This window comes from Ischnura elegans, unplaced genomic scaffold (genome assembly GCF_921293095.1).
Source record: "Ischnura elegans unplaced genomic scaffold, ioIscEleg1.1, whole genome shotgun sequence".
NCBI classification, from domain to species: Eukaryota; Metazoa; Arthropoda; class Insecta; order Odonata; family Coenagrionidae; genus Ischnura; species Ischnura elegans.
Genome location: NW_025791702.1, coordinates 299 through 72,387, shown reverse-complemented (window position 1 = coordinate 72,387; position 72,089 = coordinate 299). Strand labels below are relative to the sequence as shown.

Here is a 72,089-nt window from a genome sequence, read left to right as displayed (position 1 = left end):
TTGGATTAAGGTCGTCGAAATTTTTTGCAAACGATATGTGGTTGGAGGCTGACATCACTCGGTGAGAGTGAATGGGGGGGGGCACGACTTTTTGCCGGTATGGCTACAGAATTTTTGGAAATTCCCGGCTCCTGGGACCGTGGCATGCTGTCGTCCTCGGCCGGGCGGGGAAGGGCGGAGGGGGGGGGGGAAGAGGGGCGGAAGGCCTGGGAGGCATTTTTCTCTTCCCCTCTGCCGCCGCAATTCATGTGTGATTTTGCAAAATTATGTTTGGCGTAGATTATCTTATATGTGGGAAGGCGTTATTTGGATGAAGTGTATAATATTTGATTGGTATTTGTCAACTTACAGGCCACAGCAGCCCCATGAAAACTACTGAAATCGAAAGGATAATGAAACCGTCATTTCAGTGTTGATATTAAAGATTATCCTCTCAGAAAAATGATGTTCTGTTTGAAAATAATGAAACTAGAAGTTTAACGTGAGTTTAAGTAAGTGAAGTAACGTGAGAACGATAGAATCTCCTCGTAATATATTGCCATCAATGGCACTGTTTTCATCATCTTATCTTCTCTTAGCGCTCGTTCCATCAATACCTTCAATCTCCTCTGTATCTCATGTAGAAGCTGCCACTCGTAACCCATCATGTCCTGCACTTCATACCTCCTCGTAACATATTGCCATCTAAAGCACTGTTTGCATCATTCCATCTTCTCTTAGCTCGATATTTCAAATTCCGCTGTGGACGTCCACGGCGAGCGACTGCGAAAAGGCCCCCCCGCGCCATCTATCGGTGGAATCTGAATTACTACTCGATCACTCTTGCAGCGGTAGCTGTCGTGAGAAGACGACGCGAATAATTATTATCAGTTATAATTATTGCATGTTTATCAGCGGTTACTGGCATAACGCCGGTTCTGTAGTGTTCTTTGTGACGCTCAGCAAACGTGAGGAAAAGAGTGAAAGTGTCTGTGTCGATGGATGTATTGGAAAAGTGAGTGAAATGCAGGAGAATCAATAGTGTTGACAAAAGCGATGCTGATAGCCGTGCAGGTGAATACTTGTGATCCACAACCAGCGAGCCGAGTAAGTATTACTTATTTAAACACTTTTCACGCTCGTATTCGTCGACTGTGTTGTTCCTTGCGTTTCTCTTTTGCGTGGAAAAGTAAACTCTGTAGTGATTAATTCACTTTTTGACGATGATGACGGTTGATTGATCCCAACGTGTTATTGTGTATCCTAAGAAAACCGAAATTATTCGCGGCATCCTTAATTGTTACAAGTTGAGTGAATCGTGGCTTAATTTAAAATTGTTTGCCTTTCTCTGTGCCAAGAAGTTGATGGTTTTCCCTTGCACTTTGTATCTTAGACACTGTGCGCTGTTTAAAATGTTGACGAAAGAGTTGAAGGAAGAATATTTTTCGCTAATGTTTTCCTTAGCAACGGATTGCTGGTTTCACATTAGTGAATACGGAATAATTAAATTGTATTGTTTAGCGTGTTATATCGTCGTTCTTTACTCTGCATGTGTGAAGTGATGCCAATTGGCAGATCTTGATTAATAATACGTGTCAATGCTAAGTCTAATAAGTGCAATGAAAGAACAATAAACGATGTTGACGATTACACATCCCATTCCTACTGTCAGGCGTCGTTGGTTATTTTTAACGTTCCTTTCGTGGGAATGTAATTCCTTTTGTACCATTTCATTTTTTCTTGGCAGCGGAATAACGTAAATAATTAGGGCAGGGACAACGTTTTATGGCAAGCTGTGATAACTTAACGTGTGATTTTAAAAGCGAACTGTTAGCATAACGAAGCCCAAGGAATGTTATCGGACGTAGTAGAGGAAATACTTTTCAAAAGTCAAAGGCAGACTCACAAACATTTCCCAGATTGTACTGCCTCTTTCAGTAATTCCGGATTGCTACATCATTTCCTTCGCCATACAAATTTTAACAGTGACATCCGTACTTGAAATATTGGTTTAAAATCGCTTGGAAATCTTCGAAAACCACGTAAGACTCTGCATTATGAGGTACGTTTTGGTTGATATTTTGAGCAGCAAGAATTCTCTCTATTCCAATTATGCAAATGTTCACTACATTGTTCTTGAATCTCGGCTTGACGAACGATAGTGCGCCACTTCAAAAACTCTGTCCGTTGGCAGGGAGCCGACCTCGATTCAAAGTTCTACCCTATCGACAGTTGCTTACGTCACACGCTGCCGCTTCTTGGTCGGGGAGACGTACCTTCCCCCACCACCATATCCGACCGTGGGAACAAGAGTCCCCTTCATGTTCCCATGCAGACGGGCGACTGGCATTTGTTTTCGTGATACGTATTCCCGACGGAAATATTTCCAACCCTAAAGTTTCACTTGCGCTATGGAATACTTCATTGGACGTATACACCGATCATTGATTGATAAATTCCTCGACATGACTATTGCGTGAATGTAATGAAAGTGTACTGTTGACGAAGGAACGATATCCATTGAGCGTTTTTTTTCAAGTGTTAACGTTATCTCCAAGCCTTGCAAAACCCTACTTCCATTAATGGCAGTCTATTACCTTTCCACATTTTTTAATGGTGCTATGCCATGAAAGTATGTGTTGCTGTCATTGAAGTGATTATCCTCGCGTGCAAGTCTTTCGATACGGCAGGTATTGAATGATGCCATGAATAGAAAACACTTACTCACTTTTTACGTCGACGGGAAACAAACGAAGGAGGCCATTGCGTCTTTTGAAAAATTCGCCCCTTGGAACTTCTTTTTTTTTCTTCCCGGCGTCCCCTGCCCCCCTCGATGCGTTCAGGTTCGTGGTGTGGGAACCCGTCCCCCACCACCCGGATCCAAGCGTGGGAACTACCCCACACACGGGTTCCCAAGAAAGTTGTCTTCGTTGACCCAAGAATTTCCCCACCCCCGGATTCTTTCCACGTGGCGGTACCTCGCACGAAGAGACAGTGCGTTACAAAAAATTTGTGGACGAATAAAACTTTAAACAGTATGGAGGGAAATGTTTACAACTGACTGCACGAAATGGATTATGTCGCACTGGTTTTTTCTCAAACAGTCTTCATTAATGAATTAGAGAATGAGGAATACAAATACATCTTCCACCAAGGACGCTGAATAATCCGATTCACCAAGTAATACTTTCCAACTGCAACGAAAGAGAATGCTCGTGACGAGGGAGCATAATTTTAGACGATTCCGGCATTTAACGCGACTCCGGTGTAAATGGAAAAGGTGTTTACGATAATCCGTGTCCACCACGGCTAAAAATTTATTTCGAAGTCACGGGGGACTGCATTGGGAATGATGCATCACATTTTAGAATTTTCTTTCATTCCCGTGATTTAATGAAGGGGAAAATAGGCGCTCTGGGATTTTCTCACCCGCGCGGTTACCCGAAGGAATGTTTCTTATTTCAGTAGCCGCCTTTCCGTCGGCCGATGTGCGCAGAGAAAGTCTGTGAATCGCCGAGAGAAGCACGCCACACCATCTAGCGGCGGCGGCGGAACCACACTCGGACAGTTCGCAGCCAAGTGCGAAATAGGCGACCAGCTAGTTATTAGTTATTGTATGGCATATTATTACGAGACGGAGTCATTCACTAGTAACCGAAGAAGGGGAGAATATCAATAACATTCTCGCTTTTTCTGCATTTCCCTTGCAGACCATTCCTAATTAACATGCTGAAGTAACACAATAGCAGGAATGGTTTCCGATGCAGTGCACGAAAAAAAAATTATGTTAGAATTATGGAGTTATGACTAAATTTATCAAAGTTTTCGGTTCACGAGGGACATCAAAATATTCGGTAGAAATCAGCAAACGATTTGTATAAAGTGTATGAAATTGGATTGCTATTTGTCAACTTACAGGCCACAGCAGCCCCATGAAAACTAATAAAATCGAAAGGATGATGAAACTACATTTGTTGATATTAAAGATTTTGCTCTCAGAAAAAATTATGTTCTGTTTGGAAATAATGAAATTAAAAGTTTAACGTGAGCCGCAGCGAAAGAAATACAAAATATTGTGAAAAAAATTGCGTGCCTGAAGCATCGAACGTGGGCCCCGCGCGCGTGGTAGCAACGTACTCTAACAACTAGTCCAAATCGGATGATAAAGATGTTGGTAGCACCAACGCCGTAATATTTTATTACTGCAAATAATCAACCTTTATTCTGGAGTGCGAATCCGGTGTTCGATGGCTTTCATCGATTTTTTTCTCCCGTGTCTTATATGTCTTCGGGAGGCAATTTATATTAAGCAGACAGCATTTCCCTATTAATAAAAATTAGCAGGAGGTGCAAGAAGTGGCATTTTAGATAAGCGAATTCCATGATTTTCCACCGTCGGTTGCTATGTTACGTCGCACGTAACGTTGAAAGAATTAGCGATGCAAAGTTTCCATTATTTGCTGTACTCGCGTTACGTCTTGCATCGAAATGTTTAGGTGTAGCAAACAGCCAACAGGAAACCAAATAACTTCGTTACTAAGGGTAACTATATTGTTCAGCGCTCAAGCGAAACAGTTAAATGTCACGAAAAGCTTACCAAATAATTGAGTTATGCTTTGAAAATCATTGTGGAAGAGACGAGTGTGTTCATTAACATATACTCAAGGCAGAAGGCACGGAAATTTATTGCTACGGATTAAGTCGTTCCGTGCGTTTTAATAGAATGTAGAGAAATGTGGATTGCCTATTCGTAAGATATTAATTAATCGGTTCTCTCCCTTTACTGACTAAATGTACGGCTATACTCCGAAACTCTGCGAACTTTTCTCGTGTACTGCGAATATGTACAACTATGGGAGTTCGGTTTAAGGATAAGTCGTTGACACTGGCAGACAGTGACGATATTACTCATTGAGAAGAGGAAGGATATTTGACGTATGTAGGGTGCAATCGAGGAAGGAAGGTAGACCTGACTACTCACGAGGAATAATTAATTCGGATAAGGAAATTCTTCGATCGCTCGCGAAAGGATGTAATTTCCGCTTCACTCCGATGGCAAAGAGACTGGAGAACGATTGTCATTCGCCGTGGCATGCAAAAATGTAGTAAGAACTTACGGTACCGTTAGGGAAAATGTAAAATTGAATCGTGGACAACTGCGGGCAGCAACTCGGGCACGAAACATTTTCAGAGTGGGAAGGAACGGTGACAAACAGTTAAAGGTGTTTACGATAATCCGTGTCCACCACGGCTAAAAATTTATTTCGAAGTCACGGGGGACTGCATTGGGAATGATGCATCACATTTTAGAATTTTCTTTCATTCCCGTGATTTAATGAAGGGGAAAATAGGCGCTCTGTGATTTTCTCACCCGCGCGGTTACCCGAAGGAATGTTTCTTATTTCAGTAGCCGCCTTTCCGTCGGCCGATGTGCGCAGAGAAAGAGTCTGTGAATCGCCGGGAGAAGCACGCCGCACCATCTAGCGGCGGCGGCGGCGGAACCATACTCGGACAGTTCGCAGCCAAGTGCGAAATAGGCGACCAGCTAGTTATTAGTTAATTTATGGTATATTAATACGAGACTCAGTCATTCACTAGTAACCGAAGAAGGGGAGAATATCAATAACATTCTCGCTTTTTCTGCATCTCCCTTGCAGACCATTCCTAATTAACATGCTGAAGTAACACAATAGCAAGAATGGTTTCCGATGCAGTGCACGAAAAAAAATTATGTTAGAATTATGGAGTTATGACTAAATTTATCAAAGTTTTCGGATTGCTCTCTTTCCTATTCTCTCATCTCTGATGTTCACCATAAAACTTACAGCATGTAACGTATTTCGTAGTCCAGAAACCCACGCCGCACCGTACCGATTTTGGAAAAAAAATTATAATGCAGTACTGGTTGCCTTCTCCTAACTTCAAACTCTAAGGCGATAATATGCTATACCGTCGAGACAGAAATGTAATTCTTATCTTTGTCAACACCATACAACGTGTGTGTACGACAATCACTTGGTTTCAGATTTTTAATCCCACAATGTACACTAAATTCCTGTCCTAAGTTTACTCCGAAATGCCACGCCGAGCAGTCGAGATGACGGAAAAAGCCGTTTATTTAACACAAAGTGGCCACCAAGCAATGTTTTACGTGTTATTTCACATCAACACACATTCTTGAACAAGATGCACAGCAATTCGGATTTTTAAATACCATGTTATTCGGGAAATCCGTGTAAAACTTTGTAGTTGAGTCGTGGACGTGAAAGAGTTGTAACGGTGACATTTGAAAAATTTTTCCGACCACTTTAGTACGTGCTGGATGCTTGAAATTCATCCTCAATACGTGTTATGTGGTGCTCTTTCGGAATCCGAAAGAAAAACGGAGACTTTTGCCATACTTAATGATTTATAAATGAAAGGCGCGTGAATATACGCGAAATGGTGGTTCCAACGACCTTTTAATAATTTTTAAAAATAGGAAGGATGCGTGCTGGGGTGTCGAAATTCATAGGACATGAGCGTTTAGTAATGCAAATTGCGAATTTAAAAGATACTGGACGAAAATCGGCCTAGTAGGAGGGAAAAAAAATGGAAAGTGACGTTTCCAAGTGTCCCAAAGAAAAGTGGGGTGGGTAATGTTTAAAAAATTCACCGTGGCCAGAGTTTTGCAGATATTTGAAAAATACCAACGGGGTCGTGTTCCTAAGGCATTTAACTAAAGGTTTTGTGAAAATGGGGTCGAAATTCGGAAGGAGTAAAATTTGCGCACTTGTCTTCCGTCGAGTAAAAAAACCGAGTGCGCCGCTGTTGTGAACTAACTCGATTTTTTGGATGACTCGATGTTCGAAGTACAGTACTGCGTTTGGGGTACTTCCCGAGCAGGTAAAAATCTGAAACCGGTGTCGTTCGTTCGGGGAAGGTGCTCGAAAGGTAATTGCGTCGGGAAATGGTGTGAAAAAAAATTATTTCAGGAGATTTAGAAGGGGAGATATAAATACCTTCATAAGGTGACCGCTGAAGACGTAAAAGTCGCCTCCGGCGGGTTGCGGTTGGCGTGAAAAATACATGTCCGAGTGATTTTGGGAGAGGAGAATACCGGCCGTAATGCCTCAAATGTGAATTCGGTATGCGAGGAGCGGTTGTTTGGATTAAGGTCGTCGAAATTTTTTGTAAACGATATGTGGTTGGAGGCTGACATCACTCGGTGAGAGTGAATGGGGGAGGGGACGACTTTTTGCCGGTATGGCTACAGAATTTTTGGAAATTCCAGGCTCCTGGGACCGTGGGATGCTGTCGTCCTCGGCCGGGCGGGGAAGGGCGGAGGGGGGGAGGAAGAGGGGCGGAAGGCCTGGAGGTGAGGTGACATTCCTGGGAGGCATTTTTCTCTTCCCCTCTGCCGCCGCAATTCATGTGTGATTTTGCAAAATTATGTTTGGCGTAGATTATCTTAAATGCGGGAAGGCGTTATTTGGATGAAGTGTATAATATTTGATTGGTATTTGTCAACTTACAGGCCACAGCAGCCCCATGAAAACTACTGAAATCGAAAGGATAATGAAACCGTCATTTCAGTGTTGATATTAAAGATTATCCTCTCAGAAAAATGATGCTCTGTTTGAAAATAATGAAATTACAAGTTTAACGTGAGTTTAAGTAAGTGAAGTAACGTGAGAACGATAGAATCTCCTCGTAATATATTGCCATCAATGGCACTGTTTTCATCATCTTATCTTCTCTTATCGCTCGTTCCATCAATACCTTCAATCTCCTCTGTATCTCATGTAGAAGCTGCCACTCGTAACCCATCATGTCCTGCACTTCATACCTCCTCGTAACATATTGCCATCTAAAGCACTGTTTGCATCATTCCATCTTCTCTTAGCTCGATATTTCAAATTCCGCTGTGGACGTCCACGGCGAGCGACTGCGAAAAGGCTCCCCCGCGCCATCTATCGGCGGAATCCGAATAACTACTCGATCACTCTTGCAGCGGTAGCCGTCGTGAGAAGACGACGCGAATAATTAATATCAGTTATAATTATTGCATGTTTATCAGCGGTTACTGACATAACGCCGGTTCTATAGTGTTCTTCGTCAGGCGTCGTTGGTTATTCTTAACGTTCCTTTCGTGGGAATGTAATTCCTTTTGTGCTATTTCATTTTTTGTTGGCAGCGGAATAACGTAAATAATTAGGGCAGGGACAACGTTTCATGGTAAGCTGTGATAACTTAACATGTGAATTTAGAAGGGAAGTGTTAGCATAACGAAGCCCAAGGTATGTTATCGGACGTAAAAGAGGAATTAATTTTGAAACGTCAAAGGCAAACTCACAAACATTTCCCAGATTGTACTGCCCCTTTCAGTAATTGCTTTGCTACAACATTTCCTTCGCCAAACGAATATCAGTGGCATCCGTACTTGAAATATTGGTTTAAAATCCCTAGGAAATCGTCGAAATCCACGTAAGACTGCATAATGAGGTACGTTTTGGTTGATATTTTGAGCTACAAGAGTACTCTATATTCCAATTATGCAAATGTTCACTACATTGTGCTTGAATCATGGCTTAATTAACGATATTATTTGCGAATTTAAGGCGAGGATTTGGTCGTTCGGTTTGCCTTTGTTGTCGAGAACATTAATAGTTCACGACAATTGACAATCGATGGTTCATTAGGTATGGCAAGGATTCTCATATTGCCGCTGCGTTGCGAATAATTATCCCAATTGCTTTCCCACGGGCGATTCCAAATTCCCAACTGAGATGCGCTTAGTGGACTGCTGGAGGTTCCCCCCGCACCATCTAGCGGCGGATTCTGTATTACTCCTCGATCGCTCTTGCTGCGGCAGCTGTCGTGAGAAGACGTCGCGAGTAATTAATGTCAGTGATAATTGTTGCATGTTAACAGCGGTAACTGACATAACGCCGGTTCTGTAGTGTTCTTCGTGACGATCAGCAAACGTGAGGAAAGGAGTGAAAGTGTCTGTGTCGCTGGATGCATAGGAAAAGTTATTGAAATGTACGGCAATAAGTGTGTTGACAACAGCGATGGCGATTGTGATCCACAGCCGAAGAGCCGAGTAAGTACGCTATTACTTATTTTCACACTCTTCACATTCATATTCGTTGTCTGTGTTATTCCTTGGCTTTCTCTTTTGCGTAGAAAAGTAAACTGTGATGTGATTAATACACTGTTTGACGGTTGATTGATCCCAGGGTGTAATTGTGCATCGTAAGAAAACAGAAATTAGTCGTGGCGTCCTTAATTGTAACAAGTTGAGTGAATCGTGGCATAATTTAAAAGTGTTTGCCATTGAATGTGCTAAGACGTTGATGGTTTCCCCTTGCACTATGTATCTTAGGCAAAGTGCGTTGTTAAAAATGTTGACGAAAGAGTTGAAGGAAGAATATTTTTCGCGAATGTTTCCCTTAGCAACTGATTGTTTGGTGTCACAAAATTAACTACGGTAAAGTTTAATTGAAGTGTTAACGGTGTTACATCGTGGTTGTTTACTCTGCATATGTGAAGTCATGTACATTGGCAGATCCGGATTAATAATAAGTGTAATGCTATGTATTTGGACCGCTGTTGTGAAAGCAGTTAGCGATGTTAAAAAGTGCACATCGCATTTCCACTGTCAGACGGCGTTGATTATTGTTAAATTTCCTTTCGTCCGAATATAATTCCTTGTGTGATATTTCATAACTTCTTGGCAGCGAAACTTCATAATTAATTAGGGCAACGATAACATTCCATGGTAATGCTGTGTTAAGTTGACTTGTGACTTGAAAAGCGTAGTGTTAGCATCACGGAGGCCGAAAGAATTTTATCGGATATAGAAAAGGAATTAATTGTAAAACGTAAAATCACAAACGTTTCCTCAGACTCGTGAAATTGGAGACCAGCAAAACGCCATTGTCATATGATTGAATGGAAACCGTGAAATGTTGTAAGTAGCGGCACTCATACGCAAGTTTATTTGTGATTTTGCAAAATTATGTCCAGCGTTGGTTATCGGAAATGTGTGAACGCATTATGCAAAGCGTCGAAGACTATTTTAAGTCCTCCACACACATTTTCGCACACCGCATGTGTTATGATTTTCGGGAAAAAATGTAAACTGTGCTCTTGCAATGCGTTACTGATTGTTACGAGGTAACCGTAGGGGCTCGAAACTGAAATAGCTTTCGCCATGGGTGATAATTACTCGATTTCATTACATCAAACTTTTTTATCGCTGGTCTTTCCTGGGAAAGGGAATGAGAAATGTGATTGTTGACGTGCTAATTATCCTTAGCAACCGGGTGTTTGCTGGTTTCATTGCTGTTGTTTTCAATTGTTTCGACAAGTACGAACGCTGAAGTTGTTGCACCGATTTGCGTGTGGGAAGTGTTCCACTACTAATTGCTTGCATTGAAAAATTCTTATTGTTGCGAATTTAGTATCGATAGTAAGTATCGTACGTTTGCGTTTCATTGTCTTTGATAGGACGTCGTGCGTTTGATGAGTAACTGTTACAATAAATCTGTAATTGAATTGATGTAATGAATCGTTCACGAAACAACTCCGCGATTAATATATTTCTCGAATGCATCTGCAAGCTTTGTCCGTTTAACCGATTGCAAGCGTGCCATTACAACGTAAACGAGACATAATGAAAGAAAGAAATTGCGTCCTTCATGTTCCGGGAGCACAATTTTATCCATCGCATGACACGCAAGTTCGGACGACAGCATTTTGTTTTGCTTTTCTCCAGGCTCGACACCCCCGATACCGGCTGCCTAGTCAGTGTGCGTGTCGAGACTTGCAGGAACTCAATTCGTATGGGAGTCGAAGTGGTCCGCTAGTTATGAACGCGAAAATGAAATGCAATACGCCGAGCGACGCTCGGTGGTCGGCAGTTAATAGCATTGCCCGGATTTAATTTCCTTCAGTCAAAATTAACATTCACCAACGATGAGAAATGAGAGAAATGTGCAGGTTTACAATGATGTGTTCATGGATTGAATTTATAAGTGATTTTACGTGCGAAACGGACGCAAGCTTTGCGTCTTCGGACGAAAAGGCTATGTGCCATTGCTGTCATTAATAGTAATCGTTCGAGACAGTCAAGATCCGAGGACTCGACAGCGGATGCATTGGCATTGTTGACCTCGGTCGTAAACAATAGCCGGGGTGCGCTCTCCCTCGGGGGAATCGAACTTTCAAACTTGTGTTTGAGAAGCGGAGAAGCACGCCGCACCATCTAGCGGCGGCGGCGGCGGAACCATACTCGGACAGTTCGCAGCCAAGTGCGAAATAGGCGACCAGCTAGTTATTAGTTAATTTATGGTATATTAATACGAGACTTAGTCATTCACTAGTAACCGAAGAAGGGGAGAATATCAATAACAATCCTTCTTTTTCTGCATCTCCCTTGCAGACCTTTCCTAATTAACATGCTGAAGTAACACAATAGCAAGAATGGTTTCCGATGCAGTGCACGAAAAAAAAATTATGTTAGAATTATGGAGTTATGACTAAATTTATCAAAGTTTTCGGTTCACGAGGGACATCAAAATATTCGGTAGAAATCAGCAAACGATTTGGATAAAGCGTATGAAATTGGATTGCTATTTGTCAACTTACAGGCCACAGCAGCCCCATGAAAACTAATAAAATCGAAAGGATGATGAAACTACATTTGTTGATATTAAAGATTTTGCTCTCGTAAAAAATTATGTTCTGTTTGGAAATAATGAAATTAAAAGTTTAACGTGAGCCGCAGCGAAAGAAATACAAAATATTGTGAAAAAAATTGCGTGCCTGAAGCATCGAACGTGGGCCCCGCGCGCGTGGTAGCAACGTACTCTAACAACTAGTCCAAATCGGATGATAAAGATGTCGGTAGCACCAACGCCGTAATATTTTATTACTGCAAATAATCAACCTTTATTCTGGAGTGCGAATCCGGTGTTCGATGGCTTTCATCGATTTTTTTCTCCCGTGTCTTATATGTCTTCGGGAGGCAATTTATATTAAGCAGATAACATTTCCCTATCAATAAAAATTAGCAGGAGGTGCAAGAAGTGGCATTTTTGATAAGCGAATTCCATGATTTTCCACCGTCGGTTGCTATGTTACGTCGCACGTAACGTTGAAAGAATTAGCGATGCAAAGTTTCCATTATTTGCTGTACTCGCGTTACGTCTTGCATTGAAATGTTTAGGTGTAGCAAACAGCCAACAGGAAACCAAATAACTTCGTTACTAAGGGTAACTATATTGTTCAGCGCTCAAGCGAAACAGTTAAATGTCACGAAAAGCTTACCAAATAGTTGAGTTATGCTTTGAAAATCATTGTGGAAGAGACGAGTGTGTTCGTTAACATATACTCAAGGCAGAAGGCACGGAAATTTATTGCTACGGATTAAGTCGTTCCGTGCGTTTTAATAGAATGTAGAGAAATGTGGATTGCCTATTCGTAAGATATTAATTAATCGGTTCTCTCCCTTTACTGACTAAATGTACGGCTATACTCCGAAACTCTGCGAACTTTTCTCGTGTACTGCGAATATGTACAACTATGGGAGTTCGGTTTAAGGATAAGTCGTTGACACTGGCAGACAGTGACGATATTACTTATTGAGAAGAGGAAGGATATTTGACGCATGTAGGGTGCAATCGAGGAAGGAAAGTAGACCTGACTACTCACGAGGAATAATTAATTCGGATAAGGAAATTCTTCGATCGCTCGCGAAAGGATGTAATTTCCGCTTCACTCCGATGGCGAGGAGACTGGAGAACGATTGTCATTCACCGTGGCATGCAAAAATGTAGTAAGAACTTACGGTACCGTTAGGGAAAATGTAAAATTGAATCGTGGACAACTGCGGGCAGCAACTCGGGCACGAAACATTTTCAGAGTGGGAAGGAACGGTGACAAACAGTTAAAGGTGTTTACGATAATCCGTGTCCACCACGGCTAAAAATTTATTTCGAAGTCACGGGGGACTGCATTGGGAATGATGCATCACATTTTAGAATTTTCTTTCATTCCCGTGATTTAATGAAGGGGAAAATAGGCGCTCTGTGATTTTCTCACCCGCGCGGTTACCCGAAGGAATGTTTCTTATTTCAGTAGCCGCCTTTCCGTCGGCCGATGTGCGCAGAGAAAGAGTCTGTGAATCGCCGGGAGAAGCACGCCGCACCATCTAGCGGCGGCGGCGGCGGAACCATACTCGGACAGTTCGCAGCCAAGTGCGAAATAGGCGACCAGCTAGTTATTAGTTAATTTATGGTATATTAATACGAGACTCAGTCATTCACTAGTAACCGAAGAAGGGGAGAATATCAATAACATTCTCGCTTTTTCTGCATCTCCCTTGCAGACCATTCCTAATTAACATGCTGAAGTAACACAATAGCAAGAATGGTTTCCGATGCAGTGCACGAAAAACAAATTATGTTAGAATTATGGAGTTATGACTAAATTTATCAAAGTTTTCGGATTGCTCTCTTTCCTATTCTCTCATCTCTGATGTTCACCATAAAACTTACAGCATGTAACGTATTTCGTAGTCCAGAAACCCACGCCGCACCGTACCGATTTTGGAAAAAAAATTATAATGCAGTACTGGTTGCCTTCTCCTAACTTCAAACTCTAAGGCGATAATATGCTATACCGTCGAGACAGAAATGTAATTCTTATCTTTGTCAACACCATACAACGTGTGTGTACGACAATCACTTGGTTTCAGATTTTTAATCCCACAATGTACACTAAATTCCTGTCCTAAGTTTACTCCGAAATGCCACGCCGAGCAGTCGAGATGACGGAAAAAGCCGTTTATTTAACACAAAGTGGCCACCAAGCAATGTTTTACGTGTTATTTCACATCAACACACATTCTTGAACAAGATGCACAGCAATTCGGATTTTTAAATACCATGTTATTCGGGAAATCCGTGTAAAACTTTGTAGTTGAGTCGTGGACGTGAAAGAGTTGTAACGGTGACATTTGAAAAATTTTTCCGACCACTTTAGTACGTGCTGGATGCTTGAAATTCATCCTCAATACGTGTTATGTGGTGCTCTTTCGGAATCCGAAAGAAAAACGGAGACTTTTGCCATACTTAATGATTTATAAATGAAAGGCGCGTGAATATACGCGAAATGGTGGTTCCAACGACCTTTTAATAATTTTTAAAAATAGGAAGGATGCGTGCTGGGGTGTCGAAATTCATAGGACATGAGCGTTTAGTAATGCAAATTGCGAATTTAAAAGATACTGGACGAAAATCGGCCTAGTAGGAGGGAAAAAAATGGAAAGTGACGTTTCCAAGTGTCCCAAAGAAAAGTGGGGTGGGTAATGTTTAAAAAATTCACCGTGGCCAGAGTTTTGCAGATATTTGAAAAATACCAACGGGGTCGTGTTCCTAAGGCATTTAACTAAAGGTTTTGTGAAAATGGGGTCGAAATTCGGAAGGAGTAAAATTTGCGCACTTGTCTTCCGTCGAGTAAAAAAACCGAGTGCGCCGCTGTTGTGAACTAACTCGATTTTTTGGATGACTCGATGTTCGAAGTACAGTACTGCGTTTGGGGTACTTCCCGAGCAGGTAAAAATCTGAAACCGGTGTCGTTCGTTCGGGGAAGGTGCTCGAAAGGTAATTGCGTCGGGAAATGGTGTGAAAAAAAATTATTTCAGGAGATTTAGAAGGGGAGATATAAATACCTTCATAAGGTGACCGCTGAAGACGTAAAAGTCGCCTCCGGCGGGTTGCGGTTGGCGTGAAAAATACATGTCCGAGTGATTTTGGGAGAGGAGAATACCGGCCGTAATGCCTCAAATGTGAATTCGGTATGCGAGGAGCGGTTGTTTGGATTAAGGTCGTCGAAATTTTTTGCAAACGATATGTGGTTGGAGGCTGACATCACTCGGTGAGAGTGAATGGGGGAGGGGACGACTTTTTGCCGGTATGGCTACAGAATTTTTGGAAATTCCAGGCTCCTGGGACCGTGGGATGCTGTCGTCCTCGGCCGGGCGGGGAAGGGCGGAGGGGGGGAGGAAGAGGGGCGGAAGGCCTGGAGGTGAGGTGACATTCCTGGGAGGCATTTTTCTCTTCCCCTCTGCCGCCGCAATTCATGTGTGATTTTGCAAAATTATGTTTGGCGTAGATTATCTTAAATGCGGGAAGGCGTTATTTGGATGAAGTGTATAATATTTGATTGGTATTTGTCAACTTACAGGCCACAGCAGCCCCATGAAAACTACTGAAATCGAAAGGATAATGAAACCGTCATTTCAGTGTTGATATTAAAGATTATCCTCTCAGAAAAATGATGCTCTGTTTGAAAATAATGAAATTACAAGTTTAACGTGAGTTTAAGTAAGTGAAGTAACGTGAGAACGATAGAATCTCCTCGTAATATATTGCCATCAATGGCACTGTTTTCATCATCTTATCTTCTCTTATCGCTCGTTCCATCAATACCTTCAATCTCCTCTGTATCTCATGTAGAAGCTGCCACTCGTAACCCATCATGTCCTGCACTTCATACCTCCTCGTAACATATTGCCATCTAAAGCACTGTTTGCATCATTCCATCTTCTCTTAGCTCGATATTTCAAATTCCGCTGTGGACGTCCACGGCGAGCGACTGCGAAAAGGCTCCCCCGCGCCATCTATCGGCGGAATCCGAATAACTACTCGATCACTCTTGCAGCGGTAGCCGTCGTGAGAAGACGACGCGAATAATTATTATCAGTTATAATTATTGCATGTTTATCAGCGGTTACTGACATAACGCCGGTTCTATAGTGTTCTTCGTCAGGCGTCGTTGGTTATTCTTAACGTTCCTTTCGTGGGAATGTAATTCCTTTTGTGCTATTTCATTTTTTGTTGGCAGCGGAATAACGTAAATAATTAGGGCAGGGACAACGTTTCATGGTAAGCTGTGATAACTTAACATGTGAATTTAGAAGGGAAGTGTTAGCATAACGAAGCCCAAGGTATGTTATCGGACGTAAAAGAGGAATTAATTTTGAAACGTCAAAGGCAAACTCACAAACATTTCCCAGATTGTACTGCCCCTTTCAGTAATTGCTTTGCTACAACATTTCCTTCGCCAAACGAATATCAGTGGCATCCGTACTTGAAATATTGGTTTAAAATCCCTAGGAAATCGTCGAAATCCACGTAAGACTGCATAATGAGGTACGTTTTGGTTGATATTTTGAGCTACAAGAGTACTCTATATTCCAATTATGCAAATGTTCACTACATTGTGCTTGAATCATGGCTTAATTAACGATATTATTTGCGAATTTAAGGCGAGGATTTGGTCGTTCGGTTTGCCTTTGTTGTCGAGAACATTAATAGTTCACGACAATTGACAATCGATGGTTCATTAGGTATGGCAAGGATTCTCATATTGCCGCTGCGTTGCGAATAATTATCCCAATTGCTTTCCCACGGGCGATTCCAAATTCCCAACTGAGATGCGCTTAGTGGACTGCTGGAGGTTCCCCCCGCACCATCTAGCGGCGGATTCTGTATTACTCCTCGATCGCTCTTGCTGCGGCAGCTGTCGTGAGAAGACGTCGCGAGTAATTAATGTCAGTGATAATTGTTGCATGTTAACAGCGGTAACTGACATAACGCCGGTTCTGTAGTGTTCTTCGTGACGATCAGCAAACGTGAGGAAAGGAGTGAAAGTGTCTGTGTCGCTGGATGCATAGGAAAAGTTATTGAAATGTACGGCAATAAGTGTGTTGACAACAGCGATGGCGATTGTGATCCACAGCCGAAGAGCCGAGTAAGTACGCTATTACTTATTTTCACACTCTTCACATTCATATTCGTTGTCTGTGTTATTCCTTGGCTTTCTCTTTTGCGTAGAAAAGTAAACTGTGATGTGATTAATACACTGTTTGACGGTTGATTGATCCCAGGGTGTAATTGTGCATCGTAAGAAAACAGAAATTAGTCGTGGCGTCCTTAATTGTAACAAGTTGAGTGAATCGTGGCATAATTTAAAAGTGTTTGCCATTGAATGTGCTAAGACGTTGATGGTTTCCCCTTGCACTATGTATCTTAGGCAAAGTGCGTTGTTAAAAATGTTGACGAAAGAGTTGAAGGAAGAATATTTTTCGCGAATGTTTCCCTTAGCAACTGATTGTTTGGTGTCACAAAATTAACTACGGTAAAGTTTAATTGAAGTGTTAACGGTGTTACATCGTGGTTGTTTACTCTGCATATGTGAAGTCATGTACATTGGCAGATCCGGATTAATAATAAGTGTAATGCTATGTATTTGGACCGCTGTTGTGAAAGCAGTTAGCGATGTTAAAAAGTGCACATCGCATTTCCACTGTCAGACGGCGTTGATTATTGTTAAATTTCCTTTCGTCCGAATATAATTCCTTGTGTGATATTTCATAACTTCTTGGCAGCGAAACTTCATAATTAATTAGGGCAACGATAACATTCCATGGTAATGCTGTGTTAAGTTGACTTGTGACTTGAAAAGCGTAGTGTTAGCATCACGGAGGCCGAAAGAATTTTATCGGATATAGAAAAGGAATTAATTGTAAAACGTAAAATCACAAACGTTTCCTCAGACTCGTGAAATTGGAGACCAGCAAAACGCCATTGTCATATGATTGAATGGAAACCGTGAAATGTTGTAAGTAGCGGCACTCATACGCAAGTTTATTTGTGATTTTGCAAAATTATGTCCAGCGTTGGTTATCGGAAATGTGTGAACGCATTATGCAAAGCGTCGAAGACTATTTTAAGTCCTCCACACACATTTTCGCACACCGCATGTGTTATGATTTTCGGGAAAAAATGTAAACTGTGCTCTTGCAATGCGTTACTGATTGTTACGAGGTAACCGTAGGGGCTCGAAACTGAAATAGCTTTCGCCATGGGTGATAATTACTCGATTTCATTACATCAAACTTTTTTATCGCTGGTCTTTCCTGGGAAAGGGAATGAGAAATGTGATTGTTGACGTGCTAATTATCCTTAGCAACCGGGTGTTTGCTGGTTTCATTGCTGTTGTTTTCAATTGTTTCGACAAGTACGAACGCTGAAGTTGTTGCACCGATTTGCGTGTGGGAAGTGTTCCACTACTAATTGCTTGCATTGAAAAATTCTTATTGTTGCGAATTTAGTATCGATAGTAAGTATCGTACGTTTGCGTTTCATTGTCTTTGATAGGACGTCGTGCGTTTGATGAGTAACTGTTACAATAAATCTGTAATTGAATTGATGTAATGAATCGTTCACGAAACAACTCCGCGATTAATATATTTCTCGAATGCATCTGCAAGCTTTGTCCGTTTAACCGATTGCAAGCGTGCCATTACAACGTAAACGAGACATAATGAAAGAAAGAAATTGCGTCCTTCATGTTCCGGGAGCACAATTTTATCCATCGCATGACACGCAAGTTCGGACGACAGCATTTTGTTTTGCTTTTCTCCAGGCTCGACACCCCCGATACCGGCTGCCTAGTCAGTGTGCGTGTCGAGACTTGCAGGAACTCAATTCGTATGGGAGTCGAAGTGGTCCGCTAGTTATGAACGCGAAAATGAAATGCAATACGCCGAGCGACGCTCGGTGGTCGGCAGTTAATAGCATTGCCCGGATTTAATTTCCTTCAGTCAAAATTAACATTCACCAACGATGAGAAATGAGAGAAATGTGCAGGTTTACAATGATGTGTTCATGGATTGAATTTATAAGTGATTTTACGTGCGAAACGGACGCAAGCTTTGCGTCTTCGGACGAAAAGGCTATGTGCCATTGCTGTCATTAATAGTAATCGTTCGAGACAGTCAAGATCCGAGGACTCGACAGCGGATGCATTGGCATTGTTGACCTCGGTCGTAAACAATAGCCGGGGTGCGCTCTCCCTCGGGGGAATCGAACTTTCAAACTTGTGTTTGAGAAGCGGAGAAGCACGCCGCACCATCTAGCGGCGGCGGCGGCGGAACCATACTCGGACAGTTCGCAGCCAAGTGCGAAATAGGCGACCAGCTAGTTATTAGTTAATTTATGGTATATTAATACGAGACTTAGTCATTCACTAGTAACCGAAGAAGGGGAGAATATCAATAACAATCCTTCTTTTTCTGCATCTCCCTTGCAGACCTTTCCTAATTAACATGCTGAAGTAACACAATAGCAAGAATGGTTTCCGATGCAGTGCACGAAAAAAAAATTATGTTAGAATTATGGAGTTATGACTAAATTTATCAAAGTTTTCGGTTCACGAGGGACATCAAAATATTCGGTAGAAATCAGCAAACGATTTGGATAAAGCGTATGAAATTGGATTGCTATTTGTCAACTTACAGGCCACAGTAGCCCCATGAAAACTAATAAAATCGAAAGGATGATGAAACTACATTTGTTGATATTAAAGATTTTGCTCTCGTAAAAAATTATGTTCTGTTTGGAAATAATGAAATTAAAAGTTTAACGTGAGCCGCAGCGAAAGAAATACAAAATATTGTGAAAAAAATTGCGTGCCTGAAGCATCGAACGTGGGCCCCGCGCGCGTGGTAGCAACGTACTCTAACAACTAGTCCAAATCGGATGATAAAGATGTCGGTAGCACCAACGCCGTAATATTTTATTACTGCAAATAATCAACCTTTATTCTGGAGTGCGAATCCGGTGTTCGATGGCTTTCATCGATTTTTTTCTCCCGTGTCTTATATGTCTTCGGGAGGCAATTTATATTAAGCAGACAACATTTCCCTATCAATAAAAATTAGCAGGAGGTGCAAGAAGTGGCATTTTTGATAAGCGAATTCCATGATTTTCCACCGTCGGTTGCTATGTTACGTCGCACGTAACGTTGAAAGAATTAGCGATGCAAAGTTTCCATTATTTGCTGTACTCGCGTTACGTCTTGCATTGAAATGTTTAGGTGTAGCAAACAGCCAACAGGAAACCAAATAACTTCGTTACTAAGGGTAACTATATTGTTCAGCGCTCAAGCGAAACAGTTAAATGTCACGAAAAGCTTACCAAATAATTGAGTTATGCTTTGAAAATCATTGTGGAAGAGACGAGTGTGTTCGTTAACATATACTCAAGGCAGAAGGCACGGAAATTTATTGCTACGGATTAAGTCGTTCCGTGCGTTTTAATAGAATGTAGAGAAATGTGGATTGCCTATTCGTAAGATATTAATTAATCGGTTCTCTCCCTTTACTGACTAAATGTACGGCTATACTCCGAAACTCTGCGAACTTTTCTCGTGTACTGCGAATATGTACAACTATGGGAGTTCGGTTTAAGGATAAGTCGTTGACACTGGCAGACAGTGACGATATTACTTATTGAGAAGAGGAAGGATATTTGACGCATGTAGGGTGCAATCGAGGAAGGAAAGTAGACCTGACTACTCACGAGGAATAATTAATTCGGATAAGGAAATTCTTCGATCGCTCGCGAAAGGATGTAATTTCCGCTTCACTCCGATGGCGAAGAGACTGGAGAACGATTGTCATTCACCGTGGCATGCAAAAATGTAGTAAGAACTTACGGTACCGTTAGGGAAAATGTAAAATTGAATCGTGGACAACTGCGGGCAGCAACTCGGGCACGAAACATTTTCAGAGTGGGAAGGAACGGTGACAAACAGTTAAAGGTGTTTACGATAATCCGTGTCCACCACGGCTAAAAATTTATTTCGAAGTCACGGGGGACTGCATTGGGAATGATGCATCACATTTTAGAATTTTCTTTCATTCCCGTGATTTAATGAAGGGGAAAATAGGCGCTCTGTGATTTTCTCACCCGCGCGGTTACCCGAAGGAATGTTTCTTATTTCAGTAGCCGCCTTTCCGTCGGCCGATGTGCGCAGAGAAAGAGTCTGTGAATCGCCGGGAGAAGCACGCCGCACCATCTAGCGGCGGCGGCGGCGGAACCATACTCGGACAGTTCGCAGCCAAGTGCGAAATAGGCGACCAGCTAGTTATTAGTTAATTTATGGTATATTAATACGAGACTCAGTCATTCACTAGTAACCGAAGAAGGGGAGAATATCAATAACATTCTCGCTTTTTCTGCATCTCCCTTGCAGACCATTCCTAATTAACATGCTGAAGTAACACAATAGCAAGAATGGTTTCCGATGCAGTGCACGAAAAAAAATTATGTTAGAATTATGGAGTTATGACTAAATTTATCAAAGTTTTCGGATTGCTCTCTTTCCTATTCTCTCATCTCTGATGTTCACCATAAAACTTACAGCATGTAACGTATTTCGTAGTCCAGAAACCCACGCCGCACCGTACCGATTTTGGAAAAAAAATTATAATGCAGTACTGGTTGCCTTCTCCTAACTTCAAACTCTAAGGCGATAATATGCTATACCGTCGAGACAGAAATGTAATTCTTATCTTTGTCAACACCATACAACGTGTGTGTACGACAATCACTTGGTTTCAGATTTTTAATCCCACAATGTACACTAAATTCCTGTCCTAAGTTTACTCCGAAATGCCACGCCGAGCAGTCGAGATGACGGAAAAAGCCGTTTATTTAACACAAAGTGGCCACCAAGCAATGTTTTACGTGTTATTTCACATCAACACACATTCTTGAACAAGATGCACAGCAATTCGGATTTTTAAATACCATGTTATTCGGGAAATCCGTGTAAAACTTTGTAGTTGAGTCGTGGACGTGAAAGAGTTGTAACGGTGACATTTGAAAAATTTTTCCGACCACTTTAGTACGTGCTGGATGCTTGAAATTCATCCTCAATACGTGTTATGTGGTGCTCTTTCGGAATCCGAAAGAAAAACGGAGACTTTTGCCATACTTAATGATTTATAAATGAAAGGCGCGTGAATATACGCGAAATGGTGGTTCCAACGACCTTTTAATAATTTTTAAAAATAGGAAGGATGCGTGCTGGGGTGTCGAAATTCATAGGACATGAGCGTTTAGTAATGCAAATTGCGAATTTAAAAGATACTGGACGAAAATCGGCCTAGTAGGAGGGAAAAAAAATGGAAAGTGACGTTTCCAAGTGTCCCAAAGAAAAGTGGGGGGGGTAATGTTTAAAAAATTCACCGTGGCCAGAGTTTTGCAGATATTTGAAAAATACCAACGGGGTCGTGTTCCTAAGGCATTTAACTAAAGGTTTTGTGAAAATGGGGTCGAAATTCGGAAGGAGTAAAATTTGCGCACTTGTCTTCCGTCGAGTAAAAAAACCGAGTGCGCCGCTGTTGTGAACTAACTCGATTTTTTGGATGACTCGATGTTCGAAGTACAGTACTGCGTTTGGGGTACTTCCCGAGCAGGTAAAAATCTGAAACCGGTGTCGTTCGTTCGGGGAAGGTGCTCGAAAGGTAATTGCGTCGGGAAATGGTGTGAAAAAAAATTATTTCAGGAGATTTAGAAGGGGAGATATAAATACCTTCATAAGGTGACCGCTGAAGACGTAAAAGTCGCCTCCGGCGGGTTGCGGTTGGCGTGAAAAATACATGTCCGAGTGATTTTGGGAGAGGAGAATACCGGCCGTAATGCCTCAAATGTGAATTCGGTATGCGAGGAGCGGTTGTTTGGATTAAGGTCGTCGAAATTTTTTGCAAACGATATGTGGTTGGAGGCTGACATCACTCGGTGAGAGTGAATGGGGGAGGGGACGACTTTTTGCCGGTATGGCTACAGAATTTTTGGAAATTCCAGGCTCCTGGGACCGTGGGATGCTGTCGTCCTCGGCCGGGCGGGGAAGGGCGGAGGGGGGGAGGAAGAGGGGCGGAAGGCCTGGAGGTGAGGTGACATTCCTGGGAGGCATTTTTCTCTTCCCCTCTGCCGCCGCAATTCATGTGTGATTTTGCAAAATTATGTTTGGCGTAGATTATCTTAAATGCGGGAAGGCGTTATTTGGATGAAGTGTATAATATTTGATTGGTATTTGTCAACTTACAGGCCACAGCAGCCCCATGAAAACTACTGAAATCGAAAGGATAATGAAACCGTCATTTCAGTGTTGATATTAAAGATTATCCTCTCAGAAAAATGATGCTCTGTTTGAAAATAATGAAATTACAAGTTTAACGTGAGTTTAAGTAAGTGAAGTAACGTGAGAACGATAGAATCTCCTCGTAATATATTGCCATCAATGGCACTGTTTTCATCATCTTATCTTCTCTTATCGCTCGTTCCATCAATACCTTCAATCTCCTCTGTATCTCATGTAGAAGCTGCCACTCGTAACCCATCATGTCCTGCACTTCATACCTCCTCGTAACATATTGCCATCTAAAGCACTGTTTGCATCATTCCATCTTCTCTTAGCTCGATATTTCAAATTCCGCTGTGGACGTCCACGGCGAGCGACTGCGAAAAGGCTCCCCCGCGCCATCTATCGGCGGAATCCGAATAACTACTCGATCACTCTTGCAGCGGTAGCCGTCGTGAGAAGACGACGCGAATAATTATTATCAGTTATAATTATTGCATGTTTATCAGCGGTTACTGACATAACGCCGGTTCTATAGTGTTCTTCGTCAGGCGTCGTTGGTTATTCTTAACGTTCCTTTCGTGGGAATGTAATTCCTTTTGTGCTATTTCATTTTTTGTTGGCAGCGGAATAACGTAAATAATTAGGGCAGGGACAACGTTTCATGGTAAGCTGTGATAACTTAACATGTGAATTTAGAAGGGAAGTGTTAGCATAACGAAGCCCAAGGTATGTTATCGGACGTAAAAGAGGAATTAATTTTGAAACGTCAAAGGCAAACTCACAAACATTTCCCAGATTGTACTGCCCCTTTCAGTAATTGCTTTGCTACAACATTTCCTTCGCCAAACGAATATCAGTGGCATCCGTACTTGAAATATTGGTTTAAAATCCCTAGGAAATCGTCGAAATCCACGTAAGACTGCATAATGAGGTACGTTTTGGTTGATATTTTGAGCTACAAGAGTACTCTATATTCCAATTATGCAAATGTTCACTACATTGTGCTTGAATCATGGCTTAATTAACGATATTATTTGCGAATTTAAGGCGAGGATTTGGTCGTTCGGTTTGCCTTTGTTGTCGAGAACATTAATAGTTCACGACAATTGACAATCGATGGTTCATTAGGTATGGCAAGGATTCTCATATTGCCGCTGCGTTGCGAATAATTATCCCAATTGCTTTCCCACGGGCGATTCCAAATTCCCAACTGAGATGCGCTTAGTGGACTGCTGGAGGTTCCCCCCGCACCATCTAGCGGCGGATTCTGTATTACTCCTCGATCGCTCTTGCTGCGGCAGCTGTCGTGAGAAGACGTCGCGAGTAATTAATGTCAGTGATAATTGTTGCATGTTAACAGCGGTAACTGACATAACGCCGGTTCTGTAGTGTTCTTCGTGACGATCAGCAAACGTGAGGAAAGGAGTGAAAGTGTCTGTGTCGCTGGATGCATAGGAAAAGTTATTGAAATGTACGGCAATAAGTGTGTTGACAACAGCGATGGCGATTGTGATCCACAGCCGAAGAGCCGAGTAAGTACGCTATTACTTATTTTCACACTCTTCACATTCATATTCGTTGTCTGTGTTATTCCTTGGCTTTCTCTTTTGCGTAGAAAAGTAAACTGTGATGTGATTAATACACTGTTTGACGGTTGATTGATCCCAGGGTGTAATTGTGCATCGTAAGAAAACAGAAATTAGTCGTGGCGTCCTTAATTGTAACAAGTTGAGTGAATCGTGGCATAATTTAAAAGTGTTTGCCATTGAATGTGCTAAGACGTTGATGGTTTCCCCTTGCACTATGTATCTTAGGCAAAGTGCGTTGTTAAAAATGTTGACGAAAGAGTTGAAGGAAGAATATTTTTCGCGAATGTTTCCCTTAGCAACTGATTGTTTGGTGTCACAAAATTAACTACGGTAAAGTTTAATTGAAGTGTTAACGGTGTTACATCGTGGTTGTTTACTCTGCATATGTGAAGTCATGTACATTGGCAGATCCGGATTAATAATAAGTGTAATGCTATGTATTTGGACCGCTGTTGTGAAAGCAGTTAGCGATGTTAAAAAGTGCACATCGCATTTCCACTGTCAGACGGCGTTGATTATTGTTAAATTTCCTTTCGTCCGAATATAATTCCTTGTGTGATATTTCATAACTTCTTGGCAGCGAAACTTCATAATTAATTAGGGCAACGATAACATTCCATGGTAATGCTGTGTTAAGTTGACTTGTGACTTGAAAAGCGTAGTGTTAGCATCACGGAGGCCGAAAGAATTTTATCGGATATAGAAAAGGAATTAATTGTAAAACGTAAAATCACAAACGTTTCCTCAGACTCGTGAAATTGGAGACCAGCAAAACGCCATTGTCATATGATTGAATGGAAACCGTGAAATGTTGTAAGTAGCGGCACTCATACGCAAGTTTATTTGTGATTTTGCAAAATTATGTCCAGCGTTGGTTATCGGAAATGTGTGAACGCATTGTGCAAAGCGTCGAAGACTATTTTAAGTCCTCCACACACATTTTCGCACACCGCATGTGTTATGATTTTCGGGAAAAAATGTAAACTGTGCTCTTGCAATGCGTTACTGATTGTTACGAGGTAACCGTAGGGGCTCGAAACTGAAATAGCTTTCGCCATGGGTGATAATTACTCGATTTCATTACATCAAACTTTTTTATCGCTGGTCTTTCCTGGGAAAGGGAATGAGAAATGTGATTGTTGACGTGCTAATTATCCTTAGCAACCGGGTGTTTGCTGGTTTCATTGCTGTTGTTTTCAATTGTTTCGACAAGTACGAACGCTGAAGTTGTTGCACCGATTTGCGTGTGGGAAGTGTTCCACTACTAATTGCTTGCATTGAAAAATTCTTATTGTTGCGAATTTAGTATCGATAGTAAGTATCGTACGTTTGCGTTTCATTGTCTTTGATAGGACGTCGTGCGTTTGATGAGTAACTGTTACAATAAATCTGTAATTGAATTGATGTAATGAATCGTTCACGAAACAACTCCGCGATTAATATATTTCTCGAATGCATCTGCAAGCTTTGTCCGTTTAACAGATTGCAAGCGTGCCATTACAACGTAAACGAGACATAATGAAAGAAAGAAATTGCGTCCTTCATGTTCCGGGAGCACAATTTTATCCATCGCATGACACGCAAGTTCGGACGACAGCATTTTGTTTTGCTTTTCTCCAGGCTCGACACCCCCGATACCGGCTGCCTAGTCAGTGTGCGTGTCGAGACTTGCAGGAACTCAATTCGTATGGGAGTGGAAGTGGTCCGCTAGTTATGCACGCGAAAATGAAATGCAATACGCCGAGCGACGCTCGGTGGTCGGCAGTTAATAGCATTGCCCGGATTTAATTTCCTTCAGTCAAAATTAACATTCACCAACGATGAGAAATGAGAGAAATGTGCAGGTTTACAATGATGTGTTCATGGATTGAATTTATAAGTGATTTTACGTGCGAAACGGACGCAAGCTTTGCGTCTTCGGACGAAAAGGCTATGTGCCATTGCTGTCATTAATAGTAATCGTTCGAGACAGTCAAGATCCGAGGACTCGACAGCGGATGCATTGGCATTGTTGACCTCGGTCGTAAACAATAGCCGGGGTGCGCTCTCCCTCGGGGGAATCGAACTTTCAAACTTGTGTTTGAGAAGCGGAGAAGCACGCCGCACCATCTAGCGGCGGCGGCGGAACCATACTCGGACAGTTCGCAGCCAAGTGCGAAATAGGCGACCAGCTAGTTATTAGTTAATTTATGGTATATTAATACGAGACTTAGTCATTCACTAGTAACCGAAGAAGGGGAGAATATCAATAACATTCTCGCTTTTTCTGCATCTCCCTTGCAGACCATTCCTAATTAACATGCTAAAGTAACACAATAGCAAGAATGGTTTCCGATGCAGTGCACGAAAAAAAAATTATGTTAGAATTATGGAGTTATGACTAAATTTATCAAAGTTTTCGGTTCACGAGGGACATCAAAATATTCGGTAGAAATCAGCAAACGATTTGGATAAAGTGTATGAAATTGGATTGCTATTTGTCAACTTACAGGCCACAGCAGCCCCATGAAAACTAATAAAATCGAAAGGATAATGAAACTACATTCGTTGATATTAAAGATTTTGCTCTCAGAAAAAATTATGTTCTGTTTGGAAATAATGAAATTAAAAGTTTAACGTGAGCCGCAGCGAAAGAAATACAAAATATTGTGAAAAAAATTGCGTGCCTGAAGCATCGAACGTGGGCCCCGCGCGCGTGGTAGCAACGTACTCTAACAACTAGTCCAAATCGGATGATAAAGATGTGGGTAGCACCAACGCCGTAATATTTTATTACTGCAAATAATCAACCTTTATTCTGGAGTCTGAATCCGGTGTTCGATGGCTTTCATCGATTTTTTTCTCCCGTGTCTTATATGTCTTCGGGAGGCAATTTATATTAAGCAGACAACATTTCCCTATCAATAAAAATTAGCAGGAGGTGCAAAAAGTGGCATTTTTGATAAGCGAATTCCATGATTTTCCACCGTCGGTTGCTATGTTACGTCGCACGTAACGTTGAAAGAATTAGCGATGCAAAGTTTCCATTATTTGCTGTACTCGCGTTACGTCTTGCATTGAAATGTTTAGGTGTAGCAAACAGCCAACAGGAAACCAAATAACTTCGTTACTAAGGGTAACTATATTGTTCAGCGCTCAAGCGAAACAGTTAAATGTCACGAAAAGCTTACCAAATAATTGAGTTATGCTTTGAAAATCATTGTGGAAGAGACGAGTGTGTTCATTAACATATACTCAAGGCAGAAGGCACGGAAATTTATTGCTACGGATTAAGTCGTTCCGTGCGTTTTAATAGAATGTAGAGAAATGTGGATTGCCTATTCGTAAGATATTAATTAATCGGTTCTCTCCCTTTACTGACTAAATGTACGGCTATACTCCGAAACTCTGCGAACTTTTCTCGTGTACTGCGAATATGTACAACTATGGGAGTTCGGTTTAAGGATAAGTCGTTGACACTGGCAGACAGTGACGATATTACTTATTGAGAAGAGGAAGGATATTTGACGCAATTAGGGTGCAATCGAGGAAGGAAAGTAGACCTGACTACTCACGAGGAATAATTAATTCGGATAAGGAAATTCTTCGATCGCTCGCGAAAGGATGTAATTTCCGCTTCACTCCGATGGCGAGGAGACTGGAGAACGATTGTCATTCACCGTGGCATGCAAAAATGTAGTAAGAACTTACGGTACCGTTAGGGAAAATGTAAAATTTAATCGTGGACAACTGCGGGCAGCAACTCGGGCACGAAACATTTTCAGAGTGGGAAGGAACGGTGACAAACAGTTAAAGGTGTTTACGATAATCCGTGTCCACCACGGCTAAAAATTTATTTCGAAGTCACGGGGGACTGCATTGGGAATGATGCATCACATTTTAGAATTTTCTTTCATTCCCGTGATTTAATGAAGGGGAAAATAGGCGCTCTGTGATTTTCTCACCCGCGCGGTTACCCGAAGGAATGTTTCTTATTTCAGTAGCCGCCTTTCCGTCGGCCGATGTGCGCAGAGAAAGAGTCTGTGAATCGCCGGGAGAAGCACGCCGCACCATCTAGCGGCGGCGGCGGCGGAACCATACTCGGACAGTTCGCAGCCAAGTGCGAAATAGGCGACCAGCTAGTTATTAGTTGATTTATGGTATATTAATACGAGACTCAGTCATTCACTAGTAACCGAAGAAGGGGAGAATATCAATAACATTCTCGCTTTTTCTGCATCTCCCTTGCAGACCATTCCTAATTAACATGCTGAAGTAACACAATAGCAAGAATGGTTTCCGATGCAGTGCACGAAAAACAAATTATGTTAGAATTATGGAGTTATGACTAAATTTATCAAAGTTTTCGGATTGCTCTCTTTCCTATTCTCTCATCTCTGATGTTCACCATAAAACTTACAGCATGTAACGTATTTCGTAGTCCAGAAACCCACGCCGCACCGTACCGATTTTGGAAAAAAAATTATAATGCAGTACTGGTTGCCTTCTCCTAACTTCAAACTCTAAGGCGATAATATGCTATACCGTCGAGACAGAAATGTAATTCTTATCTTTGTCAACACCATACAACGTGTGTGTACGACAATCACTTGGTTTCAGATTTTTAATCCCACAATGTACACTAAATTCCTGTCCTAAGTTTACTCCGAAATGCCACGCCGAGCAGTCGAGATGACGGAAAAAGCCGTTTATTTAACACAAAGTGGCCACCAAGCAATGTTTTACGTGTTATTTCACATCAACACACATTCTTGAACAAGATGCACAGCAATTCGGATTTTTAAATACCATGTTATTCGGGAAATCCGTGTAAAACTTTGTAGTTGAGTCGTGGACGTGAAAGAGTTGTAACGGTGACATTTGAAAAATTTTTCCGACCACTTTAGTACGTGCTGGATGCTTGAAATTCATCCTCAATACGTGTTATGTGGTGCTCTTTCGGAATCCGAAAGAAAAACGGAGACTTTTGCCATACTTAATGATTTATAAATGAAAGGCGCGTGAATATACGCGAAATGGTGGTTCCAACGACCTTTTAATAATTTTTAAAAATAGGAAGGATGCGTGCTGGGGTGTCGAAATTCATAGGACATGAGCGTTTAGTAATGCAAATTGCGAATTTAAAAGATACTGGACGAAAATCGGCCTAGTAGGAGGGAAAAAAAATGGAAAGTGACGTTTCCAAGTGTCCCAAAGAAAAGTGGGGGGGGGTAATGTTTAAAAAATTCACCGTGGCCAGAGTTTTGCAGATATTTGAAAAATACCAACGGGGTCGTGTTCCTAAGGCATTTAACTAAAGGTTTTGTGAAAATGGGGTCGAAATTCGGAAGGAGTAAAATTTGCGCACTTGTCTTCCGTCGAGTAAAAAAACCGAGTGCGCCGCTGTTGTGAACTAACTCGATTTTTTGGATGACTCGATGTTCGAAGTACAGTACTGCGTTTGGGGTACTTCCCGAGCAGGTAAAAATCTGAAACCGGTGTCGTTCGTTCGGGGAAGGTGCTCGAAAGGTAATTGCGTCGGGAAATGGTGTGAAAAAAAATTATTTCAGGAGATTTAGAAGGGGAGATATAAATACCTTCATAAGGTGACCGCTGAAGACGTAAAAGTCGCCTCCGGCGGGTTGCGGTTGGCGTGAAAAATACATGTCCGAGTGATTTTGGGAGAGGAGAATACCGGCCGTAATGCCTCAAATGTGAATTCGGTATGCGAGGAGCGGTTGTTTGGATTAAGGTCGTCGAAATTTTTTGTAAACGATATGTGGTTGGAGGCTGACATCACTCGGTGAGAGTGAATGGGGGGGGGGACGACTTTTTGCCGGTATGGCTACAGAATTTTTGGAAATTCCCGGCTCCTGGGACCGTGGGATGCTGTCGTCCTCGGCCGGGCGGGGAAGGGCGGAGGGGGGGAGGAAGAGGGGCGGAAGGCCTGGAGGTGAGGTGACATTCCTGGGAGGCATTTTTCTCTTCCCCTCTGCCGCCGCAATTCATGTGTGATTTTGCAAAATTATGTTTGGCGTAGATTATCTTAAATGCGGGAAGGCGTTATTTGGATGAAGTGTATAATATTTGATTGGTATTTGTCAACTTACAGGCCACAGCAGCCCCATGAAAACTACTGAAATCGAAAGGATAATGAAACCGTCATTTCAGTGTTGATATTAAAGATTATCCTCTCAGAAAAATGATGCTCTGTTTGAAAATAATGAAATTACAAGTTTAACGTGAGTTTAAGTAAGTGAAGTAACGTGAGAACGATAGAATCTCCTCGTAATATATTGCCATCAATGGCACTGTTTTCATCATCTTATCTTCTCTTATCGCTCGTTCCATCAATACCTTCAATCTCCTCTGTATCTCATGTAGAAGCTGCCACTCGTAACCCACCATGTCCTGCACTTCATACCTCCTCGTAACATATTGCCATCTAAAGCACTGTTTGCATCATTCCATCTTCTCTTAGCTCGATATTTCAAATTCCGCTGTGGACGTCCACGGCGAGCGACTGCGAAAAGGCTCCCCCGCGCCATCTATCGGCGGAATCCGAATAACTACTCGATCACTCTTGCAGCGGTAGCCGTCGTGAGAAGACGACGCGAATAATTAATATCAGTTATAATTATTGCATGTTTATCAGCGGTTACTGACATAACGCCGGTTCTATAGTGTTCTTCGTCAGGCGTCGTTGGTTATTCTTAACGTTCCTTTCGTGGGAATGTAATTCCTTTTGTGCTATTTCATTTTTTGTTGGCAGCGGAATAACGGAAATAATTAGGGCAGGGACAACGTTTCATGGTAAGCTGTGATAACTTAACATGTGAATTTAGAAGGGAAGTGTTAGCATAACGAAGCCCAAGGTATGTTATCGGACGTAAAAGAGGAATTAATTTTGAAACGTCAAAGGCAAACTCACAAACATTTCCCAGATTGTACTGCCCCTTTCAGTAATTGCTTTGCTACAACATTTCCTTCGCCAAACGAATATCAGTGGCATCCGTACTTGAAATATTGGTTTAAAATCCCTAGGAAATCGTCGAAATCCACGTAAGACTGCATAATGAGGTACGTTTTGGTTGATATTTTGAGCTACAAGAGTACTCTATATTCCAATTATGCAAATGTTCACTACATTGTGCTTGAATCATGGCTTAATTAACGATATTATTTGCGAATTTAAGGCGAGGATTTGGTCGTTCGGTTTGCCTTTGTTGTCGAGAACATTAATAGTTCACGACAATTGACAATCGATGGTTCATTAGGTATGGCAAGGATTCTCATATTGCCGCTGCGTTGCGAATAATTATCCCAATTGCTTTCCCACGGGCGATTCCAAATTCCCAACTGAGATGCGCTTAGTGGACTGCTGGAGGTTCCCCCCGCACCATCTAGCGGCGGATTCTGTATTACTCCTCGATCGCTCTTGCTGCGGCAGCTGTCGTGAGAAGACGTCGCGAGTAATTAATGTCAGTGATAATTGTTGCATGTTAACAGCGGTAACTGACATAACGCCGGTTCTGTAGTGTTCTTCGTGACGATCAGCAAACGTGAGGAAAGGAGTGAAAGTGTCTGTGTCGCTGGATGCATAGGAAAAGTTATTGAAATGTACGGCAATAAGTGTGTTGACAACAGCGATGGCGATTGTGATCCACAGCCGAAGAGCCGAGTAAGTACGCTATTACTTATTTTCACACTCTTCACATTCATATTCGTTGTCTGTGTTATTCCTTGGCTTTCTCTTTTGCGTAGAAAAGTAAACTGTGATGTGATTAATACACTGTTTGACGGTTGATTGATCCCAGGGTGTAATTGTGCATCGTAAGAAAACAGAAATTAGTCGTGGCGTCCTTAATTGTAACAAGTTGAGTGAATCGTGGCATAATTTAAAAGTGTTTGCCATTGAATGTGCTAAGACGTTGATGGTTTCCCCTTGCACTATGTATCTTAGGCAAAGTGCGTTGTTAAAAATGTTGACGAAAGAGTTGAAGGAAGAATATTTTTCGCGAATGTTTCCCTTAGCAACTGATTGTTTGGTGTCACAAAATTAACTACGGTAAAGTTTAATTGAAGTGTTAACGGTGTTACATCGTGGTTGTTTACTCTGCATATGTGAAGTCATGTACATTGGCAGATCCGGATTAATAATAAGTGTAATGCTATGTATTTGGACCGCTGTTGTGAAAGCAGTTAGCGATGTTAAATAGTGCACATCGCATTTCCACTGTCAGACGGCGTTGATTATTGTTAAATTTCCTTTCGTCCGAATATAATTCCTTGTGTGATATTTCATAACTTCTTGGCAGCGAAACTTCATAATTAATTAGGGCAACGATAACATTCCATGGTAATGCTGTGTTAAGTTGACATGTGACTTGAAAAGCGTAGTGTTAGCATCACGGAGGCCGAAAGAATTTTATCGGATATAGAAAAGGAATTAATTGTAAAACGTAAAATCACAAACGTTTCCTCAGACTCGTGAAATTGGAGACCAGCAAAACGCCATTGTCATATGATTGAATGGAAACCGTGAAATGTTGTAAGTAGCGGCACTCATACGCAAGTTTATTTGTGATTTTGCAAAATTATGTCCAGCGTTGGTTATCGGAAATGTGTGAACGCATTGTGCAAAGCGTCGAAGACTATTTTAAGTCCTCCACACACATTTTCGCACACCGCATGTGTTATGATTTTCGGGAAAAAATGTAAACTGTGCTCTTGCAATGCGTTACTGATTGTTACGAGGTAACCGTAGGGGCTCGAAACTGAAATAGCTTTCGCCATGGGTGATAATTACTCGATTTCATTACATCAAACTTTTTTATCGCTGGTCTTTCCTGGGAAAGGGAATGAGAAATGTGATTGTTGACGTGCTAATTATCCTTAGCAACCGGGTGTTTGCTGGTTTCATTGCTGTTGTTTTCAATTGTTTCGACAAGTACGAACGCTGAAGTTGTTGCACCGATTTGCGTGTGGGAAGTGTTCCACTACTAATTGCTTGCATTGAAAAATTCTTATTGTTGCGAATTTAGTATCGATAGTAAGTATCGTACGTTTGCGTTTCATTGTCTTTGATAGGACGTCGTGCGTTTGATGAGTAACTGTTACAATAAATCTGTAATTGAATTGATGTAATGAATCGTTCACGAAACAACTCCGCGATTAATATATTTCTCGAATGCATCTGCAAGCTTTGTCCGTTTAACCGATTGCAAGCGTGCCATTACAACGTAAACGAGACATAATGAAAGAAAGAAATTGCGTCCTTCATGTTCCGGGAGCACAATTTTATCCATCGCATGACACGCAAGTTCGGACGACAGCATTTTGTTTTGCTTTTCTCCAGGCTCGACACCCCCGATACCGGCTGCCTAGTCAGTGTGCGTGTCGAGACTTGCAGGAACTCAATTCGTATGGGAGTCGAAGTGGTCCGCTAGTTATGAACGCGAAAATGAAATGCAATACGCCGAGCGACGCTCGGTGGTCGGCAGTTAATAGCATTGCCCGGATTTATTTTCCTTCAGTCAAAATTAACATTCACCAACGATGAGAAATGAGAGAAATGTGCAGGTTTACAATGATGTGTTCATGGATTGAATTTATAAGTGATTTTACGTGCGAAACGGACGCAAGCTTTGCGTCTTCGGACGAAAAGGCTATGTGCCATTGCTGTCATTAATAGTAATCGTTCGAGACAGTCAAGATCCGAGGACTCGACAGCGGATGCATTGGCATTGTTGACCTCGGTCGTAAACAATAGCCGGGGTGCGCTCTCCCTCGGGGGAATCGAACTTTCAAACTTGTGTTTGCACGCGCCCGGCGAGGCAGGCACCGGACTGCGGAGTGGCCTCCCCCGCACCATCTAGCGGCAGCGCGTCTTACTTTTTGAGCACTCACGATGCAATACTTGTCCCGGGAGGCGGATGACGAGATAATATTATTACTTTGTTGCAAGTTTGTCAGTGACAGCTGACATTACGTCGTTTGTATCTTCCATCTTTTGACGCTACACACGTGTAAGAAAAGGAATGATGAATGATCCGCAGTAATAATAGCCGATCCCGTTAATGAAGGGAATCGCACGTAGCAGGGTTTTAATTACTACGCAGTGAATTAATTTTCGTTCCAAGGAAATCTAACAGGAGAATAGTAATCGTTGAAAGCATTTCACAAATTGACCTTCGTCTTTATTAAAAGAATTTTTCTCGACATATTCTGGCAATGCATAGGTAGTGGTAGCTGAGTTAAAATATTTTTTAAAGAGTTCAAGAATAAAAATTCGATCGAAATTATGTTAGGTATGCATTTAATTTTAAAAATGGATTCGCTGGAAATGGAGCATTATGGAATGCGGACAGGAAAAGCAGTTCTCTCAAGGAATACATTCGAGAAATGTATTGTTCGGCGATACATTATTTTATTTAAGTTCTGGGCTTGACTGTTTTAAGCGCGGTTTCTCTACGAATGACATAACGAATGTAACAACTTAGGAACAGAAATATGTTATCCAAGAGTGGTGAATTAAAAGAGTTGTATCGATCGTTCGTGGAACAATATATTTTCCGCTGTAATCACCAACGTTTCGTTGATGAGATGTAATTTACTTTACTTACGGAATTCACTCGAGCGAAATGATTTCTTTCAGTATGTACGATGTAAGTATCTTGCGCGAAGAATACGGAAGAAATGGAATGGACTGCACAAAGGCGCGATAAAGTTAAGTTAAATGGAAAAACTGAAGGTGCGTGTTTCAATAGTTTCACTTGAAGGAAGTGGGAGTACTGCCATTTCACGTGAAAGAAAATGCAACGCACATCGTTCAACGCATGAATGTGGTGAATATCTTGTAATTCGTTCTCATAAGGATTCAACGTGGTATGGCCGTTGGCGAAGATATGTATGGCTTTTGAAGAATTTTATTCTCATTCGGTGATTAGATTCGATAGTTCACTATCTGACTTTGTAACAATTTGGATTTAAATGTCATACAGGAATGAAATTGAGCATCAACGGCGCATAAAAAATTTCCATTTCAAAAGCATCAGTTTCGGAAATGGATCTGTAAGAGTTAGTTTTCAGAAATGTTGCAGTTTCGGAAAGGAAGACAGCGGAAGCGCGGACCTTCCGTGACAAAGTAGAGGCTTTCGAAGATGGATTACAATGTGAAGCCAACGTGGAATATGGAGTGCAGCTGAAAAAGGTGGAATGAGGGAGAAACGGTTTGACGGTAAGAGAAACTGTCCCACCAGTTTTCTGAGTGGCAAAGTGCCCTTGGTTGCAAATGGGTCATTACAAGGAAATGACGTTAACGATCGTCTCGTGCGGCTGCATCAATCTGGAATCGGCAACATGGAAAAAATGGTTGCGAAAGTTCAGAATTTAGATTTTTTATCTGAGTAAACTATCGGTCATGGTATCGATATCGATACGTAGCCATGCAATAAGGTGGATATTCTATCGATAAAATTGAGAATCGATACTTTCCATAGTCAAAGTATCGAATAAATCGATCTCGAAAACTCTGAAAAAAATTCTGCGAATATTGCGATTTTAAGTTTTTTTCCTGAGAAAAGTATCGATATAAGAATCGATTTCGATGCCTTTCGATACTAAAGACTGACGGTACCTTTAGATAATATCTAAAAATCGATTCGATCGGTGCTCGAAATATCGATTTTTCGATAACAAATGTTGGACATTGAAAGATGCATTTTTGCGAAAGTGTCGACTTTGGAATTTATTTTCTAGCCATGCATACATGAAATTGTCAATTTGAATAAACAATAATAAAGAACAACGGTAGGTGTACACATTTCAGTCGACAAACGGTACCTTTGTCGTTTGCAACATCGATATTTTTGATCCGTAATAGCGTACCTATGACACAAAAGTGCTGACTTTGGACACAATTTTTGGTAAAAGTATCGATATCGAGATCGATATTCGAGCATATCGATACAATTTGATTCAATGTATATTCGATAGAATCCATTTCGATAACAATCGAAGCGGGGAACATCGAGTTTCGCCCCTTCGAAAAGTGCACGTAATATTCATTCTTACCTCAATTATGGGCAAAGTATCGATGTTCTCATCGATACTCTGTGTCGGTGGCGAGTTTTAATACACTCTGCCGATACTCTATTGGTCAAAACATCTGAATTCGCAATTTAAATTTTTCGATAATTATCGGCCATAGCATCGATATTTTGGGCTCGAGAGAATCGAAATTGCTAGAAAACGTCGATTCTCGATACTTTCGATACTTTGGCACGTGTTTGGATCGTCAGTCATCGAAACGACGTTCACCCCACCAATGACGTCATCACTCCGAAAGCAGTCGTAAAAGCCGCCAACGAAGCGGAATCGACGGAAGAGCACGAAGGCGATTCGAAATCGACGGGGCGAGTGAAAATCGATAACCGTAAGTGATAATCGGACCACTTTCCGAACGGAAGTTTAAGCAATGGCAAATAATATCCTGCACTTTCTATGGTCCCGAAAAGGACCTTTGTCATTCGATGATGCTGCAGCTGCCAGATGTAATGGGCTGCTGCCGCGATGGAAATCTAACCACCGAATCCGTACAGGGTGCGTCCCTGGCGCTTGAGGGCGTACACGACGTCCATGGCGGTCACGGTCTTCCTCTTGGCGTGTTCGGTGTAGGTGACGGCGTCACGGATCACGTTCTCCAGGAACACCTCGAGCACACCGCGGGTCTCCTCGTAGATGAGTCCGGAGATACGCTGGACACCTCCACGGCGGGCCAAACGGCGAATGGCCGGCTTGGTGATGCCCTGGATGTTGTCGCGAAGAACCTTGCGATGACGCTTGGCGCCTCCTTTCCCCAAGCCTTTTCCTCCCTTGCCACGTCCGGTCGTGTCGCTGCTGTCTCGGTGAGAGAATCGTGGTTGCGCCACGTTCTGCTTTCTTTTTATAACGTCTTTCGACGGTCTCGCACTCTCAGCCAATCACATTTCGGCACATGTAAGAGTCTACACACTCGTGCCAATATATTGGGTCGAGAAATCGGCCGCTTCAGTTACTTTCCCGACAGGAAAATGGCACGTACCAAGCAGACAGCCCGTAAGTCGACCGCCCCCAGGAAGCAGCTGGCCACCGAGGCCGCTCGCAAGAGGCCACCGGTGGAGTGAAGAAGCCCCACAGGTACCGTGGCCCTCCGAGAGATCAGAAAGAGATGACACCAGAAGAGCACTCTGATCCGCAAGCTGCCCTTCCAGCGCCCATTGGTCCGTGAGATCGCCCAGGACTTGAAGACCGACCTCCGCTTCCAGAGCTCCGCCGTCATGGCTCTGCAGGAGGCGTCCGAGGCCTACCTCGTGGGTCTTTTCGAGGACACCAACCTGTGCGCCATCCACGCCGAGCGCGTCACCATCGTGCACCAAAGGACATCCAGCTGGCACGCCGTATCCGCGGAGAGCGCGCTTAGATCGTCGTCGCTGTCGACTTCTCGTCGGCACAAAAACAAAAGTCCTTTTCAGGACTAGACGTCATACGGACGATTGTTTCCCATTGCTTTCATCGACGAGAATGAAATAATATTTCGTAAAGAAAAGCTGAAAGAGAATGAAAAAATAATAAAGTTGTAATTAATGATAATTATGATTAACTAATGAAAAATATTTGAAATGAATACTGGAAGGTACGAATATAACTTATGAAAAGATGTTTTTTTTGCAGATGGAGTGCTTGTTTCCTGACGGAAAATGCTGTCTTTACAGAATGGCAATTTAAATTTCGTAAGTAACGAAAATTATATTTTAATTCCGGAGAATTATTCAAAAATGGCGATTTTTCGATGGAAAACAATCGAAAAACGTCTTCGAGTGCGACTTCGGGAACGCTCTTATGGGATTTCCCGGGTAAAAAAATGCGATCGGAAATACTGGAGATATCGCAGAGATCTTCTGGAATTTAAACGATTGGCGTATCAGAGTCGCTCACGAACCGGAAGGAAGCGAAACAAAAGAGAATCGAGCGATTTATGACGTCACGAGCAAATCGCGGCCAAGCGGGTACCCTTTCCCATGTAAAATTTTTGACTCGGAAAGAGACGAGATATCGCTCTGATCTTCGGGAATCGAAACGATGACGTCACAAGAGTCGCCCGTGGACTTGTGGGAAGGGAAACAAACGAGAAACGGCGGAATTACGAGGTCGCGAGCAAATCCGGGGTGCTTGTATAGGGAATCCCATGTTAAAATTTCTGAAAAAAAAAATTCGAGATATCGCTCTGATCTTCTGGAATGGAAACGATTACGTCGTTAGAATCGATTGGGGACACGTGATTGGCTAATCGGACGGTAAACGAGCGAATGGGAGCGACGCGAGCAAATCCACCATGCTCAATGGGGTTTCCCGTGTTAAAGTGGCGAGAAAAAAAATTCGAGATATCGCTCTGATCTTCCGGAATGGAAACGATTGCTGCGTTAGAATCCATTCGAGACTTGTGGGAACGAAATCGGACGGTATCGGAGCGAATCGGAGCGATTCGAGCAAATCCCGCATGTTGCAATGGGTAAATTGCATGTGGGTGCGATGCGGGTTGCGTCGACTGCCCCTGCGAGGTGACGGAAATTCGGGGGGGAATTTTTTTCGACCCCCCGGTGTGAAGATGTCGGCGTTATCAGTGGCGGATATCGTGTGGGGGTTGTTCGTGGACGTCCGCGTAATTTATGCGCACTGCCCTGCCACCGGGAGGGGTTTAAAAGGCGCATTTTTACGCCCAATTTCGCGCAAAACCTCCATCATCGAGTCGTGGTGATTCGTGTAATTTTCCCGTGTGGTCCACGTTCACTGGGTGGACGCGTGACGTGCGTGCGTGTTCCAGGAAAATATTCTCCGCGTCTCGGGATGCGTTGGAACGTGAAAAATCGATGGGAAAGGAACGGCGAAATTAGTGTCGGAAACCTTTGAAATTCACTCGACATTAGAAGAATGCGTTCGGTCGTCGTGAAAAAATTCAGGAAAGCGTGGAATTTATTGTTCTTTACGAATGCGTAAAGAAAATGGGAAGAAAAGGTAGCAAAAGTGCATCAAAAAATTAAAAACCTCGAAAAGAGTCGGTGAAATTTAGTACGCGTCGACCTATGAAATTCGTGGAAAATTAGTAAATTCCATCGTATGGGCACGGAATCGAGCAGTAATGTGTATCCGTACTCGTAGTAAAAGGAAATGGAACGAGATATCCCGAAAGATTTGAGGTAACGGAGGTAAAAATATCAGAAACTTGAAAAAAATGTGAAGAAAATGTTTCGCCTTCACTTTCGAAAATCGTGGAAAATATGTAGATGAGGTCTGGAGAGAACGAAATAAATGGCTGAAACGTACGATGTTGTGTTATTTACGAAAATGGAAAAGATTCGGCGTCAGAGTGTACCGTTGAGGAGTAAAAAAATGAAAACCATCGAAAAAAATTCGTCGCCACGTTTCGGGAGGACTTTGGAAATTCGTGGAAAATTATAAGATGCAGTCGGACGTGGTCGTAATTAAGCAGGAAAATGAATATTAACATGCGGAACGTTAATTTTAAAAATTCGAAGCGAATGCGATCGTTCACGGCGCGTTAAATGGAAAAGTTGGGCGAAAAAAAGTTTGCCGAAGTGGTAGGGGCGACTTTCGAAAATTTTTTGGGCGACTGAAATACGTGATGAAGACGTGAAATTCACAGCGAAAGCACGGAATGTGATGATGTGTCGAGAACTGGAAGGATATCGGAGAGGTTCGCAATGGTTCCGGAGTAATTGGGGGAAGACGCGTGAAAAAGGTGCTTGGAGCGGTTTTTCCGACCTTTGAATGATTTTGAAAAATATAAAGTATGCATGCTGGAGAGCCAGGAACGTCTCGCGACGAGCACCTGCGGTCGAGATGTTCCCTGCCTCGCGGCCCCCTGCCCTTCACCCTCTTTGGCCGCACGGAGTGTGCTGGAGTGGAAGCGGTCCGCTCCCTTGGAACGCCGAAATGAAATGCAAATGGCGGGCGGAGGAAAGACACTTCACTGCCAGGTGGTCATTACCGAGGCGGTCGCGTTCCGATTTGAACGATACTGTGTCTGAGGAATGGATTATTGACGGATGTTCCGTGCTTCGCGTCGTTGGAAATATAGTACATTGTTGTAAGTGACAACATTTGTTCTCCGCATTTCACGACTATCGACCGCGGATGAGTGGACGAATCGTTCGTCACGGAGAGCGGTCACATATTTTCGCCGAGTCGCAATCCGGGATAGAATTCCCACCGAGAGACGACATTTTAAATTCCGCTCTGGGCGTCCACGGCGAGCGACTGCGAAGAGCCCCCCCGCGCCATCTGTCGGCGGCAGATTGTACTCCGGCAGTGCTCGCGTCGCAGGACGAGACGCGGGTAATTGTTTATTACTCCGTAGCAACATTTTATGTGTCACCGTTAGAACGCCTCGTTCCTTGTGAAAGCGTGCATTGTAAATGCGAGTGTTAGTGTGGAAGCGTGTCGAAGGAGAGTGATGAAATGCATTGGCGACGGCGATTGCAATCGAAGCGTGTTTGTCGTCCGACTCTGTTCCGTTAAATTTCGCGAAATCTTTTAGATACGTGAGCGCAGAATCGAAGAATATTCTACCAGCCGCAGGAAACTGCGAACGAACGGAGTCCGCGGTCGACAGCCGTCGTTAAAGTTGCATGGCAACGGACGGTTTAGACCGACGCCGGGTAAATATTTGAAGGAGAGGAATGATTAATGAGCGTCTCGCCTGTAGAATACAAATGAATAGTGCAATAATCGGAGCTGTAATTGATTATGAAAAACATGTCCATCGTGGCTTTCAAAGATATTATCCCCACACACATTGTCAATCGCGGTCGGTTCGGTAATGTCTCGGTGTTGTAATTCGCTCGTTTCGGTAGAGAACTCCCTCAATTTATTCCTCGGATAAAATATTTCTTTCGCTGAATATCGTGGAGAAGTGAGCTTCGCGTAGCATTGCCGAAAAAATTTTTAACGAGCACCACTCGGTAGGCATGCTCTATCGGACGTGTCAGAACTCCTCCCAGCAAACATTGACGATTCAATTGTCCACGAAAAGAACCCGCGGAATCAGCAGTGAAGGAAAACTTAACGCCTTGCTTCGAACGACCAGCGTCATAAAATTTCCCGTGTGTGATTTTCCCGTGACTTCCAATTTGCTTCACCACCATTTAATTCTGTTTCCTACTTGCCAGTCAATGCCGGGCCGAGACATCATGTTGTACGATCGTACTTTCTGTGATTCCTGATAATATCAATACTTCACATTTGATGAGTCGACGGTTCGTTCGTTATGGCAAGGATTACCGCTGCGTGGCGAATAATTATTCCGCAGTGCACTCCCACGGGCGATTATAAGTTTCCTACCGTGAGTCGCACGAGCAGTGCACTGCGGAGAGGACACCATCTAGCGGCGGAATGCGGGTAACTACTTCGTGCGGTGGCCGCCGTGAGAAGACGAAGCGAATGATTCACGTTCATCAGCGGGTTACCGAAATGACGCCGGTTCTGTCGTGGTCTTTGTGACGCTTTCGTTAATATTCATCTCTTCGAATGGATCTCAGTCGTGCCTCGTCGATTCCGTAAACCGGGCGTTTAAATGTCTTCGACAGCCCGCCGACAGTGTGCTTCGTAGGACGTTCGATGATAAACCGTTCCAATAAATCTGTCACGTCCTTCGCGGGCTTTGCGTCCTTCGAAGGAAAGGCTTCGTGCCATCGCCGTCATTAGTAGTAATCTTTCACGGCAATTGAGATCCGAGGACTCGACAGTGCGTGGATTGGAATTTTTGATCTCGGTCGTGATCGATTCGCTCTCCCTCGGGGAAATGGAACTTTCAAATTTTGAGCGAGTACGCGCCCGGCGAGGCAGTCGCCGGACAGCGGAGCAGGCCCCCCCGCACCATCTGGCGGCAGCGCGTGTTACTCCTCGAGCACTCGCGATGCGATGCTCGTCCCGGGAAGGTCGAGATTAATTATTACTTTGCTGCGAGTTCGTCGGCGACCGCTGACATTACTTCGTTCGTATCGAAGTCGTCGACGAAGGGACGAATACCACGCAGTGAATTCATTTCCGTTTCCCTCGAATGCGGATGCGCGAATTCTTGGGAAACATTCGACGGGGTGACGTTCATCTTTCCGAACAGAATTTTTCTCGGCATATTCTGGGCACGCATCGCTCGTGGTCGGTGATCGAAAATATTTTTTAATCGGTCGGAGAATAAAAATTACGCCCGGTGTTTTCGGGCCCTACGTGGTTTAACTTGGGTGATCGAACGAGAACCGGTGAATCGTACGCGGTGTGGCCGTCGGCGAGCACGCGACCGAATCCTTGAAAAGTTAGTCGTCACGATCGTGGCGACTCGAGGATAGAATTTCTCCGCGAGTGCGTTCGCATTCCTTTCCGTTGGATGGTCACCGGTTTCCGACAGCGGTCCCGTGATGCAATAATCGATTCCGTCGTCTCTCGTAGTCCGTCTTTGAAAATGTGCCGTTGAAAAATGTCTGGCGTCGCATTTGCACCGTTCGAATCCCGTACGCGTTCCGACCGGACCAAGTAGTTCGCCCTCGGCGGCGTTGGTATCTGCTCGCCGCGGAGGTACGTTCGCGGGTCTCGAGCGAGGAGGGAAGGAAGCCATCTGGCGGCGGCGGAGCGATGCTCGTCGCGGAAAAATATTCGCGACGAATGGAGATTTTAATCGCGGCGGAAGCGCGGAATTGAATATTTCGCGAGGGAGTCGAGTGATGCTTTAAAAAATTTTTTGCGGAGAATCCCGCTGCGCGCAAAAGTGAGGAACGCGTGTATAGTGGACGGGGAACGAGTGACGCGGGCCGCGGAGAGGAAATTCGTGGCTCGGTGACCGGGGTTCGTGAGATAAAAATTTTTTTCTGGGACCGGTACGTTTCGCGAGGAACTTCGGAGTGTCGGGGAGACCGCGGATGTGGAGTGATGGGTCGCGAGAAAAATGCGTGACTGGGTGATCGTGGCGCGGGAAGCTCCGGCCCTCGTTTCCACCGTAAGGATCTGAGGCCGTCGGGGACGGCGACGGAGGCGAGGGAAAGGATTGGTGTCGGAGGCGAGGTTAGCTCTCACGAGTCTCTGCGCGCTGAAAATAAAGACCTCCCCTGGTTCGTAATCGTGCGTTCAGACTCTCGAAAGAGAGTCAGCGCCGGCGAATGGAACGAAGCCGCCGGGGCTTTTGGGAACCCGCGCCTTCGGGCTGGACTCCGAGGCGTCTCCGGCGCCTCGGGACAGCCCCCGGGGCTTCCGACCTGGAGTTGGACTCTGGGTCTCCCTCGCGAGGGAGAAGGAAGTCCCCGGGGGCTTTTCGGGTGGTTTTCCGCTTCCGAGCGGAATGACCGGCCCGTCGCGCAGACGGCGGGCCGGTCGAACTGAAAATGCTTCGTCCCGGACGCTCAAAAAAATTTCTGGACTTAGAATAATTTTCGCCGCCCCCCCCCCCCCCCCGCCCCCCTACCGCGCGGCGCAGCCGCGCCGAAAAATTTTTTTGAGAAAAAATTTGAAAGGTTTTCGGGTGGTTTTAGGGGACGTCGGTGTGTCTCGCATCTGGAACGCGCGTCTGTCGTGGCGACCGCCGTTCGCGAATTTTCGAATTTCGTCGAGATTTGGGTTTTGTGTCGGCGGCGGGGTCGCGATCGTGCGCGTCGCGGCATCGGACGTCGAAAAAAAATATAAAAAAATGTGGGATATTTTTTCTCCGCGACGTTTCGACCTCGGTATCGATTCGATACCGCGGGAGTATCGACCGCGGTCACTTTCGATAGGTTCGACTTTGTAAATTTTTCCCGAGGAGAATATCGATCGTGGATTCGATTTCGACGGTTTTCCGTGCCGCGGAATGGTGTTTTCGTGGGATGGTACCGCGGACGATGGAATGCGCGATCGGATCTCGGATTTATTCGATGTCGAAGGTGGAAACATTGCAATTTCTTCCCGGGGCGATCGCCGTCCGTGGAGCCGATTGAAATGGGAAAATGCGTTCGCGATTCTCTTCGAGAAACGCTCGGGACGAGGTTTCGGCACGTCACCGAATGCGTGCCCGCATCGCGAAACTGCAGACTTCGTACGCGTTTTTCGGGAGAAACGTCGATGCAGAGACGGGTATTGGAGCGCGTCGATCCGATCGACTCGCAGGTGTATTCGATGGTAACCGTTTCGTACGGGATCGAAGCGGGGAACGTCGAATTTTGCCCCCTCGAAAAGCGTACCCGACGACCGTTCTGGTGGCGAGTTTGAATTCTGCGCGCGTTCGGTCTGGCGCGAGTAGTTGGGCTGCGGTGGCGCTGACGATCGCGAAATGCTTGAAATGGTCGCCGAAGAACGAAGGCGTCGCTCGCACGAAGGTCTCGGGAAACGATAACGTCGTGAAAATGAAAGAAAAAATACCATTCAAAAGAACGACCGACTCCGAGATTCGAACCCGGGACTCTGGGACCGCAGCCTGGCTGAGGAAAACATGGCGTGACATATTAACCTTGCAATGACTTTTTATACAACTTTTAATTGGAATAATCGAATGGAATTTTGAAGAACCTTAGAAATTCATTCAAGTGATGGAATACGCTTTTCCTTTCACGTCCATCGCATGCGAAAACGGCCTCGGGGCCCTCGACGTGCCGTGACCGTTATCCCATAAGAAGAGCATTGGATTCCCTGCAGATTGTTTTTCTTTTAATTTAAAAAAATATTTTTAACGGCCTCGATGCTTTCTTAACACCACAGAGTCAAAGGTTGGAGAATTTTTAAATACCATTCCGCTTCATCGTAGACATTTCGTTACCTTTTACCAAGTACTTTCTCTCCTCGAAAGCATGCATTTTCAACGTTCGACCAACAATGACTCTTTGCCGTGGCAACCACACCACAAAAACCTCTATTAGTGAGCGGGTAAAGAACGCGGTGCACTCACCGAGGAGGAATTCGTATGAATACTCTGTATAACGCGGTATTATTTGAAGGAATCGTACCGAGAAAATAACGTCTCAAAGACAGCTGATTGATGCGACGTCCGAGAGGTGGATCCCCCAGTGGCGCCTTCGGAACTATCTGCTACAGGCGAGCTTGGAGCATCAGGCAATTAGCCCACGACAAGATATTTACTATAAATTTGCTGCATTTCCTCTTCGCAGAGGCTGTATCGTGTGATCCTTTATATTTCCCTATGTGCAACAAATTTCCACACTCACCGCGTCGTGTGCATTGCAAAAAAATTCGTCCGAGTGAAGTGTTCTTGTGATCGGTGCATTTTGAAGTTTTTCTGTGAAAGTCTTAAAGTAATGCGTGTGACCGTGAAGTTAAGCAGTGCGCAAGCGATTACACCATCGAGTTTTAAATGCATGTGTACACCAGAGTTTATTATTAATGTAGTGAAGTTGCATGTTAAGAAATGTTGCGTTGCATCATACGGCCACACACTCAACCCTGGGTTCCCAGAACAGCATGTTGACATGAATACAACTTATGGGATATTTTTCAAACTATTCATTCTGTGCCTACGAGACTCCACAATAATGTTCCTTTTAATGTTACCTACGTTTCGATACGTCTCCCGTCCAAATCCCTCGGTAATTATGGCTTAAACGAATAATTTTCAGTAAGGCGATTGACATTTGATTTTTTGAGCCACGGAATGTAACAAATTTATTAAACCGTGGAGTCCTTCGCACTGACACTCGTCACGAATAATTGCCTAAACTTTCTTATCGTTTAAATACCGATTCCATCGAAATCCACTGGTTTTTACTGTTTATATGACATAATGTTGATTTTGAAAATTCGGCCTTTGGTAACTGTCAGGAAAAAATATGAGATATTTCTCGAACTATTCCTCTTTTGGCTACGAAACTCCACAAAATTGTTCTTTTCAATATTACCTACGTTTTCAAACGTCCCCCGTCAATATCCCTCGGTAATAATGGCTTATACAAAAAATTTTCAGTATGACAGCTGTCATTTCATTTTGTCATATTCATATTGTAATATTTTTTTCAAACCATTGAATAAATCGCACTGACACTAGTCACGAATAATTGCCTTAACTTTCTTATCGTTTTAAAATCGGTCCCATCAAAATCCACTGGTTTTTACTGTTTATATGAAATAATGTTGATTTTAAAAATTCAGCTTTTGCTAACTGTCAGGCACATTATATGGGATATTTTTCAAACTATTTCTTCTGTGCCTACGTGACTCCACAATAATGTTTGTTTTAATGTTACCTACGATTTGAAACGTCACCCGTCAAAATCCAACGATAATCATGGTTTTTAGAAATAATTTTGAGTATGAAGATGGAAAAATGATATACTCAGTATCAGATTGTAACACATTTTTAAAACTGTTAACTCTGTTGCACAGACACTAATCACGAATATTTGTCTCAATTTTCTTAACGTTTTAAAACCGTCCCCATCAAAATCCACTGGTTTTTACCGTTTATATGACATAATGTTGTTATCGAAAATTCAGCCTATGCTAACTATCAGGCACATAATATGGGATATTTTTCAAACTATTCCTACTGTGCCTACGAGACTCCACAATAGTCTTTGTTTTAATGTTACCTACGATTTGAAACGTCACCCGTCAAAATCCAACGATAATCATGGTTTTTAGATATAATTTTGAGTATGAAAATGGAAAAATGATATACTCAGTATCAGATTGTAACACATTTTTAAAACTATTGACTCTGTTGCACAGACACTAATCACGAATATTTGTCTCAATTTTCTTAACGTTTTAAAACCGTCCCCATCAAAATCCATTGGTTTTTACCGTTTATATGACATAATGTTGTTATCGAAAATTCAGCCTATGCTAACTGTCAGGCACATTATATGGGATATTTTTCAAACTGTTCCTTCTGTGCCTACGAGACTCCACAATAATGTTTGTTTTAATGTTACCTACGATTTGAAACGTCACGAGTCAAAATCCAACGATAATCATGGTTTTTAGAAATAATTTTGAGTATGAAGATGGAAAAATGATATACTCAGTATCAGATTGTAACACATTTTTAAAACTATTGACTCTGTTGCACAGACACTAATCACGAATATTTGTCTCAATTTTCTTAACGTTTTAAAACCGTCCCCATCAAAATCCACTGGTTTTTACCGTTTATATGACATAATGTTGTTATCGAAAATTCAGCCTATGCTAACTATGCTAACTATTCAGCCTACGCTAACCTAAAATGTAGTTCTTTAAGTATGGGATTTTCCCTCGACAAAAGGTAAGTACATTACATTTACTTGAGTTATGCTTCAATGAATTGTTATCACTCCAGTCAGCAAGAGAGGTTAAACAACTCTGAAGAACCAACGACCTTCAGATACTAGCCTGTCAAGTTCCTTCTCAACCTTTCCTTTGAATGAAATAGGAACTTGCCGTGGCTCGCAAAAAATTGGTTTCACACCCTCTTTTCATGCCGATTGTATTTTCCACATTAAAATGTGATCACATAATAATGATTAGCCGATACGAAAACAAATAACCGCCACGTCATTTTCTCATACCCTCGACTAACAGCTGATTTCATAAATGAGATTTTCAATGCGTATCATATGTACATCCACGGTTTACTATGATTTTTAAAAGTAAATGAAGCGAGTATTTATAATTGCGAGTCAATATTCCGTTAAATACAGAAAAATATATGAAATATCTAATGTTTACGGAAATTGCTACCCAAGTTTTTCATACTAGGTTGGGCGGAGCTTGGCAAGACTCCCATTGCGAAAAAAAATATTACAACGCTTCATTTGGAATACGGTCTCGTTGCAATGATGACCCGCAGAATAGCATGTGCTATTTATTGCGACTCATGTACAGAATAAGAGCCCAAAAGCATTGTCTTGTGGTGGCTAGGATATAGTCTGCTGATAGTAAGGAATTCGGCATCGTCTTGTTTCTCGTTCGGGGCCCGAACGTCGCTTGTTTTTCCCGTCAGCTGTCGGATTACCGGGGTCAAAAAAGCAGCCGTTCTCATATCACGGGATTAATACATTTTCGTTCCAATTTGTGGATTATTCGGCTATCCCGATCGATTCGACGTAACTTTCAATTTTTACGAATGACGAATTTAGGCATCATATCCCTGTGTTGTCGAGGTTATCAAAATAATGAAAGCAGTACTTCCAAGAGCAGGCACCTTTTGCGAAGTTACGTCTCCGGGAAAATTTTCGGTGGTACAAAATCTCTGTAACGAGTGTTAAATAAATGCCTTTGATGTTAACTACAGATTAAGTGTTATGATTGCATTTCTACACTGGAGTTTATTACTGATGTAGTCGAGTTATCGTGTTGCCTGTTCTACGACCGGCAAATGTGATTGCATGATATCGTTCGTTAAGAGACGATGTGTTTTTGATTAATTTTGAATTAACTACGTCTTCTGTTCATGGGGATGGATCGGTGGTTTGAAGTGGTGTCGATATATTTTGAATGTGCAATGGAAGTTGGCGGGAATACGTGCTTTTATTATTGTCAATTTTTCAGGTTGAACTGTGATGAGCCGATCGCCGCCGACAACCTGTAAATATACCCTTGGGAAACATAAATGCATTTCAACTGTTGAATGGCTGTTGGGTAATTTTAAGAAAGCAAGTGACGGTCTTACGAGGAATCCTGCCCGAGTCTTAGAAGTGAAGTTTTGTTGTGATCGGTGCATTTTGAAGTTTTTCTGTGAAAGTATTAAAGAAATGCGTGTGACCGTGAAGTGAGCGGTGTGCAAGTGATTAAATGATCAAGTTTTAAATGCATGTGTACAACAGTGCTTATTATTAGTGTAGTTTAGTTGCATGTTAAGAAATATTGTGTTGCATCATACAGCCACATACTCCACAGTGGGTTCCCAGATTTGCATGTTGACACGATGACAACTTTGTGAACATTTATGGGATATTTTTCAAACTATTCATTCTGTGGCTACCAAACTCCACAAAAATGTTCGTGTAAACGTTACCTACGTTTTGAATTGTCTCCCGTCCAAATCCCTCGGTAATTATGGCTTAAACAAATAATTTTCTGTATGACACATGTAATGTTATTTTTTCACCGGCAGATTGTAACATATTAATTAAACCATAAATTCAATCGCACTGACACTCGTCACGAACAATTGCCTAATTTCTCCTATTCTTTTAAAACTAGTCCCATCAAAATCCGTTGGTTTTTACTGTTCATAAGATATAATGTTTATATCGGAAAATCAGCCTTTGCAAAATATCAGTCACTTGAAATGAGATGTTTTTGAAATTACTAACTCTAGGGTTACGAAACTCTACAATAACGTGTGTATAATTATTATCTACGTTTTAAAGCGTCTCCCATCAAAATCCCACGGTAACTATGGTTTTTATGAATAACATTGTGTTTGACTCTACGAATTTCATGTTGACAGACAGGGATTGCAACATATTAATTAAACCATTAATTCAATCGCACTGACACTCGTCACGAACAATTGCCTTATTTCTCCTATTCTTTTAAAACTAGTCCCATCAAAATCCGTTGGTTTTTACTGTTCATAAGATATAATGTTTATATCGGAAAATCAGCCTTTGCAAAATATCAGTCACTTGAAATGAGATGTTTTTGAAATTACTAACTCTAGGGTTACGAAACTCTACAATAACGTGTGTATAATTATTATCTACGTTTTAAAGCGTCTCCCATCAAAATCCCACGGTAACTATGGTTTTTATGAATAACATTGTGTTTGACTCTACGAATTTCATGTTGACAGACAGGGATTGCAACATATTAATTAAACCATTAATTCAATCGCACTGACACTCGTCACGAACAATTGCCTTATTTCTCCTATTCTTTTAAAACTAGTCCCATCAAAATCCGTTGGTTTTTACTGTTCATAAGATATAATGTTTATATCGGAAAATCAGCCTTTGCAAAATATCAGTCACTTGAAATGAGATGTTTTTGAAATTACTAACTCTAGGGTTACGAAACTCTACAATAACGTGTGTATAATTATTATCTACGTTTTAAAGCGTCTCCCATCAAAATCCCACGGTAACTATGGTTTTTATGAATAACATTGTGTTTGACTCTACGAATTTCATGTTGACAGACAGGGATTGCAACATATTAATTAAACCATTACTTCAATCGCACTGACACTCGTCACGAACAATTGCCTTATTTCCGTTTTCGTCTTAAAGCTTGTCTCGTCAAAATCCGCTGGTTTTTACGGTTTATAGAACATAATTTTGATATTGGAATTTTAGCCATTGCAATATCTCGGGCACTTCTAATGGGATATATTTTAAACTAATGAATCTAAGGCTACAAAACTCGACACTAATGTATGCTTTAATATATTTTTCTTTGTCTGATACACTTTGCCATTATCTTTTGTTTGTGTAGAATTCCATTTTAATCATATTATTTGAACGGCGATATGCATGCATCGCGCCCGCGTCAACTTGGCCCAAACGTTTTTCATGGCAACGAAACTCGGGAGATTAAGACGGGATTTGGAGAAATTTACTATTGATCATCAAGTGTAATTTAACTCATTGCCGAAATCTTCCCTTTTTTTCAACCCTTGATCGTTTACTGAGATTACTGTCGTAATAACGACAAGGGTCTCCAGGTTTACGTAACGGGGGAAAAAGTTTTGGGCCAAGCTAACGCCCTATGATAATTTCTTCTGGATATCGGGTGGAATAATTAAAAAATTTCGATTCTGACGGCAATGATATTTTATGGGAATGGAAGGTGTGAATATGTGATAAATTTAATAGTCATCCTGAGTACATCGGTCGAGAAATGTAATTTCGAGGTGAAAAGTTTGACATAGGAGTTTTTCCGAGTGATGGCATGAAATATGAAAAAACATTAATTTTCTTTGGAACGTCAGTTAGGATATTTTTTAAAGTTGTGAATGATGAAACTCGGTGGAAATACTATTTTAATAACACTTGACGACACGTACTGATGGATGACAGACTAGTGAGTTCATGAATGGCACTGTTATTTCCAGCACCATATGTTAACAACTTGCCGTGAAGTTTATTATAAAACATTGACTTCTAATCTGTATGCGTAGACATGCTCATACATTTTTTAACTTTATTTCAGGTTCGCGTCCCCTGCTGTGGCCCCAGTTTTGCTGAGCCAGAAGTTTGCCTGTCCATGTTGGTCTCCAAGTTGGACTTGCCATCGGCTCTTGAAGCTATACAAGTTCAAGATTAACTTCGATGGGTAACCACGACAGTGTTGCTGAATGCTGACGAAGAAATTAACCTTTGCCAATATCATTTGTTTTTGTAGAATTCCATTTTAATCACATTATTTGCAACAACATATCACGGTCCAATCTCCAAATGCAAACCTGAGGTCTATCTCCCAAACTAATAAGTCGATCGTTCTGAAACTTTAAATTCACCATCTATTAGGTTATGCGAACGTTTTCATACGTCTCCTGTCAAAAAAGGAATTAAATTCTGTATTTCAAGGAAAATTTCAAATTCACTCCTGAAACGTTTTCTGTTCCCTGACATCTCCTGACATTTAAGTTAAACTATTTTATGGATCGATCCCAAACTACCCACGTTGGTAGTGCCCTTAACGGTCATCGTTTAAAACCATGTTTCATTTAAATAATTGGGTAATTATGTCTCGTGTGGCGAAAAAAGTTTTTGCTTCAAAAATGGCTTGCGCTCCCAGAAAGTAACGTCAACCTGATATTTATCTCCCAAACTAATAAGTCGATCCTTCTGGAACTCCACATTTTCATCTGTTACGGTGGAAGGAACGATCCAAACAGCTCCTGTCTGAATCCCTCTTAAATTACTGTTTTTAAACACATGTTTTTAATTTTGCAAGCGAAAAATTGGATTTTTCAAACACATCCTCTCAGATTTATCTTAAACTACTCGAACCCCAGGGACTGAATTCACCACGATTTGATACTCACATTATTGTGGACGATTAAAAACAAATTTCATCAGAATCGGTTCGTAATTGACCATTCTAGCACGAAATATAATTTTGGCCACATCACGCTGAAAACGTCAAACAGAAAACTGAAGTTATTTTAGGAACTCATAAGTCGATCGTTCTGAAACTTTAAATTCACCATCTATTAGGTTATGCGAACGTTTTCATACGTCTCCTGTCAAAAAAGGAATTAAATTCTGTATTTCAAGGAAAATTTCAAATTCACTCCTGAAACGTTTACCGTTCCCTGACATCTCCTGACATTTAAGTTAAACTATTTTATGGATCGATCCCAAACTACCCACGTTGGTAGTGCCCTTAACGGTCATCGTTTAAAACCATGTTTCATTTAAATAATTGGGTAATTATGTCTCGTGTGGCAAAAAAAGTATTTGCTTCAAAAATGGCTTGCGCTCCCAGAAAGTAACGTCAACCTGATATTTATCTCCCAAACTAATAAGTCGATCCTTCTGAAACTCCACATTTTCATCTGTTACGGTGGAAGGAACGATCCAAACAGCTCCTGTCTGAATCCCTCTTAAATTACTGTTTTTAAACACATGTTTTTAATTTTGCAAGCGAAAAATGTAATTTTTCAAACACATCCTCTCAGATTTATCTTAAACTACTCGAACCCCAGGGACTGAATTCACCACGATTTGATACTCACATTATTGTGGACGATTTAAAACAAATTTCATCAGAATCGGTTCGTAATTGACCATTCTAGCACGAAATCTAATTTTGGCGACAAAATCCATCGCGCTGAAAATGTCAAACAGAAAACTGAAGTTATTTAAGGAACTCATAAGTCGATCGTTCTGAAACTTTAAATTCACCATCTATTAGGTTATGCGAACGTTTTCATACGTCTCCTGTCAAAAAAGGAATTAAATTCTGTATTTCAAGGAAAATTTCAAATTCACTCCTGAAACGTTTTCTGTTCCCTGACATCTCCTGACATTTAAGTTAAACTATTTTATGGATCGATCCCAAACTACCCACGTTGGTAGTGCCCTTAACGGTCATCGTTTAAAACCATGTTTCATTTAAATAATTGAGTAATTATGTCTCGTGTGGCGAAAAAAGTTTTTGCTTCAAAAATGGCTTGCGCTCCCAGAAAGTAACGTCAACCTGATATTTATCTCCCAAACTAATAAGTCGATCCTTCTGAAACTCCACATTTTCATCTGTTACGGTGGAAGGAACGATCCAAACAGCTCCTGTCTGAATCCCTCTTAAATTACTGTTTTTAAACACATGTTTTTAATTTTGCAAGCGAAAAATTGGATTTTTCAAACACATCCTCTCAGATTTATCTTAAACTACTCGAACCCCAGGGACTGAATTCACCACGATTTGATACTCACATTATTGTGGACGATTAAAAACAAATTTCATCAGAATCGGTTCGTAATTGACCATTCTAGCACGAAATATAATTTTGGCCACATCACGCTGAAAACGTCAAACAGAAAACTGAAGTTATTTTAGGAACTCATAAGTCGATCGTTCTGAAACTTTAAATTCACCATCTATTAGGTTATGCGAACGTTTTCATACGTCTCCTGTCAAAAAAGGAATTAAATTCTGTATTTCAAGGAAAATTTCAAATTCACTCCTGAAACGTTTACCGTTCCCTGACATCTCCTGACATTTAAGTTAAACTATTTTATGGATCGATCCCAAACTACCCACGTTGGTAGTGCCCTTAACGGTCATCGTTTAAAACCATGTTTCATTTAAATAATTGGGTAATTATGTCTCGTGTGGCGAAAAAAGTTTTTGCTTCAAAAATGGCTTGCGCTCCCAGAAAGTAACGTCAACCTGATATTTATCTCCCAAACTAATAAGTCGATCCTTCTGGAACTCCACATTTTCATCTGTTACGGTGGAAGGAACGATCCAAACAGCTCCTGTCTGAATCCCTCTTAAATTACTGTTTTTAAACACATGTTTTTAATTTTGCAAGCGAAAAATTTAATTTTTCAAACACATCCTCTCAGATTTATCTTAAACTACTCGAACCCCAGGGACTGAATTCACCACGATTTGATACTCACATTATTGTGGACGATTTAAAACAAATTTCATCAGAATCGGTTCGTAATTGACCATTCTAGCACGAAATCTAATTTTGGCGACAAAATCCATCGCGCTGAAAATGTCAAACAGAAAACTGAAGTTATTTAAGGAACTCATAAGTCGATCGTTCTGAAACTTTAAATTCACCATCTATTAGGTTATGCGAACGTTTTCATACGTCTCCTGTCAAAAAAGGAATTAAATTCTGTATTTCAAGGAAAATTTCAAATTCACTCCTGAAACGTTTTCTGTTCCCTGACATCTCCTGACATTTAAGTTAAACTATTTTATGGATCGATCCCAAACTACCCACGTTGGTAGTGCCCTTAACGGTCATCGTTTAAAACCATGTTTCATTTAAATAATTGGGTAATTATGTCTCGTGTGGCGAAAAAAGTATTTGCTTCAAAAATGGCTTGCGCTCCCAGAAAGTAACGTCAACCTGATATTTATCTCCCAAACTAATAAGTCGATCCTTCTGAAACTCCACATTTTCATCTGTTACGGTGGAAGGAACGATCCAAACAGCTCCTGTCTGAATCCCTCTTAAATTACTGTTTTTAAACACATGTTTTTAATTTTGCAAGCGAAAAATTGGATTTTTCAAACACATCCTCTCAGATTTATCTTAAACTACTCGAACCCCAGGGACTGAATTCACCACGATTTGATACTCACATTATTGTGGACGATTTAAAACAAATTTCATCAGAATCGGTTCGTAATTGACCATTCTAGCACGAAATCTAATTTTGGCCACATCACGCTGAAAACGTCAAACAGAAAACTGAAGTTATTTTAGGAACTCATAAGTCGATCGTTCTGAAACTCCACTCTCGTCTTTGTTTTAGTAAAAGGAACCTTTTAGACCTCTCAGGTCAAAATCCGTCTTCAATTACTGATTTTGCATTAATTTATTGTATCGAAACTGAAAATTTCATTTCTTATTTAACAAATCCTGAGATACGTTTTAAACCGTTTCATCCTTCGCACTTAAACTCGTCACAAACAATTCTCTTAATTTTCTTATCGTTTTAAAGCTGGTCCCACCAAAATCCATTGTTTTTTAAGGTTTCTAGGATATAATGTTGATTTTGAAAATTAAGTTTGCAAAATGCCAGGCACTTCAAATAGCATGTTTTTTAAATAAATCATTCTGAGGCTGTAACACTTCACAGTAATGTTTGTTTCTATAATATATGGATATAATAAAATAATACATGGACTCTTGTCCAAAGACCAGAGGGTGAGGTCATCATTAGCAACAATTGGGTTTTGAAATTGAAAAATTTGTGGTCTTGAGCAATCTTCGAAGGAATTGTTTTTGTAGATGCAAATTGGGGTGGAGATTGTGATGATGAAGACACTAAACCTTTTACAGGCTATGTATTCATTTTGGGCAATGCAGCCATTTCTTCGGAAACCTCCAAGCAAAGATCTTCTTCTGCAATGAGATACTGCTTACCTTTAATTGGACCTAGGAAATCTGCATGAATTTGATCAAATACCTCTTTAGTATCAAGGAATTTTAGTGGCAGACTTTGAGAAACATGCATACACTGATTTGGTCTTATACTTAAACTATCCATTCTCCTCATATACATCCTGCAGGATTTAACGAGAACCTGTCCTTTAATACACTTTGCAGACAATGATTTAGAACCTTAATATAATTTTTCTTTGATTACTCTGGCTTTGATGTTCCCTGAGTCTTCAGGTGCATGGGTCCAAATTATCTCCTTTAATTAAGGCTCCAATGTTTGGAATAAATTCAAACATTTTCAGGATAAAGTATCGTTTCTTTTTTACCATATTAAAATATTCAAACCTGAAATAGGACTCCTAAGTATTGGTTACCAAATTGGCACTCTTATGTATTAACCTGGGGTAAATAAACAGCCACCACTGATTGTATATTTTTGACACTGAATTAGAGATTCCATGGGCTATGAAAATCTTACCCTAGAGCCTGAGGAAAAAATATTGCTTTCAATGGTAATTCTCGGAATCAAATACATGGCCATTGCTTATGCTGTATAACACAGTGTGTTTTTGCTTGCCATAGGTGAATAAATTGTGTAACATGTGAGTGAGTGAGCTTTCTGACCAGAAAATATTTCAGCCTAGACGCCACAAGGGAAAAAAGAAGTTCGGTAGCTTGATATGGGCTGGATTTGGCAGCTTCAAAGAGTCAACCTTGACATGGTAAGGAAAACTCAAACTTGACATGAGTTAACATGCTATGTGGGTCGTATGGTGGCTGATGTAAATTAGAATAGCAAGAAACATTTCACAAACAAAGTTTGCAATATCAATCATTGATTGGTTCTATAATGTTTTTTGCATTACTGCACGTCTAGATTCTATATTTTCCATCAATTATTTCAGTCAGTTTAATGACTGTAATATAACCACGCAAGTTTTCGGCGTGGTGTACTCGAATTTTGTTTAAATTAATTATTTCCTGCAGTTAACTCAATCAAGACCGTTACTATTCACTTGATCACACTTTACTGTTGAATAAGTGATCCGATAACCTATTTTTAATCGTGAAAACTATTTTTTAAAGTGGTCGTAACGCCAAAACATCCGTTTTTGCAACCTCAGCTAGTCCATTGCTTAGATAATATGTTTCCGTCAGTCTATTCATACCATAATGTTAAAAAATCACTTGTTCGCACTCTACTCTTGAGAAAACTTAAGAATACCGACTCGATTACTGCATTTTGTTATGACGAAAACGTAAATCAGAAAGTCACTACGACAGATCACGACAAGAATATATTGGCTGATTTCTGCTTCGCCTGTAGATCGATGTCGTTGTAATAATCTCGGTGGATGCATAAAATTTTTTAAAAATTGCTTAACCCTAGATTTTTATAACCACCAGTCTGAATTATTCGTAATGTTCTCATACCCTCTACAAACAGCTGATTTCATAAATGAGCTTTTCGATGCGTATCATTATTACAGCCAAGGTTTAATATGATTTTTAAAAGTAAATAAAGCGAGTATTTATAATTACGAGTCAATATTCCGTTAAACACAGAAAAATATATGAAATGGTTATGCAAACTGCTACCCAAGTTTTTCATACTGGGAGAGGCGGAGCTTAGCAGTGGAATTCGGCAGTGTCTTGTTTCTCGTTCGGGGCCCGAACGTCGGATTACCGGGGTCAAAATAGCATCCGTTCTCATATCACGAGATTAATACGTTTTCGTTCCCATTCGTGGATTATTCGGCTATCCCGATAGATTGGACGTTAGTTTTTATTTTTACGAATGACGAATTTATCCATTATATGTCTTTTTCGTCGGGGTTATCAAACTAATGAAAGCAGTACTTCCAAGAGCAGGCACTGTCTGCTAACAGCGAAATTATGTCTCAAGAAAAACTTTCGGCGGAGAAAATTCTCTGCAACTAGTATTAAATAAATGCCTTTGATGTTTTTCTACTGATTACGTGTTATAATTGCATGTCTACACTGGAGTTTAGTAATGATGTAGTCGAGTTCCTCGATTTGATGATTGCGTGATAGAATTGATTTAGTACCGTGACGAAGAAACTACATGTGATGCATTATATTTGGCTTCAGTTGATTGCTCTCTTTCCTATTCTCTCATCTCTGATGTTCACCATAAAACTTACAGCATGTAACGTGTTTCGTAGTCCAGAAACCCACGCCGCACCGTACCGATTTTGGAAAAAAAAATTATAATGCAGTACTGGTTGCCTTCTCCTAACTTCAAACTCTAAGGCGATAATATGCTATACCGTCGAGACAGAAATGTAATTCTTATCTTTGTCAACACCATACAACGTGTGTGTACGACAATCACTTGGTTTCAGATTTTTAATCCCACAATGTACACTAAATTCCTGTCCTAAGTTTACTCCGAAATGCCACGCCGAGCAGTCGAGATGACGGAAAAAGCCGTTTATTTAACACAAAGTGGCCACCAAGCAATGTTTTACGTGTTATTTCACATCAACACACATTCTAGAACAAGATACACAGCAATTCGGATTTTTAAATACCATGTTATTCGGGAAATCCGTGTAAAACTTTGTACTTGAGTCGTGGACGTGAAAGAGTTGTAACGGTGACGGTGAGTTGTAAAAAGTTTTGGGCCAAGCTAACGCCCTATGATAATTTCTTCTGGATATCGGGTGGAATAATTAAAAAATTTCGATTCTGACGGCAAGTATATTTTATGGGAATGGAAGGTGTGAATATGTGATAAATTTAATAGTCATCCTGAGTACATCGGTCGAGAAATGTAATTTCGAGGAGAAAAGTTTGACATAGGAGTTTTTCCGAGTGATCGCATGAAATATGAAAACACATTAATTTTCTTTGGAACGTCACTTAGGATATTATTTAAAGTTAGGAAACTTAGGATTTTATTGGAAATATTGCCTTTGCAAAATATCAGGCACTTGAAAAGGGATATTTTTGAAATTATAAATGATATTGAGTTGGAATCTAGAAATGTCATGTTGACATCCTGAGATTGTAATATATAAGTCGTGTATTCACTAATAGCATGAACTAGCTTGTGTTATTTGAGAATATGATATACCTTGTACATTGCCATGAACAGCCTTTCAAACACCTGACAAATGCTAAACGACATTTCAACTTCATTCTTGTGTTTGGTTAATGTGTGAGATTTTACAACCTGTGAAAGTTACGTAGCATGTATCGTTTTAATAGTCTCTGTAATTCCATTTCAGGTCTTGGAGGATCACATCGGATCTTACATCAGGGAGAATGTCGGTTATTTTAGGAAGCTTATGACTGGAATTGCTGTGCTGTACAATCCACATTTTCGAATATATCCTCGTTTAAACTACGAACACTATCACATACAAATATTTTTTTAACTAAAACTTTTTTAAACTAAATAATTATGCACACTGAATTGCAGTGACTTATAACTTCATGCATGGTACAATTTGAGAATGTTTCATGGTATATCTTCACTTGAAGGAAGGCTCTATTGACAGGAATTCAATTTAAGTGTGAGCCAAAGGGATATCGATATATGTCAGATTTTAACTTTCTTTCAGATTCACGTCCTCTGGCATGTAGGAACGGGTCTGTCCTGATCATTTAAACCACGTCTGCTGCATGAGAAGTTTGCCTGAAAGAAAGCCTGTGGTCTCCATGTCTTATGCTGTTGGAGTTATGTCCCATGCTGTTGGAGTCCTTGGTGAATGCTGACAAGGAAATATTTCTCTATGTGACAAACCTTTGCTGATATTATTTGAAACTGTTCATTTTGGTAGCACTTAAACTGCACAAAAAAATTTGAATTAATTACCCCAACGTTTTAAACTTGTCCGATCGAAATGCCTCTTGAATTTGGTTTCCACACAATGTCTAACATTCCATCACTAATCTTACTCTAGGAACCGGGACGTGCACATATGACAGTACATTATTCGAGCTATCGACTTTGTGGCACCAAAACTCCCCACAAATATTTGATTCGATCACATCAATGTTTTTAAATCCGTCCCACCATGATACTGAGTTGAAAATTTTCACGCGAAAAATCTGACCGGTGATAACTCTTGAGCTACAGTTTTAACCATGAGTCGCATCGCTCCCAAACTCTGCAGGAATGTACTACACATAATTGTGATCGTTTTAAGACATATTTCGCCGAAATCCGTCGGTAATTATCCTATATATGGCAAAATAAGGTTTTGGGTCAAAATCCCTTCACGCTATACCCCAATACATATAAAACCACGGTTATCTCTGGAACTATAAATTCAATCGCTTGGAGACACTTCACTCTTATTTCTTTTAGTTCTATAGACCTTTTAAGCGTCTCCTGTCAAAATTCGCCTTGAATTACCTAATGCTACATATTTGTCCATTAAACTGAGTTGAAAAATTTCACGCGAAAAATCTGACCGTTATAACTCTTGAGCTACAGTTTTAACCATGAGTCGCATCGCTCCCAAACTCTGCACGCATGTACTACACATAATTGTGATCGTTTTAAGACATATTTCGCCGAAATCCGTCGGTAATTATCCTATATATGGCAAAATAAGGTTTTGGGTCAAAATACCTTCACGCTATACCCCAATACATATAAAACCACGGTTATCTCTGGAACTATAAATTCAATCCCTTGGAGACACTTCACTCTTATTTCTTTTAGTTCTATAGACCTTTTAAGCGTCTCCTGTCAAAATTCGCCTTGAATTACCTAATGCTACATATTTGTCCATTATACTGAGTTGAAAAATTTCACGCGAAAAATCTGACCGTTATAACTCTTGAGCTACAGTTTTAACCATGAGTCGAATCGCTCCCAAACTCTGCACGCATGTACTACACATAATTGTGATCGTTTTAAGACATATTTCGCCGAAATCCGTCGGTAATTATCCTATATATGGCAAAATAAGGTTTTGGGTCAAAATCCCTTCACGCTATACCCCAATACATATAAAACCACGGTTATCTCTGGAACTATAAATTCAATCGCTTGGAGACACTTCACTCTTATTTCTTTTAGTTCTATAGACCTTTTAAGCGTCTCCTGTCAAAATTCGCCTTGAATTACCTAATGCTACATATTTGTCCATTATACTGAGTTGAAAAATTTCACGCGAAAAATCTGACCGTTATAACTCTTGAGCTACAGTTTTAACCATGAGTCGCATCGCTCCCAAACTCTGCACGCATGTACTACACATAATTGTGATCGTTTTAAGACATATTTCGCCGAAATCCGTCGGTAATTATCCTATATATGGCAAAATAAGGTTTTGGGTCAAAATCCCTTCACGCTATACCCCAATACATATAAAACCACGGTTATCTCTGGAACTATAAATTCAATCGCTTGGAGACACTTCACTCTTATTTCTTTTAGTTCTATAGACCTTTTAAGCGTCTCCTGTCAAAATTCGCCTTGAATTACCTAATGCTACATATTTGTCCATTATACTGAGTTGAAAAATTTCACGCGAAAAATCTGACCGTTATAACTCTTGAGCTACAGTTTTAACCATGAGTCGCATCGCTCCCAAACTCTGCACGCATGTACTACACATAATTGTGATCGTTTTAAGACATATTTCGCCGAAATCCGTCGGTAATTATCATATATATGGCAAAATAAGGTTTTGGGTCAAAATACCTTCACGCTATGCCCCAATACATATAAAACCACGGTTATCTCTGGAACTATAAAATCAATCGCTTGGAGACACTTCACTCTTATTTCTTTTAGTTCTATAGACCTTTTAAGCGTCTCCTGTCAAAATTCGCCTTGAATTACCTAATGCTACATATTTGTCCATTATACTGAGTTGAAAAATTTCACGCGAAAAATCTGACCGTTATAACTCTTGAGCTACAGTTTTAACCATGAGTCGCATCGCTCCCAAACTCTGCACGCATGTACTACACATAATTGTGATCGTTTTAAGACATATTTCGCCGAAATCCGTCGGTAATTATCCTATATATGGCAAAATAAGGTTTTGGGTCAAAATTTCGTCGTACCATATGGTTCAAACGCAAATCTGATGATATCGTAGGATCTAATAATGCTATCGTTTTCAAACTCAATGCACTTATTTATGATAGTACTATGAAGCTTTTAATAGCCTCACCTCAATATCCCTCCATGATTACTGATTGTAAACATACATTTTGAATTTTACAAGTGAAAAATTCCATTTCTCAACCACATACCTCTCAGATATTTCCTAAACTACTCAAACCTCTGTGCCTAAACTCACTCACTACGATTAGATACTCACAATATTTTGGACGTTTTAAATTTAGTTTGAACCAAATCCGTTGATAATTAAGCATTCTAGCACCAAATCAAATATAATCAAATTGTGTCCATTCCAAGGGTTATTGCTTTTGGCTCCAAGGTGAATGGATGGCTTCATATACACTAGTTTCTATAACATTTTAGTGGTGATAGCACAATTTTATATCATAAATGTATAAAGAACTTGATATCTCAGCTCTTTCCATGCATGTAGACATCATCACAAGGAATTTTAGTGGCAGACTTTGAGAAACATGCATACACTGATTTGGTCTTATACTTAAACGATCCATTCTCCTCATATACATCCTGCAGGATTTAACGAGAACCTGTCCTTTAATACACTTTGCAGACAATGCTTTAGAACCTTAATGTAATTTTTCTTTGATTAATCTGGCTTTGATGTTCCTTGAGTCTTCAGGTGCATGGGTCCAAATTATCTCCTTTAATTAAGACTCCAATGTTTGGAATAAATTCAAAAATTTTCAGGATAAAGTATCGTTTCTTTTTTACCATAATAAAATATTCAAACCTGAAATTGGAGAACTAAGTATTGGTTACCAAATTGGCACTCTTATGTATTAACCTGGGGTAAATAAACAGCCACCACTGATTGTATATTTTTGACACTGAATTAGAGATTCCATGGGCTATGAAAATCTTACCCTACAGCCTGAGGAAAAAATATTGCTTTCAATGGTAATTCTCGGAATCAAATACATGGCCATTGCTTATGCTGTATAACACAGTGTGTTTTTGCTTGCCATAGGTGAATAAATTGTGTAACATGTGAGTGAGTGAGCTTTCTGACCAGAAAATATTTCAGCCTAGACGCCACAAGGGAAAAAAGAAGTTCGGTAGCTTGATATGGGCTGGATTTGGCAGCTTCAAAGAGTCAACCTTGACATGGTAAGGAAAACTCAAACTTGACATGAGTTAACATGCTATGTGGGTCGTATGGTGGCTGATGTAAATTAGAATAGCAAGAAACATTTCACAAACAAAGTTTGCAATATCAATCATTGATTGGTTCTATAATGTTTTTGGCATTAATGCACGTCTAGATTCTATATTTCCCATCAATTATTTAAGTCAGTTTAATGACTGTAATATAACCACGCAAGTTTTCGGCGTGGTGTACTCGAATTTTGTTTAAATTAATTATTTCCTGCAGTTAACTCAATCAAGACCGTTACTATTCACTTGATCACACTTTACTGTTGAATAATTAGAAGAATAAGTGATCCGGTAACCTATTTTTAATCGTGAAAACTATTTTTTAAAGTGGTCGTAACGCCAAAACATCCGAATTTTTCGTAATGTTCTCATACCCTCTACAAACAGCTGATTTCATAAATGAGCTTTTCGATGCGTATCATTATTACAGCCAAGGTTTAATATGATTTTTAAAAGTAAATAAAGCGAGTATTTATAATTACGAGTCAATATTCCGTTAAACACAGAAAAATATATGAAATGGTTATGTAAACTGCTACCCAAGTTTTTCATACTGGGAGAGGCGGAGCTTAGCAGTGGAATTCGGCAGTGTCTTGTTTCTCGTTCGGGGCCAGAACGTCGGATTACCGGGGTCAAAATAGCATCCGTTCTCATATCACGAGATTAATACGTTTTCGTTCCCATTCGTGGATTATTCGGCTATCCCGATCGATTGGACGTTAGTTTTTATTTTTACGAATGACGAATTTATCCATTATATGTCTTTTTCGTCGGGGTTATCAAACTAATGAAAGCAGTACTTCCAAGAGCAGGAACCGTCTGCTAACAGCGACATTATTATGTCTCAAGAAAAACTTTCGGCGGAGAAAATTCTCTGCAACTAGTATTAAATAAATGCCTTTGATGTTTTTCTACTGATTACGTGTTATAATTGCATGTCTACACTGGAGTTTAGTAATGATGTAGTCGAGTTCCTCGATTTGATGATTGCGTGATAGAATTGATTTAGTACCGTGACGAAGAAACTACATGTGATGCATTATATTTGGCTTCAGTTGATTGCTCTCTTTCCTATTCTCTCATCTCTGATGTTCACCATAAAACTTACAGCATGTAACGTGTTTCGTAGTCCAGAAACTCACGCCGCACCGTACCGATTTTGAAAAAAAAATTATAATGCAGTAGTGGTTGCCTTCTCCTAACTTCAAACTCTAAGGCGATAATATGCTATACCGTCGAGACAGAAATGTAATTCTTATCTTTGTCAACACCATACAACGTGTGTGTACGACAATCACTTGGTTTCAGATTTTTAATCCCACAATGTACACTAAATTCCTGTCCTAAGTTTACTCCGAAATGCAGGTTCATAAATACAAGGCCATTGAAGTCAACAACTGTGAGGGAATTAAAATCACAGTTCAATCATGGGCCTAATCATCAAACAAGAGATTTCTTAGGAGGAGCAATGACAAAATGTTTATGAAGTAAGGTTCATTTGTTATGCAGGTTCATAAATACAAGGCCATTGAAGTCAAAAACTGTGAGGGAATTAAAATCATAGTTCAATCATGGGCCTGATCATGAAACAAGATATTTCTCAGGAGGAGCAATGATAAAATGTTTATGAAGTAAGGTTCGTTTGGCTTGCAGGTTCACAAATACAAATCCATTGAAGTCAACAACAGCAAGGAAATTAAAATCACAGTTCAATCATGGGCCTAATCAGCAAACAAGAGATTTCTTAGGAGGAGCAATGACAAAATGTTTATGAAGTAAGGTTCAGTTGTTATGCAGGTTCATAAATACAAGGCCATTGAAGTCAACAACTGTGAGGGAATTAAAATCATAGTTCAATCATGGGCCTAATCATCAAACAAGAGATTTCTTAGGAGGAGCAATGACAAAATGTTTATGAAGTAAGGTTCAGTTGGCATGCAGGTTCATAAATACAAGGCCATTGAAGTCAACAACTGTGAGGGAATTAAAATCACAGTTCAATCATGGGCCTAATCATCAAACAAGAGATTTCTTAGGAGGAGCAATGACAAAATGTTTATGAAGTAAGGTTCAGTTGGCATACAGGTTCATAAATACAAGGCCATTGAAGTAAACAACTGTAATGGAATTAAAATCACAGTTCAATCATGGGCCTAATCATCAAACAAGAGATTTCTTAGGAGGAGCAATGACAAAATGTTTATGAAGTAAGGTTCATTTGTTATGCAGGTTCATAAATACAAGGCCATTGAAGTCAAAAACTGTGAGGGAATTAAAATCATAGTTCAATCATGGGCCTGATCATGAAACATGATATTTCTTAGGAGGAGCAATGACAAAATGTTTATGAAGTAAGGTTCAGTTGGCATGCAGGTTCATAAATACAAGGCCATTGAAGTCAACAACTGTGAGGGAATTAAAATCACAGTTCAATCATGGGCCTAATCATCAAACAAGAGATTTCTTAGGAGGAGCAATGACAAAATGTTTATGAAGTAAGGTTCAGTTGGCATACAGGTTCATAAATACAAGGCCATTGAAGTAAACAACTGTAATGGAATTAAAATCACAGTTCAATCATGGGCCTAATCATCAAACAAGAGATTTCTTAGGAGGAGAAATGACAAAATGTTTATGAAGTAAGGTTCATTTGTTATGCAGGTTCATAAATACAAGGCCATTGAAGTCAAAAAACTGTGAGGGAATTAAAATCATAGTTCAATCATGGGCCTGATCATGAAACATGATATTTCTTAGGAGGAGCAATGATAAAATGTTTATGAAGTAAGGTTCAGTTGGCATGCAGGTTCACAAATACAAATCCATTGAAGTCAACAACAGCAAGGAAATTAAAATCACAGTTCAATCATGGGCCTAATCAGCAAACAAGAGATTTCTTAGGAGGAGCAATGACAAAATGTTTATGAAGTAAGGTTCAGTTGTTATGCAGGTTCATAAATACAAGGCCATTGAAGTCAACAACTGTGAGGGAATTAAAATCATAGTTCAATCATGGGCCTAATCATCAAACAAGAGATTTCTTAGGAGGAGCAATGACTAAATGTTTATGAAGTAAGGTTCAGTTGGCATGCAGGTTCATAAATACAAGGCCATTGAAGTCAACAACTATGAGGGAATTAAAATCACAGTTCAATCATGGGCCTAATCATCAAACAAGAGATTTCTTAGGAGGAGCAATGACAAAATGTTTATGAAGTAAGGTTCAGTTGGCATACAGGTTCATAAATACAAGGCCATTGAAGTCAACAACTGTGAGGGAATTAAAATCACAGTTCAATCATGGGCCTAATCATCAAACAAGAGATTTCTTAGGAGGAGCAATGACAAAATGTTTATGAAGTAAGGTTCAGTTGGCATGCAGGTTCATAAATACAAGGCCATTGAAGTCAACAACAGCAAGGAAATTAAAATCACAGTTCAATCATGGGCCTAATCAGCAAACAAGAGATTTCTTAGGAGGAGCAATGACAAAATGTTTATGAAGTAAGGTTCAGTTGTTATGCAGGTTCATAAATACAAGGCCATTGAAGTCAACAACTGTGAGGGAATTAAAATCATAGTTCAATCATGGGCATAATCATCAAACAAGAGATTTCTTAGGAGGAGCAATGACAAAATGTTTATGAAGTAACGTTCAGTTGGCATGCAGGTTCATAAATACAAGGCCATTGAAGTCAACAACTGTGAGGGAATTAAAATCACAGTTCAATCTTGGGCCTAATCATCAAAAAAGAGATTTCTTAGGAGGAGCAATGACAAAATGTTTATGAAGTAAGGTTCAGTTGGCATGCAGGTTCATAAATACAAGGCCATTGAAGTCAACAACTGTGAGGGAATTAAAATCACAGTTCAATCATGGGCCTAATCATCAAACAAGAGATTTCTTAGGAGGAGCAATGACAAAATGTTTATGAAGTAAGGTTCAGTTGGCATACAGGTTCATAAATACAAGGCCATTGAAGTAAACAACTGTAATGGAATTAAAATCACAGTTCAATCATGGGCCTAATCATCAAACAAGAGATTTCTTAGGAGGAGAAATGACAAAATGTTTATGAAGTAAGGTTCATTTGTTATGCAGGTTCATAAATACAAGGCCATTGAAGTCAAAAACTGTGAGGGAATTAAAATCATAGTTCAATCATGGGCCTGATCATGAAACATGATATTTCTTAGGAGGAGCAATGATAAAATGTTTATGAAGTAAGGTTCAGTTGGCATGCAGGTTCACAAATACAAATCCATTGAAGTCAACAACCGCAAGGAAATTAAAATCACAGTTCAATCATGGGCCTAATCAGCAAACAAGAGATTTCTTAGGAGGAGGAATGACAAAATGTTTATGAAGTAAGGTTCAGTTGTTATGCAGGTTCATAAATACAAGGGCCATTGAAGTCAACAACTGTGAGGGAATTAAATCATAGTTCAATCATGGGCCTAATCATCAAACAAGAGATTTCTTAGGAGGAGCAATGACTAAATGTTTATGAAGTAAGGTTCAGTTGGCATGCAGGTTCATAAATACAAGGCCATTGAAGTCAACAACTATGAGGGAATTAAAATCACAGTTCAATCATGGGCCTAATCATCAAACAAGAGATTTCTTAGGAGGAGCAATGACAAAATGTTTATGAAGTAAGGTTCAGTTGGCATACAGGTTCATAAATACAAGGCCATTGAAGTCAACAACTGTGAGGGAATTAAAATCACAGTTCAATCATGGGCCTAATCATCAAACAAGAGATTTCTTAGGAGGAGCAATGACAAAATGTTTATGAAGTAAGGTTCAGTTGGCATGCAGGTTCATAAATACAAGGCCATTGAAGTCAACAACAGCAAGGAAATTAAAATCACAGTTCAATCATGGGCCTAATCAGCAAACAAGAGATTTCTTAGGAGGAGCAATGACAAAATGTTTATGAAGTAAGGTTCAGTTGTTATGCAGGTTCATAAATACAAGGCCATTGAAGTCAACAACTGTGAGGGAATTAAAATCATAGTTCAATCATGGGCATAATCATCAAACAAGAGATTTCTTAGGAGGAGCAATGACAAAATGTTTATGAAGTAACGTTCAGTTGGCATGCAGGTTCATAAATACAAGGCCATTGAAGTCAACAACTGTGAGGGAATTAAAATCACAGTTCAATCATGGGCCTAATCATCAAAAAAGAGATTTCTTAGGAGGAGCAATGACAAAATGTTTATGAAGTAAGGTTCAGTTGGCATGCAGGTTCATAAATACAAGGCCATTGAAGTCAACAACTGTGAGGGAATTAAAATCACAGTTCAATCATGGGCCTAATCATCAAACAAGAGATTTCTTAGGAGGAGCAATGACAAAATGTTTATGAAGTAAGGTTCAGTTGGCATGCAGGTTCATAAATACAAGGCCATTGAAGTCAACAACTGTGAGGGAATTAAAATCATAGTTCAATCATGGGCCTGATCATGAAACAAGATATTTCTTAGGTGGAGCAATGATAAAATGTTTATGAAGTAAGGTTCAGTTGGCATGCAGGTTCACAAATACAAGGCCAATGAAGTCAACAACTGTGAGGGAATTAAAATCACAGTTCAATCATGGGCCTAATCAGCAAACAAGAGATTTCTTAGGAGGAGCAATGACAAAATGTTTATGAAGTAAGGTTCAGTTGGCATGCAGGTTCATAAATACAAGGCCATTGAAGTCAACAACTGTGAGGGAATTAAAATCATAGTTCAATCATGGGCCTAATCATCAAACAAGAGATTTCTTAGGAGGAGCAATGACAAAATGTTTATGAAGTAAGGTTCAGTTGGCATGCAGGTTCATAAATACAAGGCCATTGAAGTCAACAACTGTGAGGGAATTAAAATCACAGTTCAATCATGGGCCTAATCATCAAACAAGAGATTTCTTAGGAGGAGCAATGACAAAATGTTTATGAAGTAAGGTTCGGTTGGCATGCAGGTTCATAAATACAAGGCCATTGAAGTCAACAACTGTGAGGGAATTAAAATCACAGTTCAATCATGGGCCTAATCATCAAACAAGAGATTTCTTAGGAGGAGTAATGACAAAATGTTTATGAAGTAAGGTTCAGTTGGCATGCAGGTTCACAAATACAAATCCATTGAAGTCAACAACTGTGAGGGAATTAAAATCATAGTTCAATCATGGGCCTGATCATGAAACAAGATATTTCTTAGGAGGAGCAATGATAAAATGTTTATGAAGTAAGGTTCAGTTGGCATGCAGGTTCACAAATACAAATCCATTGAAGTCAACAACAGCAAGGAAATTAAAATCACAGTTCAATCATGGGCCTAATCAGCAAACAAGAGATTTCTTAGGAGCAATGACAAAATGTTTATGAAGTAAGGTTCAGTTGGCATGCAGGTTCACAAATACAAATCCATTGAAGTCAACAACAGCAAGGAAATTAAAATCACAGTTCAATCATGGGCCTAATCAGCAAACAAGAGATTTCTTAGGAGGAGCAATGACAAAATGTTTATGAAGTAAGGTTCAGTTGTTATGCAGGTTCATAAATACAAGGCCATTGAAGTCAAAAACTGCGAGGGAATTAAAATCATAGTTCAATCATGGGCCTGATTATGAAACAAGTGATTTCTTAGGAGGAGCAATGATAAAATGTTTATGAAGTAAGGTTCAGTTGGCATGCAGGTTCACAAATACAAATCCATTGAAGTCAACAACAGCAAGGAAATTAAAATCACAGTTCAATCATGGGCCTAATCAGCAAACAAGAGATTTCTTAGGAGGAGCAATGATAAAATGTTTATGAAGTTAGGTTCAGTTGGTATGCAGGTTCAGTTTTCGGCGTGGTGTACTCGAATTTTGTTTAAATTAATTATTTCCTGCAGTTAACTGAATCAAGACCGTTACTTTTCACTTGATCACACTTTAATGTTGCATAATTAGAAGAATAAGTGATCCGGTAACCTATTTTTAATCGTGAAAACTATTTTTTAAAGTGGTCGTAACGCCAAAACATCCGTTTTTGCAACCTCAGCTAGTCGATTGCTTTGATAATATGTTTCCGTCAGTCTATTCATACCATAATGTTAAAAAATCACTTGTTCACACTCTACTCTTGAGAAAACTTAAGAATACCGATTCGATTACTGCATTTTGTTATGACGAAAACGTAAATCAGAAAGTCACTACGACAGATCACGACAAGAATATATTGGCTGATTTCTGCTTTGCCTGTATATCGATGTCGTTGTAATAATCTCGGTGGATGCATAAAATTTTTTAAAAATTGCTTAACCCTAGATTTTTATAACCACCAGTCTGAATTATTCGTAATGTTCTCATACCCTCTACAAACAGCTGATTTCATAAATGAGCTTTTCGATGCGTATCATTATTACAGCCAAGATTTATTATGATTTTTAAAAGTAAATAAAGCGAGTATTTATAATTACGAGTCAATATTCCGTTAAACACAGAAAAATATATGAAATGGTTATGTAAACTGCTACCCCAGTTTTTCATACTGGGAGAGGCGGAGCTTAGCAGTGGAATTCGGCAGTGTCTTGTTTCTCGTCCGGGGCCCGAACGTCGGATTACCGGGGTCAAAATAGCATCCGTTCTCATATCACGAGATTAATACGTTTTCGTTCCCATTCGTGGATTATTCGGCTATCCCGATAGATTGGACGTTAGTTTTTATTTTTCCGAATGACGAATTTATCCATTATATGTCTTTGTCGTCGGGGTTAACAAACTAATGAAAGCAGTACTTCCAAGAGCAGGCACCGTCTGCTAACAGCGACATTATTATGTCTCAAGAAAAAGTTTCGGCGGTGAAAATTCTCTGCAACTAGTATTAAATAAATGCCTTTGATGTTTTTCTACTGATTACGTGTTATAATTGCATGTCTACACTGGAGTTTAGTACTGATGTAGTCGAGTTCCTCGATTTGATGATTGCGTGATAGAATTGATTTAGTACCGTGACGAAGAAAACTACATGTGATGCATTATATTTGGCTTCAGTTGATTGCTCTCTTTCCTATTCTCTCATCTCTGATGTTCACCATAAAACTTACAGCATGTAACGTGTTTCGTAGTCCAGAAACTCACGCCGCACCGTACCGATTTTGAAAAAAAAATTATAATGCAGTACTGGTTGCCTTCTCCTAACTTCAAACTCTAAGGCGATAATATGCTATACTGTCGAGACAGAAATGTAATTCTTATCTTTGTCAACACCATACAACGTGTGTGTACGACAATCACTTGGTTTCAGATTTTTAATCCCACAATGTACACTAAATTCCTGTCCTCAAGTTTACTCCGAAATGCCACGCCGAGCAGTCGAGATGACGGAAAAAGCCGTTTATTTAACACAAAGTGACCACCAAGCAATGTTTTACGTGTTTTTTCACATCAAAACACATTCTAGAACAAGATACACAGCAATTCGGATTTTTAAATACCATGTTATTCGGGAAATCCGTGTAAAACTTTGTAGTTGAGTCGTGGACGTGAAAGAGTTGTAACGGTGACATTTGAAAATTTTTTCCGACCACTTTAGTACGTGCTGGATGCTTGAAATTCATCCTCAATACGTGTTATGTGGTGCTCTTTTGGAATCCGAAAGAAAAACGGAGACTTTTGCCATACTTCTTG

The 72,089-nt window shown here is 40.7% G+C and overlaps 1 protein-coding gene and 1 long non-coding RNA gene across 7 annotated transcripts; one reads left to right on the top strand and one right to left on the bottom strand.

Moving 5' to 3' along the window:
- Nucleotides 1-37,053: 37,053 nt before the first annotated feature.
- Nucleotides 37,054-37,857, bottom strand: LOC124173531. The gene is made up of 2 exons (XM_046552970.1): nt 37,621-37,857; nt 37,054-37,510 (listed from the first exon to the last, which is right to left on the bottom strand). The coding sequence occupies exons 1-2, from the start codon at nt 37,855-37,857 to the stop codon at nt 37,118-37,120; spliced, it is 630 nt and encodes a 209-aa protein (XP_046408926.1). The 3' UTR covers nt 37,054-37,117.
- Nucleotides 37,858-48,492: 10,635 nt separating this feature from the next.
- Nucleotides 48,493-60,361, top strand: LOC124173530. Of its 6 annotated transcripts, XR_006868604.1 has the most exons (4): nt 48,791-49,595; nt 51,702-51,824; nt 59,385-59,622; nt 59,721-60,361. It is a non-coding gene; the product is annotated as an uncharacterized LOC124173530 (long non-coding RNA). The 6 variants fall into 6 exon arrangements; XR_006868601.1 differs by lacking the exons at nt 59,385-59,622; nt 59,721-60,361 and adding an exon at nt 48,493-48,784 and having other exon boundaries at nt 49,095-49,595; nt 51,702-52,443; XR_006868605.1 differs by lacking the exon at nt 59,385-59,622.
- The last annotated feature ends 11,728 nt before the right edge of the window (nt 60,362-72,089 follow it).

Excerpts from the sequence above, each read along its gene's own strand:
- LOC124173531 (XM_046552970.1), bottom strand. The coding sequence starts at position 37,857 with ATGACGGCGGAGCTCTGGAAGCGGAGGTCGGTCTTCAAGTCCTGGGCG. Across the intron at positions 37,511-37,620 it reads ACTTACGGGCTGTCTGCTTG|AGTGCGAGACCGTCGAAAGA; the intron begins GTACGTGCCATT and ends TGATTGGCTGAG.